The sequence below is a fragment of the Phodopus roborovskii genome, unplaced genomic scaffold, assembly GCF_943737965.1.
Source record: "Phodopus roborovskii unplaced genomic scaffold, PHOROB, whole genome shotgun sequence".
In the NCBI taxonomy this organism is placed as follows: domain Eukaryota; kingdom Metazoa; phylum Chordata; class Mammalia; order Rodentia; family Cricetidae; genus Phodopus; species Phodopus roborovskii.
In genome coordinates, this window is record NW_026126410.1 from 15925673 (window position 1) to 15986620 (window position 60948).

Consider the following 60948-nt stretch of genomic DNA (forward strand, 5'->3'; position numbering starts at 1 on the left):
CATCCCATTCGCCACCGCTCCACAGCTAGGATGAGGTCTTTCAGGAGGGATCATCAAAATCTGTCAACTCATGCTGGATAGGGCCTAGGGCCTCCCTCCTGTCTCTAGGCTAAGGGAGTATCCCTCCATAGGGAATGTGTTCCCAAAGTCCTTTCATGCACCAGGGATGCATCCTGGTTCCACTGTCAGAGGTCCCTTAGACTGCCCAGGCCTTCTAACTGAGACCACGTCCAGGGGGTCTGAGTCGGTATAATGCTGGTTTCCCAGCTGTCAGTCTGGGGTACATTAGCTCCCCCTTCTTCAGGTCAGCTGTCTCTGTGGCTTTCTGTAGCTTAGGCTTAACCCCTTTAATCATCACTTCTTCCTCTCTGCAACTGGATTCCAGGAGTTCTGCTCAGTGTCTTGCTGTGGATGTCTGCTTGTGTTTCCATCAGCTACTAGATGAGGGCTCTGGGATGGCATATGAGGCAGTTATCGATCTCATTATGAGGGAAGGGCATTTAAGGTAGCTTCTCCACTATTGCTCAGATTGTTAGTTGGGGGTCATTCTTGTAGGTCTATGGACATTTCTCTAATGTCAGCTTTCTCTTAAAACCTATAATGTCTCCCTCTATCATGGTATCTCTTTTTTGCTCTTGTCTATTCGTCGTCCCCAGACTCAATGATTCTGGTCCCTGATGTTCTCCTCTCCCCTCCTCTTCTCCCCTCCTGACTCCCTCTCCACTCACTGCTCACCCTCTCCCAATACGCTCAGGAGATTTTGTTCCTTTCCCCTTCTGTGGGGGACCTTGTATGACACTCTTAGGGTCCTCCTTGTATCCTAGCTACTCTGGCAGTATGAATTGTAGGCTGGTGATCCTTTGCTCTAAGTCTAAAACCCATATATGAGTGAGTACATACATTGTTCATCATCTTTTTTGTGACAGGGTTACCTCACTCAGGATGGTTTCTCCTAGTTCCATCCATTTGCCTGCAAATTTCAAGATTCCATTGCTTCTCCCTCCCCCCCCACACTAAGTAGTACCCCATTACGTAAATGTATGAATCTTCTTTATCCATTCTTCAGTTTTGGGGCATCTAGGTTGTTTCCAGGTTCTAGTTATTACAAAACGTGCTGCTCTAAACCTAGTTGAACAGATGTCTTTGTTGCATGGATGTGCATCTTTTGGGTATATGCCTAAGAGTGAAATTGCCAGATCCTGTGATAGACTGATTCCCATTTTCCTGAGGAACTGCTGCCATACTGATCTCCAAAATGGCTGAACAAGTTTGTACTCCCACCAGCAAGGGAGGAGTGTTCCCCTTTCCCCACATCGAGATTCTTCTAAAATGAGTAACAAGACAGACAAGGCTGCTGCCCACTCTCTCCATATCTCTTCAATATTGTACTTGAAGACAACAAAAGGAGATCAAGGGGATACACATTGAAGAGGAAGAAGTTAAACTTTTATTATTTGCAGATGATAATGACAGTTTACATATCAGGGAACTCCTACAGCTGATAAACACTTTCAGGAAAGGGCAGGATACAAGATTAATTAAAAAACAAAAAAACTCAGTGGCCCTATCATATACATATGATAAATGGTCTTGGTCTGAGAAAGAAATCAGAGAAACAAACCCTTTATGATAGCCACAAACAACATAAAGTATCTTGTGGTAACACTAACCAAACAAGTGAAAGAACTATATAGCAAAAACTTTGTTTCTTTAAAGAAAGAAATTAAAGAAGATACCAGAAAACGGAAAGATCTCCCATGCTCTTGGATAGGTAGGATAAACATAGTAAAAAAAAAAAAAAAAAAATAGCCATCTTACCATAAGCAATCAACAGATTCAATGCAATCCCCATCAAAATCCCAGCACAATTTGGCAATGAACTTGAAAGGATAATAATCAACTTTATATGGAAAAACAAAAGACTCAGGATAGCCAAGACATCCCTGTAAAACAAAGGATCTTTAGGAGCTATCATCAACTTTGGCTTCAAGCTCTATTATAGAGCTATAGTCCTGAAAACAGCTTGGTACTAGTGTGAAAAATAGACAGGAAGACCAGTGGAATCGAATTGGAAAACCCTGATATTCACCCACACACCTAAGAACACCTGGCATTTGACACACGAAAGCTAAAATTATACAATTGCAGAGAGAGAGAGAGAGAGAGAGAGAGAGAGAGAGAGAGAGAGAGAGAGAGAAAGCATCTTCAGGAAATAACTAGATGCTGACCCGTAGAAGACTGTAGATAGATCCATATCTATCGCCATGCACAAAACTTAAGTCCAAATGGATCAAAGACCTCAACATAAATCCAGACACACTAAACCTCTTAGAAGAGAAAGTGGTAGCTACCCTTGAACGAATTGGTACAGGAGACCACTTCCTGAACATAACACCAGTAGTACCAACATGGAGATCGACAATTAATAAATGGGACCTCCTCCAACGGAGAAGCTTCTGTAAGGCAAAGGACACAATCAACACTACAAAACGGCAGCCCACAGAGTGTGAAAAGATCTTCACCATCCCCACATCTGACAGAGGGCTGATCTCCAAAATATACACAGAACTCAAGAAGCTAGTCACTAAAACACCCAATAATACAATTAAAAAGTTGGGGTACAGAACTGAATAGAGAATTCTCAATAGAGGAATCCAAAATTGCTGAAAGAAAGACACTTTTAAAAAGTGCTCAACATCCTTAGCCAGCAGGGAAAGGCAAATCAAGGCAACTCTGAGATACCAACCATCTTGCTCCTGTCAGAATGGCTAAAATCAGAAACTCACACGACAGTTTTTGCTGGAGAGGATGTGGAGAGAGGAAAATGTAAACTTTAAACAACCTTTCAGAGCAAGTCAGGGGATACTAAAAATGACAAACCAAGAAGTAGTAAATTATTGCAGAAAACCTTATGATGGAAGTAGTTATGAAGAAAATACCAGTAACTGTAGAGGACACACCAAATAAAGTATCTAGGCAAACCCCAGGAAGTTTAAAATAATGAAAATGACAGTAAGGATTTAACAAAAATGGGAAATACTTTTAAAAAAAATAATAGAATTTCCAAGATAATGATAAATTTATCTCTGAAGGGAAAGGGGCAAGATAATCACAGTAATAAATATTACAGATGGTCATCAGGTTAAAAAGGACTTGTCCAGAAAACAGAAATTAAATTTGCAATCATACAGGATGGAATGGCATGCTAATGTCAAAACTGACTCCATAAAATGACTAGAATGGAAAGAAAAATTCAGTAAGCCTCTGTAGGCCCCTGCATGGACCACCCCCCACCCCGAGGCACCATGAGCAAGCCTGAAGCTGTTGGCTGGAACTCCTTGCCCCAAGGCTGTTGTCGGTACCCTTCCCGTTTTGATAACACACACCTTGTGACAACACACACCTCGTAGGGAGGAGCTAAGCCTAAAATTCCTGTAATTTTTCGACTTTGCTGTCAGTCAGTAGTTAAGTCCCCTCAATAAACGGCATTCCGCACGGAATGAAAAGTTTATGTCTAGATATGTAAATTAATAGTAATAATGATTTAGAGGTTCTAGATCCTATTGCATACATAATTGACACTTGGGTTCCCAGAATGGAGTTGTATCAGTTATGCTCTTTTTCAGTAAATATTTCTGTTCATATCTTTGTTAATATCTTATACCAGTTCAACCCTGTTTTGTTTTGTTTAGTTTTTTTTTCTTAAGTGTGGATATTTTCAATTGATAATAATACACAGAAAGCTCCTTGTCATTTCCTAGGAATTAAAACATTTAATGTTAGCTCCCAACTGCCTCTCAAAGTACTTACAGAGTCTCAAAAGACAAAAGGCAAATACGGTGTTTCTCAACCGGAGGGCCTTGACCCCCTTTAAAGGTTAAAAGATGCTTTTCCAGGGTTTTCCCAAGACCATTGGAAGACACAGATATTTATATTACAAGTCATATCCGTTAGCAAAATTACAGTTATGAAGTAGCAAGTCAAATAATTTTAGGGTTGGCAATCACCACAACACAAGAACTGTATTAATGGGTCACAGCATTAGGAAAGTTGTAAAACACTGTTCAGGAGGCTGAAAGTCCCAAGGCGAAATATATGAGGACAATATTCCTGAATCCTACAGAAGGACTCTGTCGTGGGATATCCACTTTGTTGCTGGCCGGCCTATGTTCCCTCCTACCGTTGTCCCTCTAGTCTGCTCACTGCCACAGAAGGAGACAAAGTGAATATCCCACTACAGGGCTCCATACTTGTTTCTTGCTAACTCCTGGTTGGCCGCCTACGATCTGTTGTCATGTCCCTTGGATTTTGTTCGTGTCTCTGCGTCTGATATTGTATGTATTTGTTTGTGGGGGTTCCCCTTTGCCGTCAAACCCAGTTGGCCAAACTCAGTAGGACAATGGGGTAGAAGTGACAACAGAGATCCCCGTGTTGCCATGAACATGAGAGGGAGGCAGCCCTCCAGAAGGCAAGACTTGAGTGAATCAGCTCAACTTTATTCCAGAGTGTAGGAAATACAGGATTGGGGAGTGTGGGGCCAAACCCTAATTTGTATTGAGTGGCATGTTCCTACCAAAAAAGCTCCTAGTACAACTCCTAGTTATCATATGTGCGTCTAGGGAGGCTTCTAACAGTGACCTGTGCCTAGGTTCAGACTAAAGACAAATCAGGCATCTGGTTTAGAGACAACTTTCAGATAGGGTAATTTCTCTGGGCCCAGGGGCATTCTCCAGATAAGGGCAGGTAGATAGCAGGAAGCTTCATTGGGGAGGGAGGGAGTCTCACTTAATAGAGCCTTGGGGGAAACAAAACAAAACAAAAACTGCCAGCCCTTGATAGGCTACAACCTCTGACCAGCCAGCAAGACCTTACCACATTTGTTCTCTGTTTGGTTCCTTGTAGATTTGCTATACTTAGAAGGACAATGTTAAGAGTCTAGGACAACCAGTATGACTTCACTTCAGCTATTAATTCCTGCAACTTCCCTGTCTCAGATACTTGCCTTCAGAGCTACACAAGACAATGGCAATTTTCCTGTGTGACCACGGCCCCAAATTGATGTGCGCATAGATATTATGGTCCCTAGAGCAAATGTCTGTAGATCATTCAGACTTTATGGGCAACGATTAAGGATGCCAGAAACCCTCATTTGTATCCCAGGCTTCTCAAACCTGCTATGTGCCATGTTACGCTTTAAAACTTATTTCCCTAGAAGTTATCAAAAAACAGATAAATGCTGCACTTGCAATTGAAAATAAAGCATAGAGCTCTTATAATAGCCAGATACGTAAAATACAATAGGCAATTTTTATTATGATTCAAATGTGAATTTCACATGTAAAGTTTTTAATTTAAACTTTAAAATTTATCACTAAATTTATTATTTTAGAGATAAGACTGCACACTTTCTCTTCAAACACTTTTAGGTTGTTACTTTTCTTTGAAAAGGTGCTGGCCATTGTTTTGCACAAATAAAGAGATTCAGCTTGAGTCCCCATCAATTTCTAATTTAATTCCCACAAACCTCGTTTAATCAGAGAATGCTTATTTCAAAATAGGAACTTAGAACCTATGATTCTATTTTTGTTTTGTGGTTAGCTTCATTTTAAGATGGGAGTGCAAATGTTTCTGTTGATTTTATGAAGAAAACATCCACTCAGTACTAAGAAGGCCTGATGGAATGTCCCTCTTCCTTCTTCCCGGGGTCTGTTCTTTAGAAAACCATCATCCAGTTCATAAAGTTACACATCAATGTAAAGTGAATTCAGACATTTACCACTTTATTGCTCCTGCATCCTGAGAAAACAGTTCACACAGAATTGATAACATTCTGTTTTTTAATCTCAGTAGCTTCTCCCCTTCATTGAAATGTTTTCATACTTGTATTAGGAGTAGTGTATGTGTGTGTGTGTGTGTGTGTGTACATATGCATACAGGAGTGGCTATAGCTGTGCGCATATCAGTGTGGAACCCAGATGCTTATGCTGACAATTTCCTATATTACCATTCACCTTATTTTTTGAAACTGGACTTCTACCTGAAACTGTAGATCACCAATGTGAATATGCTGGCAATGAGCCTCAGAGACCCTCACATTCCCAGCTCTGGATTACAGGTGTGTACCTTCATATCCAGCTTTCTGTGTGGATGTGCATCGGGACTCAGGTCATCATGTTCACTGAGCCAGCATTTCACTGGCTGAGGAATTCTGTCAGAGTCAAGTTGTCACTGTGTGTGTGTGTGTGTGTGTGTGTGTGTGTGTGTGTGTGTGTGTGTGCGCGCGTATGTGCGTGCGTGCACACATCTGGGCACGCACACTGGTGCATGTATATGTGCATATGAGTTTATGTGTTTGAATTTCTTCTTGTCTTGGTAACATTCCTAAAATATTTCTCCTAATATATACTCATCAGGGTGGCTGGGCAGCTTTCAGCGGCCTAAGTCTTCTCTACCCTGTAGATGATTTTCCCAGGTATTCATACACTGCCTCTTGTGTTTTACTATATTCAATAAAAGAGTATATTAAGTTCTCCAGGGAACCATGTATGTCTTCTCTCTTAGGGTCCTCCTTGTTTCCTAGTTTCTCTTGGGGTGTGAACTGCGGGCTGGTGATCCTTTGCTCTATGTCTAATACCCATTTAGGAGAAATGCTGTCCTTCCAGGATGTGGCCACTGAGTTCTCGCCAGAGGAGAGGCAATGCCTGGAGCCTGCTCAGTGAAAGCTGTACAGGGATCTGATGTTGGAGAATTACAGCCACCTTGATTTCCTGGGTCTTGCTGTCCATAAGCCACACCTGGTTACATTTCTGGAGCAAAGACAAGAGCCTTCAGATGTGAAGAGACAAGCAGCAGCCACTGTGCACCCAGGACCAAGACCTCATGATTATAACGTTTATAACAAGGCCGTTGATTGCAACTCACTATGTATTCAACGCCAGAGAATTTATACATTGGAGAAGACTTATAATTGTGAAGAATATCATATGAGCCATAGTTCTTATAAGACACTTTCCATACACCAGAGACCTCACACGGGAGAGAAACCCTACACATGTAAAGGATGTCATAAGGCTTTCAGTACGTGCTCATCACTTTTTATACATCAGAAAGATCATCCTGATGAAAAAACACACAAGCATGAAGAATGTGACAAAGCCTTTCATTGTCTCTCATCTCTGAGGAGACAAGAGAGTTCATACTGGAAAGAAACCCCATGAGTATGAATAGTGTGAAATTGGTTTTTCTTTTTTTCTTTTTTTCTTTTTTTCTTTTTTTTCTTTTTCTTCTTCGAACCTTGAATGGCATAAACAGCAAAGAAAATTCATTCTAAAGACAATGTGCAGAAATGTGCTGAACCTGTCAAGGCTGTTTATCTTTATATCTTTATGGATAACATGATATAGTTCATATGGGAGGGAAATCCAACAGAGGTCTTAAAAGTTTTATCTCTACAACCCTCGAAGCACATCAGATGATTCATTCTCACTACAAACTCCATGAGTGGGTGAACTGTGGTAAAAATCTTTGTTAACAATTCAGATCTTATTCAACTCGATTGAATCCATCGTGGAGAATATGAAGTTAATTGTTTTGCAGTGTCAACACGAATATCTAACTTTCAACAGCACTTTTGCCACATTTGTTTCATACAAGTATTTCACTTGTCATTTGTCTGCTAGCTGCTTCAGTGGTAGCCATGGGTTTTTCCTGTTTCTTCAGGTAGTCCTGCTCCAGAAGGAAAACGTCATCCTGATGTTTTAGATTCTGACCACCAGGAGGCAGCATTGCTCCTTATTCCTCCCGCGAAGTCAGGGCTTTACAGAATGATGTCATAGCTTGCCACTCAGGACACCCTGCAGACATAAAATTCTGGTTACAGAATCTTCTACTGAACTAGTTCTTGGCATACATCCGTTAGCCCTCTTTGCTTGCCTGTTGGCTTAGTTACTACCCTTAACACATTTTCTCATGCCAACAACAATATTTCTGTGAAGAAATTGAAATACCAAATAGAAATGAGCAGTGTCCATCAAAACCTTGCTAGTGATGGTTTGTAGTTCAGCTCACACCAGTCACTTTGAAATATAAGGAAAGCCATCAATGTCTTTGAATAAATAGTATGAGAAATCAGGTGGCATTCTATGATTATCAAGATTCCAGAAATCATTCTGGGCTCATGACTACCAGTCTAGTACCTGTCCACCTGGTGGTCACTATTGCCTAAAGACTGAGACTATTTGGGCCCCATCAAAACCTTGCCCTGAAAACCAAATAAACAACCACAATAGCACCACCATCACCACCAACAGCAAAGCCATTCTGTAACACATATTTCAAAATTATTTGTATAGATTTGTCTTTATTATCTTGTTAGATTGACGTAACTTTAAGGCAGTTATGCATCAGAAGGAAATGCCGAAGCAGTGTTGCCTGTGACAGGAGGCCAGATGAACACCGGGATATCTGGGGGAAGGAAGAAAAAAAAAAAAAAAAAAATCGACTCAGTGTTTATGTATGGGTGTTTGCTCCTATTTTCAACAGGCATTAGTTGAGTGCTCCATGGAGAAGTTAGTTGTTGATCTCACTCTCCGGGAAGGGCATTTATGATAGCCTTTCCACGGAAGCTGAGATTGTTAGTTGGGAGCAGTCTTGTAGTTCTCTCGACCTTTCTTTGTGTTCAACTTTATCTTCAAACCAATATTGGCTCCCTCTTTTATGTTCTCTCTCTCTGATGGAGAGGACAAGACCATGTGGTAGAAGCACATAGAGACAGCTTACCTGAACAAGGAGGAGCTAAGGGCCACTAGACTGATAGCTGGGAAGCCAGCAGGGGACTGACTCAGGCCCCCCTGAATATGGGTCTCAGCCAGCAGGTCTGAGCAGGCTAAGAGACCTCAGACAGTGGAGCCAGGATGTATCCCTTGTGCACAAAAGGACTTTGCAAACATATCCCCCATGGAGGGATAACTGCCTTATTCTAGAGACAGGAGAGAAGCCCTAGTCCCTACTTCACAGGACCTGTCACATCTACATGACCCCAACTGGATGGCATTCCCCTACATATGGAATTGTGGTGGGGGGATGGGAGGGGAGGGTGTTTAGAGTGCATGTGAGAGGGCAGAGAGGGTAAAAGGGAGGGAAGGAGGGAGGGAGGGCTGGAGGGGAAGGAGGGCTGGAGGGGAGGGAGGGAGAGGGAACTGGGATCGACATGTAAAATAATAAATTAAAAAAAAATGATTTGACTCCAAAATTTAACTTGAAGAACAAGTTACTGGGGAAAAGGATTTCTATTTTTGTTTCCACAGAAAATGAAAAGATGTAGATTCCTTCCAGACTAATGTGGTTTGATCACGCCAGACCGCCTGAAACAGAGTACAAGCTGATCCTACATTCAAAACAGCTGGACAAAACAGCCCTACAGACTACAGCTAGGATATCGGAATCTTCTTCGAATCCCCCAAGACAGCGCCCCTTACCAGCAGGAAGTAGTTTGGAAAGAACGACGCCCAAATTCCCAAATATTTTGTATAAATGTTTGTTTTCATTTAATTGGACTTTGTTATATAAAATTCAATAAAAAAAATTATAAATAAAAAAAATCTACAGTACCATTAATGACAATCACACATTCACTGACAACTTGAATGTGACCTTTCATTGCCATTGGCCTCCTTGATGATACAGAGTTGTTTAAGGTTTTTACCGTCCAGTTAATGCAATTAAGTGATTGTCATTGGACACTCATTTATTATTAAATTACAATAGTTCTTTTTAACTCTACCCTATGTAGTTTTCTAGGTGTGTGAGCACCTGTATTGAACAAAACAATCAATGTCACTATTTTCTTTGTAGCTACAATTCTACAGACCATTTGGTGATAATCATTTCTTCACTATCTTTGTAGAATGACACCTGACAATGACCTCTGGGATCCATGTGCTCACACACACACACACACACACACACACACACACACACACACACACACACACACACACACACACACACACAAACACACACAAACACACACATAAAAACAATCACAAAATTAGTAGAAGAATCAGGAATCACAGCTATCATCTTTGTCCATCTGTTTTATCTCAAACCTTTACCCTGTTTATTGAAAACTATGTCCCTTACATAAAGGTGAAGTTGAAAAGCATTAGGGTACAATTGGTCATTTTTCTACCATTTCTCTCTTGCTCTGTGGGTCACCTTTATTTTCCCCAATTTCTTACATAACTCGTTCTAGTTTTAACTCTGCTGCTGTGTTAAAAAAAAAAAAAAAAAAATAAATCCCAACAAAAGGCAATTTGGGGGAGAAAGGATTTGTCTGGCTCAGAATTCCTAGCAGTCCATTATTGCAGGCATATCAACAGTGCAGGGACTTGAAGTAGCTAGTCACATCATAGGCAGAGAAAAGCAAGAGATGTGGACATGTTCCCTCGCTTCCTTGATATGCTCATCTGAATTTCTCCACTCTTACATAGTTAAGGTTCCCGTGCCCAGGGAACAGTGCCACCCTCAGTTGTGTGGGCCTTCTCAGAAGAATGAACTTAATTAAGACATTCCACTCACCCCAGACATGACCGCAGGCCCTATACATTGTAAAATTTCCCTGTATGTGATTGTTCTCCCAAGCGATATAATGCTGTCTTGGTTTGACAAATAAAGTTAGCCAGAATGACAAATCTAAAATATGGATTCAAAACTAGACACGATTAAATAGCTGACTATAAACTGTTTAGTTTTTCACATACAAATACACACTGAGTACTTCGGCATTTTCAAAGTAGATTCTATGACCTGCAGCTTCATGAGGTGGCTGGAATCCACCGGAAGTTATTATTTTCCTTTTTTAAGGATGGAACTGTGGAGCTATTTCTGTGTTGAAATCAACCTCACTTTTATGTCCCTCTAGTTTGAATCATAGTAGTTCACTGTGTAAACAATTGCCTTGTGTAGAGCACTGGAAACTATAAAGCGCCATTGCTATAGATAAAAACCGACATGGCCTTTCTGGTTTGTGAATTTGGTTTTTTGTTTGTTTGTTTGTTTGTTTTTGGCGTGTGGGTATTTTAACATCAATCTCCCTTTAGGTGTCATGATTCTTTTTTCTTTCACGGTTTATGTAAGACACAAAATGAAAGACAAGAAAATATGCAAGGGATAAAGCATCTCATGGAAAATAACCTAATGGAAAGGAAGTATCAGAATATATATATGTATAAATGTAATGTAAAGTATATCACTATAAATCATTTGATTCAATGTTGCTATTTATTTTATCATCTTTAGTATTATTTTATTGAGGTTATTGGATTAACTACTGGAAGGACATTGTAACCTTTTGAAGAATATTTTATAACAATATCTGCATAGTAGCTGTCTCAGGTTAAGAGTATAATCTCTGAACCTTGCTGGAGTAGAAGTCCCCGTCTTAAGTAAGCGCTTCCCCAACAGTGCAGTTCAGGAAACATTCTATGAAAGGTCTCAGTCCCTCTTTAGCTCAGCTAGACCTTTACTTTCACAAATCATCCAGAAATAGTTGAACAAATGGTAATTGCTACATTTTGTTAAGCTAACACTAGTTCACATCTCCTGTGTACTTGCCACACACTTCTTAGAAAGGATTGCTCCACTTTAAAATTTCTCTGCAAAAAAAAAAAAAAAAAAAAAAAAAGGTTTCAACGCTTTGGTGGCAAGTTGAGGAATGCTGTGCCCACAGGTAGGAAATCAATTCTATCATGATTAATGTATTGCTTTTATAGAAATAGTGTGGGAAATTGAAAACAGGAAACAAGCATCAAGTAAAGAATTTCACAAACCCTTTAAAATCCTCATCTCTGGAGGACTGGTGGCATAAAATATCCTGATGTTGGAGATGTCAGAGCTTTGGGATACCCACCAAGGATGGCTGCTGACTGGGAGTGGAACCAGTCCAAGAGGGGCAAAGTGTGTTGTAGTCAGCAAAACTGATGGAGTTTTAGATCTGGAGTGCTTTGACATCACACATGGGGATGCTGTGTTTGGAGTTTTCTCAGCTGCATTTGGACTTGCTTTGATCTTGTATTTCCTTGTGAAGCTCCCTTACCTGAGTTTTGGAATGGTAATGCATATCTTGTGCCATTATATGTTGGGAGTGTGTGTTCTTCTTTTTGATTTTAATTTTGAAAGGGGAATGACTGCTAAGAGATTGCCATGCAACTTTGAACATTATGGAGACTTTGCAGTTAGAATAAATGCGTTTTTTCATTGCGATAGTTTTACAAGCTTATGGAAGACATGGAATGTGGTAGTTTGAACATAGTTGTCCCCACTAACTCATAGAGTGACACTGTTAGGAGGTGTCGCTTTGTTAGGGTAGGCATGGCCTTGTTGGAGGAAATGTGTCACTGTGGGGGAACAAACACATCCTAAGGATATTTTTTTGTTGTTGTTGTTGTTTGATTTTAGATAGTATTCCATGTATTTGAATCCAGCATTAGACTTATTTTTTTTTTTTTTTTAGCCTAAGATGACTTCTGATTTTCCTGTCTCTCCTTTCTATATGTTGGGGCTGCAGGCAAGCACTATCACATCTGTATTTTGAGGTGCTGGGAATGAAACCCAGGGCTTTTTGAGTAACAATCAATGACTTCAGCCAATGAATCATACCTTCATGTACCAAATATATATGGTTTGTGGGACTAGCTTGCCTGCCAAGTGGAACTATAACTATGGCTTTTCTTGTTGTTGTTGTTTTTGTTTTTGTTTTGTTTTGTTTGTTTGTTTGTTTGTTTAAAGCTGCTTACAATTATCACTCCACTGAAGAGTTTGACTTAGCCTGCCATAGGAGACCCACCTCTTTGCATGTAAGTTAGGGCATTTCAAGAGCAGTAAATACCTACCTTCAGGATTGGTAGTACCATTACATGGGCTTATATCTTGAAATGAATAAAAAAAAAGGAGTGAGGAGAAGTCCAACCAAGCACCAGCGTCCATCTTTCTGCCTCCCCAAAGATGACAGAGAGACCATTTCTCTCATGTGCCTATCCCAGTTCCTCCGTACTGCACTGGATTATATGTTTTCTTAAGCCAATCCTCAACATATATTCCTTCTTCCTTAAATTTTTGCTTTGGCCCTTAGATCACGTCAACGAGAAACACAATAAATTAGTCAAATCTCTATTTTTCTTTGATCTCTTTATATTGACTTAAACTCTCTTCTGCTTTCCTCCACTAACCAGTAGTCAGAATCCTTTCTCTTTTTCCTGCCCAAGTCTTTCAGAGGAGGAGAGAACCTTGTAAAAGCAGGCTTTTTTTTTTTTCTTTTTGATCCAGAACATTCAAGGTCTTCTTCATAGAGCCCACTGGCCCACAAGAATTAAATGCATACTGTATTTAAAATCATGTGACTCCTTTGACATTAGATACAATCTAAATTTAGTAATTTTACATTAAAGTCTCTCTTCATTGAGTTTCACAATATTTTTGATATAATGACCACCATCCTTTTCCTCATGGCTGTGAAAGTCACCATACAGGTGAATTTTCTTTGTGGGCTTCCGTTTGATTCATGAGCATAAACCAAAATGTGAACTTATTCCAGATACATATTTACATATCCAAAAAAAACAGTGCATTAGACGGGTTAATTGTTTTGTTGTTGTTTTTAAGAAATGCATGGAGAGTGTTTTGTATGTTGACAGTCTCTCATTTTCAACTTGTAATTACTGATTTAATCAATCAATGAGACCACCTGCTTATACATCGATTATTAGGCTTACCTTCTAGGATGACAAATAATATTACAGTTTCTCAATAACTTTTATGGAGTAAGTAAAACTTCACAAATGGCCTTTTTCATTATATATATAATATTATCTATATTATATATATGTATATATATACATATACATATAAGCATATATGTTTTCAGGTTTGACTATTTGTGATCATTTGCTATTGAATAATACTCTGGGGGATTGTATTTTTTTATACAATTTGTCAGTTGCCTGCAGTTCTATGCAGGATTGATGTTGTGATTTTCTACAGAAGGGAGAGGGAATTGGGATCGATATGTAAAACAAGAAAAAATAATTAAAACGATAAACATTTAAGAAGGAATATCTTAAGTTTACATTTTCAATAAAAAGTTATGCCTCCTCATATATTTTGTTGTAGAAGATCTTACTCAACTCAATTGAATCCATCGTGGAGAATATGAAGTTAATTATTTTGCAGTGTCAACACGAATATCTAACTTTCAACAGCACTTTTGCCACATTTGTTTCATACAAGTATTTCACTTGTCATTTGTCTGCTAGCTGCTTCAGTGGTAGCCATGGGTTTTTCCTGTTTCTTCAGGTAGTCCTGCTCCAGAAGGAAAACGTCATCCTGATGTTTTAGATTCTGACCACCAGGAGGCAGCATTGCTCCTTATTCCTCCCGCGAAGTCAGGGCTTTACAGAATGATGTCATAGCTTGCCACTCAGGACACCCTGCAGACATAAAATTCTGGTTACAGAATCTTCTACTGAACTAGTTCTTGGCATACATCCGTTAGCCCTCTTTGCTTGCCTGTTGGCTTAGTTACTACCCTTAACACATTTTCTCATGCCAACAACAATATTTCTGTGAAGAAATTGAAATACCAAATAGAAATGAGCAGTGTCCATCAAAACCTTGCTAGTGATGGTTTGTAGTTCAGCTCACACCAGTCACTTTGAAATATAAGGAAAGCCATCAATGTCTTTGAATAAATAGTATGAGAAATCAGGTGGCATTCTATGATTATCAAGATTCCAGAAATCATTCTGGGCTCATGACTACCAGTCTAGTACCTGTCCATATTTCAAAATTATTTGTATAGATTTGTCTTTATTATCTTGTTAGATTGATGTAACTTTAAGGCAGTTATGCATCAGAAGGAAATGCCGAAGAGGTGTTGCCTGTGGCAGGAGGCCAGATGAACACCGGGATATCTGGGAAAAAAAAAATCTAGAGTACCATTAATGACAATCACACATTCACTGACAACTTGAATGTGACCTTTCATTGCCATTGGCCTCCTTCATGATACAGAATTGTTTAAGGTTTTTACCGTCCAGTTAATGCAATTAAGTGATTGTCATTGGACACTCATTTATTATTATATTACAATAGTACTTTTTAACTCTACCCTATGTAGATTTCTAGGTGTGTGAGCACCAGTATTGAACAAAACAATCAATGTCACTATTTTCTTTGTAGCTACAATTCTACAGACCATTTGGTGATAATCATATCTTCACTATCTTTGTAGAATGACACCTGACATTGACCTCTGGGATCCGTGAGAAGGTATGGACAGGCTTATGTGGGAATTTGGAAGAAGGAAAGGGAGAAAAAATGACATAATTATATCATAATTTCACCAATTAAAAGAAGATCATAAAAAATCCTTTAAAATGACTCCCATGGTTGTTGAGATTTACTTTGGCATTGAAGTAAACCAGCTCGAAGGAAGCCATATTGACGTAAAGTCCATCATATTCAAGTAAGTCAGATATTCACAGATACAATTTCAGTTTCTTCCACTACAACATAAATTCACTTTTCTAAATTAAATTTGAAACAAGGTTGTTTTACATGCCAGTCCCAGTTCTCTCAACCTCCCACCCTCCCCTATCACACCCATCAAACCCCAGCCCATCGCATTTCATTTGAGGCCTTCCAAAGTCTGTCATATCATTTGGGTCAGGTCCTAGGCCATCCCCTGTGTGTCTAGGCTGAGGGAGTGTCCCTCTATGTGGAATGGGCTTCCAAAGTTCTTTCATGTACTAGGGATAAAAACTTATCCACTACCAGAGGCCCCATAGACTGACCAGTCCTCCTAACTAACATTCACATTCAGAGGGTTTGGGTCAGTTCTATGCTAGTTTCCCAGCTATCAGACTGGGGGGTGGGGGGGTGCATGAGCTCCCCCTTGTTCATGTCAGCCCATTCTGTGGATTTCTCCAGCTTGGTCTTGACCCCTTTGCTCATCACTCCTTCCTTTCTGTTACTGGATTCCAGGAGTTCGGCTAGTGTTTAGCTGTGGGTGTCTGCTTCTTCTTCCATCAGCTACTAGATGAAGGCTTTAGGATGGCATAAGAAGTAGTTAGTTGTCCATCTCATTATCGTGGGAGGGCATTGAAGGTAGCCTCTCCACTATTGCTTAGATTGTTAGTTGGGTTTTTCCTTGTAGATCTCTCGACGTTTCCCTAGGGCCAGATTTCTCCTTAATCTATAATGGCTTCCTCTATTATGGTATCTCTTTTCTTGTTCTCTTCTATTCTTCCCCTTTCTCAATCTTCCAGTTCTCTCATGCCCACATCTCCCCTCCTCTTCTCTAGTCTTAATGTTGTAATCAAAAGTACTTCATGCAAAAACTCAAAATCTATCAATGACAATCTTCATATGTCAAGTAAACAGAAAAATGCTAACTATTATGGGTAAGGTTATTCAAAACCGAACTACTGACATTGGAAATAAACTTACACATTTCTGAGATACGATTAAAAAATAATTGGTAATTTTACTAGGCAGGGTTCTGTAGAAGAACCCTACATAAATAATTTGTAGAGTGCATCTTTATAGGTAAGAAATGGGATGTATTCGATCGGCTTGTAGGTTATGGTCCAGCTAGTACAACAACGGCTGTCTATAAATGGAAGGTCCCACAATCCAGTGGGTATGCTCAGTACAAGGGTATGCGTATTTTATCTGCTCTATAATATATAACAGCCTGCCAAAGAAGTAACCTCTAATAGCAGTGAAAGAATAGACCTGCTAACATGACAAGCAGGCAAAAGGAATGAAGTTTCTTTTTCCACGTCCTTCGTGTAGACTGCCAAGAGAAGGTGTGACCAAGTTAAGAAGGTTCCTCCCTCAAAAGGTCTGGGTCAAAGGTGAATCTACCCATTTGAATGATCCAGATTAAAAGTTTGTCTTCCAACTTCAGCTGACTAAATTAAGCACAAATCTGTCACAGGTGTGCCGAGTCATTTTTGTTTTTTTAGTTAACTCCAGATATAGTCAAGTTGATGGCTATAAGAATAGCCATCACAGTGATGTTAACTGCAAGCATAGCCCAGAAAAGATTTCTTACATTATAACCAAAGTACTTGATGAACTAATTTGGAGGATGGATGAGATTCATGAAATCTTCAGGGTTCAACTGGGTGAGAACATAGATTTTTGTAAATATAACCCTGGGTTTGTTTTATATGGTTTATTCAGGAAGGAGTACGGGGGGGGGGGGGGGAACATTTATTACAGTTTTATATTGCCTGTCACATAAATGTAGAGGATAATGGAGGAATCTAAACTTTTATCTCTTCCCATCACATCTTCCAACGGTTCTCTGTCAAATCTCTAATTAGAACCATAACATCATTCCAGGCACTCCATAAGCTTATCACCATTTCTCACTATTAGACATTCAATCCAGTTGACGTATAGATGAGGATAGGTCTGTGCTTTTCAAACCTCTTCCACCTTTCACTGAATCGAAGCTGGCATTAGACGAGGAGGAAGGAAAAAGTCCTTGAGAGGTTGATTTTAGGAATTTTCCTTAATTGATGTTCACCCTGTTTTTTTTTTGTTTGTTTGTTTGTTTTGTTTTGTTTTGTTTTGTTTTGAGAGAGGGTCTCTCAGATAACCCAAGGATCACTGATTTAGCTGGATCTGAGGGCTTAGCTGTTCTAAGGGTATTCTTGTGCCTGTCTCCTTAGCTTTGAGATTACAACCATCTTCCCAGAGTAATATTTCAAAATCTTTATGTAGATGACCATACTCACCACACAAAGCTGTTTTAAGTAGATAAGTGTATGAAGTATTCAAGATGACTACAGCAGAATGCTCAACCAAGTATGAGATCCCTTTAAAGTGTGGTCCTGTGTGTCTAAAAGATGTTCCACCATGGAAACAATTATAGTAATCAACAGCTTCATATGAGATCTCAGAGAGCAGTAGTAATGGTTAATCACCAGAAATATTGTTAAAGGTATGTATCCAGGAGGTCTCCCTGAAGCTATGAACCAACTCTTTCCCATAAATATTCTTGGGTGACACCAGGCTCTTGGACTGGTTTTCATTTTTGAAGAGCAAATTAGACATGACAACTTTTAGTTATGCAAAAGAAGAACAGTCAATAGACCAAAGACGACCAAATGTAGTTAATTGAACTTCAGACTTCAGTGTAAACTATATTTGGGTATGTCCATGCTTTGCCACTTAACCATATATCTTTATTTTGTACAGAAATTGGACTTACATGCTGTGTGACCCAACATTTTGGGTTGAGAAAATTGATGTGCAAAAGCAATAATGTGCAGACACCTTGCAAAAAAGGGATAGAATGTGGGCTCTTAACCAGTCAAAGGTTAAGGCCTTGGGCCTCGAAGGCATTTTTATTCCTTTTTGAAAAGGGGGAAGTGGTAGAAAGATCAATCTCACTAATTTCTTCTAATATAAAACAGGCAATTAAGTGAAAGAAATGAGTTCCCCATACAAGACAAGGAAAATGCCAATGCTGGAGAAATATTCACATACAATAACTACAATTGTTAACAGTTTACCAGTGAATTATTTTCATTAGTAGTTATTTTCCAGAAGAATAAAAGCAAACCTGGACATGGAATCTGAAAATAATGTTGTTCAGGAAAAATGAAATATGCTTTTGCATATTGAAGAAAAATATAAACATTTATAAGGGCAATTTGTAAATGCCTTGCAAATTATAGTAAGTACATCTTTGACATTGAATTAAATGGAACCTATCTATAATCTGTACAAATGAGTTGAAATAGAATTCATTTAAAAACCTAATTAAGGTGTGGTAACATATTGTTTATGATTTATTAAAGGCACTGGAGATCAAAATAGCAAGATAGTCATACTCGTTAGCCATAGCAGCCAGTGACCTAGCTTTAATACCAGGATTCAGGAGACAAAGGCAGATGGATGCCTCTGAGTTCAATGACACCCAGGGGTAGACAAAATTAGATCAGTCTTTGATCCCGGCTCTGGAGAGGTATAAGAGACAGGAGCAGGGTCTTCAGTAGTCATGTTCTGGTTTCTGTAGCCACACCGAGGAGCGGTAGCAGTCTGAGGCTTGGTGAGAGCTTGCAGAGGAGACAGGATCAGCCCTTTCAGCCTGATGTAGAGGTCAGAGTTAGTGGCTTGGCTACTTTGCTTTTCTGATAGCTTGAAGCTTGAACCCTAACGCAATCTCTGGGTCTTTTACTTATCATGCTACATGAAGGTGTGAGAAGATGGAACAAAGGCTATGAACTTATTGCTGTCCCTGCAGAGGATAGTAGGTTCATTGTATTCACGTCTGTCGGCTCAAAATGACATAGAACTTCAGATCTAGGGCATGCAACTGTTTATTTGGCTCTCTCAGGAAACCTGCATTCACGTTAGCATTAACACACACACACACACACACACACACACACACACACACACAGGCAGTGAGATAGTCCTTCTGTGGCACTGACCACGCCCATTGAGGGGTGTTGCCATGGGCGGAAGTGACCTGGGGAAGGAGGTCCTAGAGGGCCGGGAAAAGCTCTCTCTTGCTGGAGTGACTTGGACAGGAGAGCATCAGATTGAATTTCCTGGTGTTCATCTGTCTAGGTTGTAAGTTATTTCTCCCTGAATAAATATCTTTTCAGCCTATTTGTTTATCCTGATCCTTATTTAACCGCGATACACACACACACACACACACACACACACACACACACACACACACACACGAAAGTAAAAGTAATACAATAGTCCTTAAAACTGAATCCAATTTAAATATCTCTAGACCTTCAGATTATAACTAAATCTAGAGAAATAAGTAGTTCATGAGAGGATGGCAAGCTCAGAAAATCATTGAGTGAGTTTTCAATGACACGTTTTAGTCTCTGCTGAGCCAAAGGGATGAACGTGCCCTTGCTGTACTGTTTCAACTACTTTTCCTTGAGTGACCTTCACAGCTCTGTCAGAATGGTCCTTCTCTTCCCTTTTCTCTCCTAATTGTCTTTGACTTTTACCTTCTGTGTGTGCTGACATGTGGTTTTATGACAACAAATAATTGTAGGATGGTGGGCTTTCTAAACTATTCAGTTCCTATGCATTTATTAGTGTAAGTTATTCAGTGAACTAGCTAGCACATGTGACAATTAGTTACACTGTGCTCATGGAATTCTCAGGATCACCTGGATAGTAAAGTGTTATGCACTCTATTCAGGGCTTTGGATGAATGCTATAACATTCATCTTTAATTTAACAATATTGATTCTTGTTAAGATACCACTTGAGTCTGCAAACATGTTAAAAAAAAAAAAACAAAACCAAAAAATAAAATAAAATAAAATAAAATACTAAGCCGCAACTGAATTCTATGGATGAGTCAACATACAATATGGGAAGTTATCATACATGCTATATATAAATATAGACTGATTATTTTCTTTTCTGTCATATGTATACAAAACAGAATGCATGGATTTGAGAATCTATGGAAACATATACGAAAAAAAAAATCTTTTGTTTAAGGAAACAAGAGACTATATTGACAGGTATTTAATTTAACTTTCTCTTCACAGTTTTCAGCATTGTTTTAGATTTATTTCTTTTCAGTGTGTCTTTTATGGTTGTTGGTGGAAAGGTACTGGTGGTGGGGGGGGGGGTTTGCTCCTTCACTGAAAGAGATGAGATAGGAAAGTGTATCCTTCGGTGAGAAATCAACAGTTCCCTCCTTGCCCACATGCAAGAATGAATCCCCAGAAGGTATTACTGTACTGCAGCAATTATTTTGAGCACTGAGTAGCCTTAGGGAATTAAATTCACTGCTCCTTCCTTACTACTGGCACTTAGCTGCAGGTCAGCTGTGCCAGGAGAAAGCCTTATTTCAAGCAGCTGGACCAACTGTGTTCTCATCTCATAGAGAGAGAGCACACTAAAGTTTCCTCTTTTTATCCCTGTCTGTTTGCCTGGTGTCACTTTGTGACTTATCCTGTGTCATTACTTGAACAGCATAATAATGACCATTTGTAAAATTCTAGTAAAGATAAACTAAGGAAACATTAATCTCCAAATGTTCTTGTTTGTGATTTCTCCTCGGGTAACAGGTTTGAGACAACCCAGTGTGCTCCAATCACCATGAAATAAGAAACCTTGGAGCAGAGGGAACCCATTTCTAAGGACAGTTGGAAACTGTTTATCTGAGATGCTTTCATTTGGAGTAAAAGATATCACGTGGAGACACATTTCTGAGAACAAGATCCTTCTTTCTGTGGAACGTCCCACTGTTTGACAAACTTTTCATTTCAAAAAAAGTACAAAATGGAAGATGGTTTGGTTATAGACTGAGAGCATGACTGCTCCACGGTATGGCAAAACTTTATTGTGGATATGAGAGAGAAATAGAGAGAAATAACCAGAGGCATTTGGATGACTGCATAGCAGAGAGAGAAAGATGTAGAATGAACATGACCAGGAGATTAGACAAGGCCAAGAGCATCTTTAACAAAAGGTTGTGGGGATAGCAAGGGCATAGTGAGATTAGCAAGGGCAGAAACAGGAGCCAGAAATTAAAAAAAAAAAAAAAAAAAAAGCTGGCTTATAAGAAGCGCGAGTAGCTGGAGGTAGAAAAGGACCAGGTTGTTGGTGTGTGGGTTTTGAAATGTATGACATGTACTTGTTAATAGTGACTAGAGGCTGGAATGAACTTAGATATGATAATAAGAACCAAAGGTATATACTAGTTGAAAAGCCATGTGTTCCTTTTTGCTGTAGGTAAGGAAGATGACTACTTTTGGTGGGAACCGGCTTCACAAGTTCCCAAGGGATGCTGGCTTTTTTATCTAACCACCAGAAATCCTTCCCTAGGCCTGGTAAAGCTCATTTCTGGATGTTTGGACTACCTTGGAGTTCAGAGGATTCGAGTACCTTTTGGCCTTGCCAGTTTGATCCCATAATGTACTCTAGTTCTTCAAAAGACCTGCACCTTTGTTGTTATACAACAACGAACTACAACGACTGAAAAACAGCCAGGCATACCTTCCATTTTTATGTATGATAGTAGCAACACTGGCCGTAAGATTTAGAAAATTTGCCCATATACTATAAGTAGGATAGAAAAAATAAATAGAATGTGGAAGATTAGACAAAAGAGGACCATTAAAAAAAAAAAAAAAAAATGAAGTGATCCTATAAGAAAGCAGACCCTGAGGAAGTCATAATAGATCTGTGAAGATTGAATTTGTGGACCTTGGAAACTATACACTGAAATATGAAATAAAATGAAAAATAATGCCAGTTGTTTTGCTTTACAATTTTAAAGTTTTGCCTGAATTTATTTTTTTTTTAATTTATGTATTTAGATGATACAGAAGAAGGAGAAATTGTAGGGAGACATGCTGGACAAAATGTTAATTAACCTTGTCCTCCTGTATAGTGTCTTCACACATGAATTTCTAGTGATACATAAGCAAGAACTTATGAAAAGTCACAATTTATTTATTTATTTATTTTTATATAACCAAGTCCATTTAAATGAAAACAAACATTTATAGACAAGATTTGGGAGTTTGGGCGTCCTTCTTTCCAAACTACTTCCTGCTGGTAAGGGGCGCTGTCATGGGGGATTCGAAGAAGATGCTGAAATCCCGGCTGTAGTTTGTAAGGTTGCTTTGTCCAGCTGTTTTGCATGTAGGATCACCTGGTACTCTGTTTCAGGCGGTCTGGCTTGATCGAACCACATTAGTGTGGAAGGAATCCACATCTTTTCATTTTCTGTGGAAACAAAAAATAGAAATCCTTTCCCCCAGTAACTTGTCCTCGAACTCTTAATCGCACTAGGAAACCACTGGCTTACCACTGAGTCAATAAAAGAAAAAAAGATAACACCTGAATTTTAGTTAAAGAGAAATAATTGAGGGTTTATAAAGTAACTTTTTGGGGGGGGGGCAGGCAAATTCCCAGAGTGCAAAGAAATGAATCCATAGCCTTTTATCAAATGTGTGATAAGGGAGACATAGAAATAGAGTTGACCACAAGTGAGTTTGTAAATCAGAAAATGATAATGTCTAATCACAGGGTTTGCTTCCCATTCTGAGTTGGAAATTAAGTCAACTGGCAAAAGGATTCTAATATAAGGTCCAATGAGGTGGATGGAGTTAGGGTAATTCCCCAAATGGGCATCAGTACACAGTAGTCCAGCAGGCAGGCAGGGTGCTGGAGAAATATTCAAGCGTCCTACATCCTGTAGGCAACAATAACTGTTAACTATCACTCACACCGAGGGAAGCTTGAAAAAAAAGAGCTCCAAACCTGCCCCCACAGTGACACACACTTCAATAGAGGAGGCCCAGACTCAAGGTGTGCCCCCCAGCCTCTCAGTCTGGACTACAGGCACGTGCCATCCAGCCTCCTGCGAAACTACACTTCTTCCAGCAAGGCCACGCTGCCTAATCGTGTCACTTCCTGTGAGTTTATTGAATGGGCCAAATAAATTCAAACTGCCATGCAGCTGTTGGACTCACTTGGTTGTCTCAGTTTGCTCAGGAAGCAAGTCGACACTCCCTAGAGTTGCAAGGAGTGGAAACAGAGGGAAGGCCTTTGTTCTCTTTCCTGTTGCTTTTCATAGCCAGACAGGAGGTGTCTTTTTTGTAATACCCACTGCTCTGCCTACTCGGAAGAGCTCCAAACTACACTGGACCTTGCACGGGAACTCAGTTCACATTAGCTGTACATGGGATGTGTCTTTCCCATGGGAACGGGCCAAGCAACATTTAGGAGAAAACTAACTTGTGTCTGTGGAACAAAAAAAAAATTGTACTAGGATAGGAGCCACACCCTTGCACTATGCATGCTAAGCAGCACTCCACCTCTTTAATCCTTTTTTATTTTGAGGCAGGGAGTGAATAAGTTGTTTTCAACTAATGACCCTCTCTTCCCAGCCTACCAAGGGGTGGGGATTTACAAGCTTTTGTTACTATATAGCTCTTGAGCCAGAGTTTTACTACATTGCCAAGGTTGACCCTGAATTTCTGGCCTCAAACAATCCTCCCGCCTTACTTAGTCTCCAACTGGACTACAGGCTCCAACCTAAGTCTCCCAACTTCAAATCCTAGATCTCAGAATGTCAGTGCCAGGAGAGGAGTCAGAAGCAATGGTTACTCAAACCCCTTCTATGACGAAGAACAACACTGAAATCACAGACTGTCCCATCCTTCCCTTTAGGTCTAGCACCTGGGACTGATAGCTCAAAATGGCTCCACTCTGGGGCTGTGGAGATAGATGGCTCAGGGGTTAAAAACACTGATCCTCTTAAAGAGGAACCACTTTTGGTTCCCAGCATCTAGAGAGAGGTTCACCACCACATCTGCTACGCTCTTCTGGCCTCTCTACATGTGGATGCATGTAAGTATAGAGAAGCAAACACGCACAAAATAAGGACAAATCTTTAAAAAAATGAATGAATGAATGAGTAGAGGAGCCTCTCATCCGAGCGGGAATGTCAAGTCTGTCTGTATCTGTGATCTGAATGTATGTGTTTAACGGTCCCTGTACGAGGGCAGAGCATGAGGACAACTCCCCTTTCCTCCCTTCAAGGGTGACCATGTGGCAAGAAAAACTAGCAACTGCTAATAACACACGCTGTGTCTTTCTTATTGAGCATAGCTATTGCTGCGCCTATCAATTTTGCTTATGGAGACGCAAAACCCAGTCAATGCCCAATATGGGATGGTTAATATGACAAGGGGCAAACTGCTCAAGAGTATTGTAAACATATCGCCCCCCTTTAAAGCTCAGGGGACAACACTGAAGGAGGGCAAGGAGAAATGCTGAGTCCAAAGGAGAGGGCTGACGTCATGACCAGCAATCATATCACAGAACGCAGCGATGACTTTAGCTCCATAGAGTTATGGCAACCTGAAGTCTAGGGTAACGGGAATCGTGCCATTGACACTTTGATACAAGAGGTGGAGTCAACTGACCCTTACCTAGGATATTACATACCTTTTCTTTTCCGCTTGCCCCACAGCTCTAAGAGATCTGTGCAAAGGGGGTGGTATTGTTTGAATATACACAAGGCAGAAGTGGAACTCGATAAAATAGCTTTCACTCATGATGGGGTGGGTCTGGGCAGTGATGTAGCTCTTTTGGGTCATCTACACAACTGTTAATTCCTTACTTGTTTGGAACCATGACTTTGGTCAATTGTCACTAAAGATTTGTTCACATCTCCCCATGAAAAAAAATATGCAAAAATTAATGACACATACGGCCTTTCGACTTATATGAAATACAAAAGAAAACAAAAAAAAAAAAAAAAAAAAAGAAAAAGCCAACACCATCTACTGAAAACCAATCAGAAGGCTGAGGGTTTTGATTGGTAGAGTGCTTGCCCAGCACACCCAAAGTCCTGAATCACCTAAAATAAACAATAGTGTTGTAAGTCAGCGTGTTAGCATCTGGGAGGTAGGGGTGGGAGGATCGGAAGCTCACGGACATTAAGGACTCCACGGTTTTTAAACCAGCAGAGGTACACATTATTACTGTGGTCTTCATAAATAGAAAAGGTTGGGGGAGGGAGGGGGCAGGATGTTTGAAGAGAGGAAGAGAATGATTAGCACACTAACAGTGAAAGACATGCTTTTTCTTATTAATCATTTATGTCCAATCCTGGCTCTGAATAATTTCTGCTTCAAGACCTATAAGGTGTTATTTAGATGTTATTTGATGACATTTCAATATAAAAATGTATCCCATCCAAGCTAGGTATGGTGGCAATGTTTAAATCCCAGCACTCAGGAGGCAGAAGCAGGTGGGTCAATATGAGCCCGAGGCCAGCTTGGTCTATACAATGAGTCCCTGGTTAGAAATGGCTGGGTAGGGTCCTATCTCGAACAAGCAGAGGAACACTGTACCCATGACATCTACTGCACGCATGCTTGTTTTGTCCTCACCGCTTGCATCTCCGTTCTCCTCCATTTTCAATGCTAACGCGTATTTACAAGAAAAAGTACTAGCAGACAATATGGGAGAGCTGTGCGTGTCAGAAAGCACCACTTTTCTAGATGAGACATCTCCAATTATGTTTCTTTCTTTTTTTGTGAGGGAGGCCAGGAGGAACGCTGGGTATTGAACCTGGGGTATGGGCACTCCTGGGCATGTTGGTTGGGCTAACGCTCTACCACTGAGTTACAGCTATGGCCATCTTGTATGCTTTTCTGGCTTTCTTGCAAAGAAACGCTTTCTATCAAGGTATGTAGTTAATTAGAAGTAAATACACAGTTTACACAAGTGCAAGCAAGTACATATTACAAGAATATACAGCCATGAAGCAAATGAAGTCAACTACATAAGCAGCATGATTCTTCTTAGGACATGTTCAAAATACAATGTATTTTGTGAGATACTGATTTCATCGTACCGAGTAATGAAATATGCCAAAACCCCCTTTGCCATTTCGCTTAAACTGGTTTCCCGTAATTTCAACAAACATCTCCTCTGACGTTATGTTGCCCTCAGCTTCTATGATCCCAGGTTTGCTCAATCTTTTCTTCACCTGGCCTTTTTTCGTGGAAGTAGGAAGCAGTTCGGTTATAGTTTCACAGTTTCCCTTAGCTTGTTCAGAAATGTCATCTGTGGCAGAAAGCTCCATTTTGTTAGCAACACCCTGAAGCCTTTCTTCCAAATCTAATCCTTCTTCAGTGGCATCCACCTCTCTATTTTCCTGGATTGTATTATTGTCTGTGGAAACAAATTATAATAAAGTTAAATATACAGTCTAAACCAACAGAAGGGCATTTCTGACACAATCTATTTAGACTCAAGTATTTTCTACCAAGAGTTTATAACAGGATTTTACCAATTCTTTACTATAAGACTCTCTCAGTGAATCTTCTTGCAAAGTTTCCTGACACTAACAGGGTCACCAACTTTAAACTCCATTGACCTTCTTCAACCTAGAACCTCAGTCACTGGACAGACATTCCTGGACATTTACTATCTGCTACGCTCTGCACTGGTATGCTAGTATGCAAAGTATAACGTTTTTTTTTTTTTTTTTTTTTTTTTTTAATTTTCTTTCCTAGCTGGGTTGACGAAAAAGGAACTCAGAAATAGGAATTAGTTTCTTCCACCAGAGCTTCCCGGTCAGATTCTCTTCAACAGACATCTCAATTTTACCTTGCTGCATCCTGAGTGGAATGGACCCTGAATGATGATAAGGAGGCCTAGTCTTTAAACTAGCCTCACGATTTCCATCACCACACCAATGCTTTTACACTTCTTTATGTCTCATATTTTATTTAAAAAAAAAAAATCACAAATTTCCATTGTGTGCCAGAAAAGGTGGTGGTTACTTTTACCCATGCATGAAATTTTCTCATCCATAAAATTTTCCATCTTTCATCCTTCACAAATACCTACAGAAGCCACTCTGTTTTTTGTTTTGTTTTTGTTTTTCTTTAACACACTTACAAGAAGACAAGTCAAATCTGAAAGCTTCTTCTTTCAAGTTTAGACTCTACAATGGCATCACCGAACTTCTGTATCTTAATGACCAAGCATATTCAATATGTTTTTGTTGTTGTCTTGTTTTGAAAAGTAATCTCTGACTCTCCGTAGCTAGGTATGACCTTGTGGTCTGATCTTCCTTCCCAAGTGTTGGGACTAGGCCTGCACTTTTGTGCACGTTAGGCAAGCACTCTCAAGTCGAGCTAAAGTGCCAGACTTCCAGCAACAATTTTTAAGGAAGCAGAAAAACTAAAGTTGTCACCAGAATTTATTGCTGAAATACTGTAAATTAAATGTAATTTTGTATTCAATAAATAAGTACATTTAAATATTTTAATTAAATTATTAAATATAGCATACCACTAAGTTCATCTTGGGCATTTTCCTTTAGGTCGCGGGCATCTGTAGGCGTCACCACAGCAACTCCATAACCTTCATTGTTATGTAGGATGTTATTTATCAGAGAAATTTTGGGACTACAACAATGCGTAAGTAAGCCCTGTGACATTGAAAACAGTTGTGTTAAGGAATTGTCATATTACGCAAGTTTCATCAATTCTCTACCGTTTTCCCACACTGCTCAAAAAAATGGAAGTCAAAAGCTATGTTAGCAAGTCGTAGCAGTGAGCTCAAAGTGTTGCTGTCATTCATGCAGATTTAAAGATGACAAAAGATTACTGGAAGATCCTGGAACTCACTCTGTAGAGCAGGCTGGCTCCCTAGTGCTCGGATTAAAGGTGTCATCCAACAACTACCCAGCTACCAGAAGATTTTTAATCACTATTAGTGGTCATAAAATATATGTAATATTTATACACGGCATGAGAAATAAACATAACTTTTTTAGGCAAAAATCATTGTAAATTTTAGAGAGAGAGGGAAAAAAAATGTTACCCACCTTAACGAGAATCCCTTCCTTGCAGTGATGGATCTCGTTGTCAGTCAGTGTACACTCAGTCTCAGGATATATTTCTATACCGGCCCCCTATAAAATATGAGGTACCAGCTTTAGAAAATCTAGAGTAGGGGCTATTGAGATGGCTGCTCTTCCAGAGTATACAGAGGGTTAGTTAGTTCCTTGCACCGGTATGGTGGCTCACGTAACACAAGCAATAAAAACCCAGAAACAGATATTGGGGTTCAAGCTGAAAAGATCAGAGAAGCAAAGCGATTTCTCACCTCTACCAATACTCAGATTGAAGTTGAAGGGGTGATGATGACATGCTCTGATTGCATCTCTAAACTGTACTGCTCTCTACCAGAATCCTAGACTGCTGCCTCTTCCATGTTGCTGGAGATACATTTGTCTAAAACTGACTGCTTCTCTTCCTTATCTACCTCTCTCCACCCAGCCATAATACTCATGTTTCCATTGCCCTGGTGCTATTATTAAAGGCATGGGATTCCCAAGTGCCACGATCACCTTTTTGATTCCATGTAGCCTATCTGAATATTTTAATATAAGATTGCCAGAAATACAACTCCAGTAAGTGTATAAACTCGTAGAAGTTAAATAACTCATTACCTAATGGCAAATGTCAATCAAATAAAATATTCATGAAACTAAATAAAAAGAGAAGAGAAACACAACAAATATTAGGAGACAGTAGAAAGTGTGGATTTGGTGCTCTATTTAGTTAACCCATACACATTTAAAGATAATCTGCATATCCACTTTCCAAACAAGAAACCAGGGACTATCATTGACCGATGTATGAGATCAAGCTGTGAAGATCATGCTCAGATTTTAAAAGAAGTCTCTCATCCTTTCTGCAACCATGTTAATTTGCACATTTTTTATTATGCTGATACTTCAAAGTTTGGAAGTAATATGACAGCTGTCATATTGGTCCCTACATTTTGGTATAGCATATTTTGAATTATAACAGAAAAACACATATAATGTGAAGGGCAGGCCAGGAGTAGCCTGGGTCCTCTGAAAAATCTCTTGGTGCCAAAGCTCAGTGAAACTTTCATTTTTAAGGCAAAACCACTAAGAAATACCAAAGTTAGATGAGGATTATCGTGACCTTGGACCTTTCATTCTTGACAAAGAATAGTACTTATTTTAGACATAACGTGCCAATTATTTCAGTTAATACATCTGGACAATTGTCAAGGCCAGTGAAATTGTATATGTATTTCCAAGGCTGACTGGGCTGAGAACTCTCAGAACAAAACAAGATGGCGTTATCATACTCATCTCATTTTAATTGTCTTTTATAGTATTTTCAACATCCAGGCTCCATTTCTGCTTGTTTGTTTGTTGTTTGTTTGTTTGGTTCGAGAAATCATTCAAATTTATATCAACATTGAACTTGATTTTGTTGGTTGGTTAAACCAGAGATCAGTCCAGGAACTTGGTCCAGCTCAGTCCGCCCATCCGCTAGGTGGTGGTGTAGCACTGTCAGGGTAGTTGCAGGAAGCCTAAGAGGCTCCTCTGTGGAATGATTGGGTCATAGCGTCTGGTGCGCAGCCGCCGCTCGAGCCCGCGTACTTTTGAAATGTCTGGAGAACTGCTGCAAGGTGCAGTACTTCTGGAGCCTGGAGTTATGGTTCCTGCGAGCCCCACCTCGGCGGCCCAGGAGGATCCCGAGTCCCGGCAGGAAGGTGAGCACGTCAGCTGTCCTGGGAGGGCTGTGGGAACCTGCACCCACTCACGACTCTGACTCAGGAGGTACTGTTGCCACCTTAGGCTCTCCGTCCTGTCCTCTTGAGTCAGCTTCGGGAGAGTAGAGGGAGTGGGATCTGGCCAGGAATCCCGCGAATCGAAAGAACACAGGGAGCTTTGTACTCATTTGTGTGTTGAGCCAAGAATTTTTTTTTTTTCTTTTTCTTTAACCTGCAACTAAGTGATCATGAGCTACGTTCTCACTTTTAGAAAACAAGCTTAACTCTGCTGTAAATATCTGTCCCATGCACTGAGGACAGATGATGCCCACAGTCTGCACAGTTGGTTTGGAGTAGAATCCAGTAATAGAAGTGAGCCAGTCCTTCTAACCCTCAAGTTCTTTGTATTTGGCCATGGAAATCCTATTCCCAATTTAATTTTTATTTGCCAGCTTAGGTTGTTTCATATGCTAGGGAAGTACTCTACCACTGAGCTACTTCCCAGTTACTGTTTTGTTTTGTTTTAAGGCAGGGGTTTCTACACAGCCTAGGCTGACCTGAAACTCACTGTGTAGACCAGGCCAGCCTGGAACTCGGACTTCCACCTGCCTCTTGCTTTCCAAGTACTGGCTGGGGTTAAAGGTCTGAAACACCATGCCGGACCCTGTTAATTTCTCCCCTTCTTCGTTAATTTCTTAAAGCTAGTTTATATTAACATGTTCAGGTACAACTTGTAATGGAATCCCTTCTGTTAAGGTGAGAAAACATAGGTGTGGCTTAATTCTGCTACTAACCTGCCTTATGAAAAGCCAAAGTTATTTTTGTACAGTTTACCCCCTTAGAAAACAATCAGTAGTTCTGATGTTAAAAAAAAAAAAAAAAATGCAATGCTATGGAAAGGGTTAACTTTAAAGTGCTGTGAGGGAACTAAATTTTTATGCTAGCATATATGGACAAGTTGTGCTTACAAGCCGTGGGGGATGGAACCTACCAAAGATCCCAGTACTTGAGTGTTAGGAGCAAGAGTGACAGGGAAAAGGGTCATCCTTGTGAGACCTTTGCCAAAGGAGTTGTAGTGACCAGCACAAAAAGAACTTAAGGAAGCTACGTAGGGTAATGGAAATCAGCCTTCGTGTGGTAATTATTTCTTAATAGATAAATATAAACAAGAATGTCTCCATTTGACAAGTTTATTGTATTTTTTTTTTGGAAAAAAATGAAATTCTTACATCAAGGACAAATACTTGGCTCGTGTTTACATGTAAACTGTTCTTTCATGTCTATCTCCTAGGATAAAAACATGACAATGGTTTCTGTGGCAGTGTCTTCAGTAGTTACTCAGGCATTTCTGTAGTAGCCATTGGATCAGTTCAAATCACTGCATTGCTGTGAAAGCATGCAATTTGGATGTGTGTACAGTGATGATGGCCATGTGAATGAGGACTACTGGAAAGAAGCTATGTGTGCAAAGGCATATTTAACTTATATGTGTAAAAGTGTATTTAAAGCATGGGTACAAAAGCTGGATGACTTCAGTGATGTGGAGAAGTTGTGGGCCCTAATTGTAGTTTATCTTGGGCTACTTTAAATAATCACTCGTTGCCCACCTCTGTCAGATCTAATATCCCATGGTTAACAGATAAAGTCAGACCTAACATCCTATGACTAGCAGGCGCAGCTAAACAGTATTTTGAACGCATTAATGTAACACACCCTAATTTCTACCAATTAAAGGGCTAAGAATGTTATCAGAATGTGATGTTTATAGCTGAGAGTTCTCTGCTTGCCTTTAACTTGCCTCTGGTTTCTACCAGTATTTGAAAAAAAAAAAAAATGTCTTGGTTTATGACTTCTTTTGTTGTTGTTGTTGTTGTTGTTGTTAGCAAAACTGCTTCAACGTTGAAATATAGAATTTGGGGTAACCTAAATCTTCCTGGATCATGGTCACTATGCTGGCCAATGTTATGTCAAATTTACACAAGCTAGAATTATGTGAAAAGACTGATCCTCATTTGAGAAAATCCCTCCATAAGCTCCATCGGTATGACATTTTCTTGATTAGTGTTTGATGGGGGAGAGCCCAGCCCATTGTGGATAGTGCTATTCCTGGGCTGGCTGTCCTGGGTTTCCTAAGAAAACAGGCCAAAGAAGTTATTATGATGATCATGCCAGTAAGCATGTTGATGGCCTCTGCATCAACTCCTGCCTCCAGGTTTCTGTTCTGCTTGAGTTCTTTCCCAGGCTGCTTCTGATGATGAACTGTTCTAAGGAACTGTGAGTGAAATAAACCCTTCCCGCTCCGAGTAGCTTTTGGTCATACTGTTTCATCACAGCAATAATCACCCCCAAAGACAGTACTCATATTTGGCTCCAGAATAAACTCTTACCCCTTCTCAAGTGATAACTATGTTTCTGTGTTGATAGGACCATTTCTGTTTTTGTTTCTCCCTCCCCCTTTGGCTGTCAGATCACCCTAACTGTTGGATAGTGTGCACAGAAAAGTGTCATTTTCACAGGTAGAAAAATTATACTCTGATCTCATGTCTTTTGGGGAACAATGTTTAGCTTCTTCTATGTGAGCTTTTAAATCTGCATTTGGAGTTGAACTCAACATGGCAGCTATAGTGCCTGCATTGGAGGACTTGTCTTTAAATGAAATTGTCCATTTCACTTGCTAATAGAAATTTAAGTTCTGACTTTATTTTGAGGTCTAGTTCATGGTTTACATCATGTGCCCATGAACTTTCCCAGTAATTCATGTTTTCTATATGGTTTTAATAAAGTGCATAACAAAGATAAGGTATTCTTCCAATTAAGATCAGTCATTGTAGAGATGGTCTAGCAGGCCCTAGAGTCTTTGAAATTTAACTTATTCCCATAACTCTCCAAATTCCAAATGGTTAAGGGCACTGAATTAGTCATTCTCTCTCTCTCTCTCTCTCTTTCTCTCTTTCTTTCTTTCTTTTTTTGATTGATTTAGTGATGCTGTGTTTTTATCTCAGGTGGTTTTGTTGGTTTTTTTTTCTTCTTATTTTCTTTTCTTATTTTTGTTTTATTTTGGTTTTTGTTTGTTTTTTCCAAGACAGGGTTTCTCTGTAGCTTTGGAGTCTGTTCTGGAACTCAGACCAGGCTGGTCTTGAACTCAGAGATCCGCCTGACTCTGCTTCCCAAGTACTGGGATAAACAGCCTGTGCCACCACCACCCGGCTCTCATGTGTTTTTTATCGTCTTACAGCAGAAACACTGTAGATTACCAAGTTTGTTTGTTTTTGTTTTTTGTTTGTTTGTTTGTTTCTGTAATGTATGTAGAAATTCACTGTTTATAGTTTGTGGAAAACATGTTGAAAGCATGTTCATGTTGTTCCCCTTGCTCCATATCTAAATCCTCATGAGATATGGAGCAAGGGGAGCTGTGTTTCCCTTGCTACCATCTATTCCAAGAATCTGGCGAAGGACTAGAGATTGAAATAAAGACAAGACAGCGGGTCCTTCGTTCAATGGTAATGTAGAAATGCCGAATACCGTTTATTGAGGGGAAAGAACGGACTTAAATACTGACTTACAGCAAAGTGGAAAAATTACAGGAATTTTAGGCTTAGCTCCTCCCTACAAGGTGTGTGTTTTCACCAGGTGTGTTATCAAAACAGGAAGAGTACCAACAACAGCCTTGGGGCAAGGAGTTCCAGCCACCAGCTTCAGGCTTGCTCAAGGTGCCTCAGGGGTCCATGCAGGGGCCCTCAGGGAACAATCCTCCATTATTGGTGGGAGTGCACATTCATACAACCACTATGGAAGTCAATATGGCTTTTTCTCAGATATATGACTATGGGAACCATTGTCATTCAAACCCTCCTGTGACCCTTGGGTATACATTAGTCAATAATCCTAGTGGCCTCACAGACAAGAAACTGGAAAGGAGAAAACAGAGGAAATAAAGGAAGGAAAGGGGAGAAAAACTAGTAAAAATTTCACCCACCTTCCCTGAGACCTCAGGAAAGCACTCTGCCAAGTCTTAAGAGCTACCACTAGCATTATTTATTTAGTAATCACTTTGTCCACTTTGCCTACAAAAAAAAAAATAATAAAAATCTTATTACATAGAATTAGTGTCTTATCATAGCTTATGAAAACTAATGACACATAGCTTATGTCTAAGGTGGTTTACATTTTCTACTTCTTGCCTTACACAGAGTTACTGGAATTAGAAATCTACCTCGTTGTCTTAATCAAGGAAACCTTAAGAATCTCATTCTATATGTTGAGGGGCCACTAATAGTCTCATAGTGTAGAAAAATAGAAGTCTCCACACTCGTATGGAGAAGGAATGTAGGAATGCTGTTCCTTTCCATTACTATTTTGTAGAAATTAATGTAAAATTTTCTCAGGGATATATGTGTGCTTGTGTGGCTTCATGCATACCATGGACGTGCAACAGCCTTCACAGGCCAGAAGAGGGCATTTGATTTCCTGTGAGCTGCCACACAGGTGCTAGGGATTGAACTCTGGTTCTCTGCAAGAATAGTCCATGTTTTTAACCGCTGGGCCTAGAGAGAGTACTGTTTTTTCAGTGGGTGACTTAGAATTGCCTGTAACTCCAGGTGCAGGGAGTTCTAATGCCTCTGGCCATATGTACTCATGTATACATATCCCCACACAGGCTTAGACTCTTACAAATACTTAAAAATTTTTGGATATCATAACTATTACCTTTGAAAGAGAACTTGTGTGGCTTCCAGAATCATCACAGGTAGTAACAAAAATATCTGAATGTTTCTAACTGGTTGTTGTTTGAAGTAAAATTTAGATTTTAAGATGTTTAAGCTTTAATAACTAGTGACATTACTGATAATGGGAGGTTAAGTAGGGCATTCGTCTTCAGAATCCTTATTTTTATTTTGTTTGGATTATCGGAAGACTATATAATAACTAGATAGTTGAGTTTGTCGTATTATTTATTATATTGTTTTAGATTTATTCCAGGATGCAGATCCGTGCAATGATCCAAGTTGTCATACCTCGCCAGGTGCTACTGTAAACACTCTTGTGCCAGAAGGAAAAATTTTTCCAAAGATTATCCAAACAAATGAACTTTTGTTTTATGAGAGATTCAGAGCCTATCAAGATTACATTTTAGGTGAGAAAGTTCTTTTATTTTTTAATATTTTTTTAACTATAATTTATTTTTTTACTTTTATTTTATATATCGATCCCAATTCCCTCTCCTTCCCTCCCTCTCTCGCTTTCTCCTACCCTCTCATGTCCTGCCTACCACCATCCCCTCTCACCCTACCCCATCCCCACTCCACATGTAAGGTGATACCCTCCAGTAGGGGTCATCTAAAATCAGAAAAGTCATTTGGAGTAGGGACTAGGCCATCTCTCCTTCCTGTCTCTAGGTTAAGGGAGTATCCCTCCATGGGGGATGTGCCCGCAAAGTCCTTTTGTGCACCAGGAATACATCCTGGCTCCACTGTTTGAGGTGCCTTAGACTGCCCAGGCCTTCTCTCTGAGACCCATGTTCAGGGGGGGTCTTTTCACAGTTTTATTTTGTAAGTAGATTGTCCTCGGTTTGTCATTTTTGTGAGAAAATGGACTCAGGTCAATCTATTAACTTCTTTTCATTTATACATTTCCAATTCTTAATTTGTAGCTGACTGTAAGGCATCTGAGGTAAAGGAATTCATAGCCAGCTTTTTGGAAAAGGTCCTTGAGCCATCTGGATGGTGGGCAGTCTGGCACACTGATGTGTTTGAGGTGCTTGTTGAGGTAAGTTGAATTATCTTATGGAAACATTTACCAAGCTTTTCTCTGTGTTTCTGACTTTGTCCTCCAGCTCCTGAATTGAATTAATCGGATTGTTGTTTTTAATCCTCCTTGGAATTGCTGGACATTTTTAAGGTTATATGATGGTTTTCATAATACACAGCATCCTCATACATGTGTGACATACTTTGTTCTCATTTCTTGTCCTCCCCACAAAGCCCTTTTACATGATTCCCTCCCTCCCAAGTTAGTTTTCAGCTCCCGTTTTCTGTTCATTTTATTCCTTTATCCTCTCCATTTTATACCCCATTAACATCTTTTCCTCCCTTTTCATGATCTCTTTTCTTGTTTCTTTGTTACAAAGTCATATATTATCTATTCATTGTGTGTGTGCGCACACGTATGCATGTATACATGTGGAAGTCAGAGCAGTTTGTGGAAATCAGTTTTATCCTTCCACCTTGCAGATTCGGGGCATTGAACTCAGGCAGTCAGCGTGGAAGCAAGCACCTTTATCTGCTGAGCCTTGCCAATCTCTCTGTGTTCTTTCACAAATGTATAAATGCATACGTATACCAGTGAACTTTTGACATCGTCATCTGACATTTTACATATTTTAGTGTCTGAATTTAGTAATTGAAAAGTTTGTGTTATTTTGGAGGCATCCCGATACAATTTTTCCCCACTTGCTTGTGTATTTTGTGATGAAATTTGTACACCTGTTGGTTTAGATAAATGTTCTGGTTTTACTTGGAGATCTTACATGGACAGCTTCCTCTTGAGGTTTTAGTTTCCACTGCCAATCAGTGAGAACAGTTATGCTAGTTCAACACTGACCTTAGAAGATATAGAAATATACTTAAAGTTCACTAATGCATCATGGAGAATGTGCTTTGAAGTTAAAAATTATTTAGAATAAATCTGTATATTGCTAAGTTAATGAGATAAGGAGAGAGGCTGCAAAAAGAAGAAACTAATACAAGGGAAGCAAGGTTAAATAAACGAAAAAAAAAAGAAAGCTTGAAGTGTTAAGAGGGGAGAAGAAAAAAGAGCAAAAGATTAAAAACCAACAAAGGGGGGTGGGTTCCCTCCCAGGAATAAGAAAATTCAAGATTATGTGAATACATGAAGAGATTACCCACTAATGAAGAGTTCACAAACAGAATTAGCTGAAAGTCCAAAGGGGAGAAATAAAACCATCTTTAAAACCACAGGTGGGAAGGCATAGGCCATACTCTAAATGATTTTGATGATCCCTCCTGAAAGGCCTCTCCCTCCCTGTGTAGTGTGTAGGGAATGGGATGGGAGGAGGAGGGGGCAGTGGGGGATGGGAGGGAGAGGGAACTGGGATTGATATGTAAAATAAGAAAAAAAAATTAAAAATACAATGAAATTTTGTACTAAAGACAGAAAGCAGAGGTACAGCAAAATAAATATAAGGGGCAATAATAATAATAATAATAATAATAGTAGTAGTAGTAATGGTAGTAGTAGTAGTAGTAATAGTAGGAGTAGTAATGTTAAAATGTTTGAACAACTCCTTTCTGGGTCCTTGAAAATTAGAAACTGTCATATGCACAGGATGGGAGAGGTAGAAAGTGACTGGACTAGGTTATAAATCGTATTTTTTATATGTTATAGTTTTGATTCTGGGTATTAAAATGAGTAACATTATTTTGAATTTCAGGTTACAAACGTGAACTTTTCAGCCTTGAAGGCAGTAGTGAGACTTGCAGAGCCATGTGTTCATGAATCTAAGTTTAACCTTTTTACCTTGGAGAATGTGAAGGAGTTTTTGGACCTGGAGGAGTCTCAGCTGCCTCTACAGGAGTTATGGGTGGTGTCTGATGACTCACAGGAATCTCACCAGACGGCACTTGCAATTGAGCATGTCAGGTAGAAAGGGATGTTGATAAATGTATCCTTGTGGTCAAAACTGTAAATTAAGTGAAATAATTCCAGTCCTTTTCTGTTGTGTAAGTCCTTGTAAACCCTAGGAAAGGTCTTTACCTTTGCACATCTATACCCTAGGAAAATCTTAAAATTTCATCTTGTCATCACTTCCAACCCATTGAAAAGAATATGGAATTCTTCTTTATCATTCAAATTCTTCAAGTGTTAACTAAATATGAAGGAGCCTTACTTTGGTTTTCATGGATTTAGAAACTCTTTTGTAGGGAGTATTTCTCTGTCCCCCCAGCTAGCTTCCAAATAAACAATACAGAGACTTTTAATTAGGAAAGCTCTGCTGATAGCTTAAGCTTGATTGAAACTAGCTCTTATAACTTAAAAGTACTTATTTCTATTCATTTGTGCTGCCACATGGCTCATGACTTAGCTCATTTCCTACATGTCCTGCTTTCTCTACATCTGGCTTGTGATTCTGCCTTCTTCCCAGTGTTCTCTTTGCCCAGAAAATCCTGACTCGTTATTGACCATTTAGTTTTTTATTAAACCAGTTAGTTACATATCTTCACACAGTGTAAAGGACTATTCCACAACAGTGTTTCAAGTCATGAATGGTAAGACTTGTGGTTGGTACATTTTGAATGTAACAGGACAGAAAAAAAGATGATAATGTTGCTTTTAGCTGCTTGAAGTGGATTTATATTATGAATATCTGTAATTGGACACTAAAATCTGAGTCTAAATTGCTGAGTAAAAAAGAAAAGTATTAGTAATACAAACATTTATTTTCAAATTCTATACAGTCTCTGTGCAGTCAGCCTTGCTAGTAAACTTGTTCTTTGCTTTGTATTTGCCTGTTTAAGGTGGAGAGTAAAAATAACTAACACTTTCCTATGTCAATATAATGGGATCTGGTGTATACACTCAATCTTTACTAGTAAGCCTAGTATTTATTTTTCACAAATAAAATTCCAAAGAAGCATACATTTGAAAAGATACTAAGAGTAATAAAATCAGGGCTGGAGAAATGGCTCAGCTGTTAAAGGCTAGGCTCACAACCGGAAATAATAATAATAATAACATTAGATGCATATCCATCTAGGAACTGGAAGATTAGGTAATGTGATATCAGTCATACTGTTTGGTGTTACATAGTCTAAAAAGTACTGATTTTGCTGAGTCCTCCCTAATACCCAGTATCACTATGCACAGATTGCCCTGACCAAAAAAAAAAAAAAAAAAAAAAAAAAAAAGATAAGCACCATGGTGTACACACACACACACACACACACACACACACACACACACGCACGCACGCTCGCACGCTCGCACACAAACACACACCACGACTCCATGGTTGTTTCTTGGAAAAGTGACATGGAGGTTAACTAGGCAAGGAAGACAGGTGCAGGATGTCAGTGAGATTGAGATGTTGAAAGGCCAGTACAATCAGAGCACAGTCCTAGGAGATGCCAGAGTGGATATTCTTGTAGGCCAGAAAGTGCAGAGCTCTTTGTCAATGAGTTAATTCATTCTATAAAAGAAACAGAACACTTTAAGAGTATTGATTATTTGGAAATTTGATCAGCTTTGTGTTTTAAAAAGTTCATTTGGGCTTCTTTTTTATAAAACAAAAGCAGGGGGATGGAATAGGGAGGTCAGTAAACCAAGCATGAGTGCTTGTACTAGAAAGCAAACATTTAGTTAGACGGGATAGTAACTGAGGAGTAGAGCAGCTGGAACTCAAGCATCTAGGAAGGTGATGTATGAGTCCTTTGGGAAGCTGAGACTCCTTCTAGGAGCTTTCTGCTTTGAAAGAGTAAACTCTGTAAATTTGGAGCATAGGCTGCAGGTAGTAGGGGAAAATGTATAGCTCAATAAAAGATGGCAAAAAGAAAAAAAACATGCATAGTGAGTCTTACATAAGTACCTGATACTGTGTTGGTATAGATAATTGAGCTAGATATGAAATTTATTTACCAGGTGGAAAAGCGGAAGGCATTTGACCAACATACTACAAGTGAATTTGAAAGAGCATATAAAATTGGGAGTTTACATGGAAGGGATTTAAAGTTTGCAGAAGCGCTTTAAAAATACGTGCTAAAAATGAGTACATAGTTTATCTGAGATTGGTGTAAAAACTAATCAAGTATGAACATGATATAGAAGAGAAGGGGTGTAAGTGAGTTGGTAGAAATGGGAAAAAATTACCTGTGAATTGATAAATTTTGAAGCTGCTATTCATATTGTCTGTGATTTCTTTTATTATATGTTTGGAAATTTTTCCATAGTATGTTAATGTCTTGGAAGCTTTAAAGAAAATACAGATGTTTCTCTTCCCTCTGAGAATCTGATTTATTGGTTTTGATTAAGTTTTTTTTTGTTGTTGTTGTTGTTGTTGTTGTTGTTTTTGTTGAGATGGACTCACTATATAACCCTTGCTGACCTGGAACTTAATATGTAGACCATACTGACCTCAGATTCACAGAGACCTACTTGTTTCTGCCTGCCAAGGACTGAGACTAAAAGTATATACCACCACCCAAGTAGGAAATAAAAGTCTTGGCAGTATACCAGGGGACTGTAATGTGTAGCCATGGTTGGGATCTAATGCTCTCTCTATATATGAAGTCCCTGCATCATCTCATTCACTGCTTTAATTAAAAACAGTAAGTCTTAGATTAATATCTGTCTGTTATATCTTTATCCCTTGTCCCCGGAAGAGGGAAAGGCTACATTGATCTGCCCACTAGACATCAATCCTTTGGCAAAGTCAGCATCTCACCTGGAATAATACATTTAAAACAACATTTAAACCCCAGTTTCTTTACTGCCTAAACAAATGACACTGCCATCAGTAAATAGTTGTTATACAATGGAAATCTTGCCAGGGCTGCTGGTGACACACACCTGTAGAGGCAGAATTAGGGGTTCAAAGCCAGCTGGGTCTACAGATTATAATTTTATCTCAAAAAAACTAGACAGACCAAAAACAAACAAACAAACAAACAAACAAAAAACAACAATAACAAAAAAACCCACCCCACCCCCTTGAAAAAACAAGAACGAATCACTTTAACAACAGCATTACAATATTGTAGATAAACTTACTGACTTAAGGGTCTTTATTTTATGACTTACCAGCTGTAGCAAATACCCCATATTGACTTATCTTAGAAAATATTGTGTACTTGATTTGTTACTTGGTAGGACTTCTTTGATTTCCTTTTTATCTTTTACCTCTCCAGAATTCCAGCTCTTAAAACATAAAATCCTTTCTGATCTATAAAACTAAAGTTTTATATCCTATTGTTAAGACACAATACCCCAACAAAAACAACCAAAGAAAGGGTTTCTTTTATCTTACTGCTCCAGAGAGGAACCTAGACCATCATAATAAGCAAGGTAGCAGCAGTATGATGCCATCCCCAAAACTTGAATAGGTAGAATGGAAGCAGAGAAATGACTGCTAGTACAGCCATGATAAAACCTTATAAAGCCTTGTGCCCAGTATCACTTTCATCAAGACTCCATCCCCTAAACATTTCTGAACCTTCCGAAACATTGCTACGTGCTGGAGACCAAGTGTTCACCCACATGAGCCTATGGGGAACATATCATATTCAAATCACATTACCCACCTTTTGAGCCAGTAGTTGAATTTGATTGATATTAAGCTTAAGTTTCTTTGCAGGTTTTTCTACAAAAACATTTGGAGAAGTTGGGATGAAGAAGAGGAGGATGAGTATGATTATTTTGTCCGATGTGTTGAACCTCGACTGAGATTGTAAGTATTTATTACTGATGTGGTAGGTATACAGGAGCTTCTCATGTACAAGTAGTGCGATCATGACAATTTATTAAATAAACCTTGTAGGGGAAAACACACAACCTGCAGAGAGAGAGAGAGAGAGAGAGAGAGAGAGAGAGAGAGAGAGAGAGAACACTTCTGTTTTGTTTTGAGATAGACTCTATAGACCATCTTGGCTTTGAACTTGTGATTGTCCTACCTCATTCTCACTAGTATTGTGGTAATAGGCCTGTGTGCCACTATGCCTGGCTCTACTTAAGAACTAAATTTAACTTAAAAGTAGAATTTTGAGAATATCTAGGTTAAAAACTTGTAAATCTGAATTGTTGGAATCCCAACCAACCCAGGGCATCCTCAGAGATCCCAATGAAAAAGAAAGGGGAATAGAGACTCTAGTTGTGTGTCCTTACTTGAGGCAAACTTGACAAGATCCCAGTGTGGTGCTGATTCCAGAGGTTTGAAAGAGTTACTTTTTGCTGCTGGAATCCTGGCTTTCCCTTCTTAAGCAATGTGGTTATCAGTCCTAAGGTATAAGGACTCCTCTGTTTTCTTTGCCAACATCTTATTTAACATTCTGCTGTCCTTGGCCAATTGGCCCCTTGCAAGCAGTATAGAAGATGCTCTACTTGTTAATAAACGTGCTTGTAATAAGTCATCAATTTATGAAAGTCCTCCTAACCCCAACGATTTGTTCTTTTTTTTTTTTTTTTTTTTTTTTTTTTTTTTTTTTTGTATTTCTCATTCCTCCCCATCCCCCCTTGACACCTATATTTTTTGGACCCTTATTCTTGTATATTCCGTTCCCTGAATAATATTCAACTGAGATAGTACCTTAAGAATCAATCCTCAGTATTGTTGAGAGACTGAATATTAACCAGTTTCTTGAGTTCTTTGTATATTTTGGAGATCAGCCCTTTGTTGGATATAGGATTGGCCAAAATCTTTTCCCAGTCTGTGGGCTGCTGTTTCTTCTTGTCCACTGTTTCCTTTGCCGTACAGAAGCTTCTAAGTTTGAAGAGGTCCCATTTATTAATTGTTTCTCTCAGTGTCTGTGCCCCTGGAGTTATGTTCAGGAAGCGGTCTCCTATACCAATTTATTCAAGGGTACCTCCTACTTTCTCTTCTAAGAGGTTCAATGTGGCTGGATTGATGTTGAGGTCTTTGATCCATTTGGACTTGAGTTTTGTACATGGCAACAGACATGGGTCTATCTGCAGTCTTCTACACACCCTCATCCAAGTGTGCCAGCATCATTTGTTGAAGATGCTGTCTTTGCCCCATTGTACAATTTTAGCTGTTTCGTCGAAAATCAGGTGTTCATGGGTGTGTGGGTTAATATCAGGATTTTCAATTTGATTCCATTGGTCTACCTGTCTATTTTTATGCCAATACGAGGGTGTTTTCAGAACTATAGCTCTGTAGTATAGCTTAAAGTCAGGGAAGGTGATGCCTCCTGAAGTTCTTTTATTGTATAGGGTTGTTTTGGCTATCCTGGGTTTTTTGTTTTTCCTTATAACTTAATAGTGTATTGCTCTTGACTCTTCTAGCTTTCAGAGATTCCATTGAGAAATCAGTTGTTATTCTGGTGGGCTTTCCTTTGTATATAACTTGTGTCTTCTTCCTTCTACCTTTTAAATATTTTTCATCTTTGTCTTGTATAGTGTTTTGGCTATGACATGATGTTTAGTGTTTAATTTTCCTGTTTTGAGTAATTTGTGTCTTTTTTGTTCTTCTTATCACTGAATATCTTTCCTTAGCTTGGGGAACTTTCCTTCTGTGATGTGAAAGATCTGGTCTATGATATTGCCTTGGAATTCTTCCCTCTCTTCAGTGCCTGTAATTTCAAGATTTAATGGTATCCCACATTCGTGTTTTTTTTTTTTTTTTTTTTTTTTTTTTTTTTTTTTTGCAGGGGTGGGGGATATGACTGGTATGTAAATCTGTCCCTCTTTAGATTGAGGCAATGCCAGACATGCATTCCTAGAACAAGGCCAGATGTAACAGGTAACAGGCAGGTCGTCTGTTTAATTGAACTAGGAAAAGGTAGTTCCTAAACTACATGTCTATAGCTAGTATAAGAAAGGTTTACAAATGTTGAGGGTTCACGAACACAGATCTATGATTAGGATTTTGGATTTGCAGATGACAGGGGCATGAAGGAAAATTAAAGAAGGGTATGGGATGGAAATAAGAGACTTACTCAGCAAAGATGGCTCACTCCCAGGCCATCAGATGCAGATCAAAGTTTGTAAGTTTGCAGATGGCTGATGGGTAGTGGGAAGAATAGAAAGGTCAAAAGTGACACTGAAATGGTGGCTTTCAGACTAAGAGAGTGCTAACAATAATGGTAAAATAAGCTAAAGTCTCGGGGGACTAAATCATATCTTAATAATTGGAAAATGTTCTAGAAAAGAGAATTCATTTTCAATTTGATTTTACACTTTCAGGTATTACGATATACTTGAAGATCGAGTTCCCTCAGGACTTGTTGATGACTACCACGATCTTTTGTCTCAATGTGAACAGAGTTACACCAAATTTTTAAATCTGAGAAGTATTTTGACGAATTCTAATTCTAATACTGCACAGGCAAAGTTCATGGTGGAAGGGATAAATTTGTTTTCAGATATTGAATACTTGAAACGGAAGTTAAAACTCATTGAGAACCCTTTGTTGAGGTATGTGTTCTCATTATTCTTAATTATTTAGCATATCTTACTAGCTATCTTAGTGAGAACTGATGAGTTTTCGTTTTTTTTTTTTTTAAAGATATCTTTTCGGTTATCCTAAGAACACTGTCATCAAAGCCAAGGGCACTCGTCAAAATGGCCAGAAGGTTACCCATGTGGTTTCCTCCACCATGAAGACAGGTCTACTACGGTCTCTGTTTAGGGACAGATTTTGTGAGGAGTCTTGCAAAGAAGAAGAAACAGAAATTCAGGTAAAAGTAATTATTATTCTAAGTGACTGCTTTTGATTAACTCCAAATTTTCATCAATTCTACAAGGTGTTTGTAGGAAGTTTCTGGAGTTAGTTTTCTGTGAGATCCAATTAGTAAGAGCACTGTTGTTCTCTTTAAGTGAACGCAATGCACAAGCACACACTGGGCTAAGTGCACTATTAAAAAGATGATTGATTTTTACATGGCACATGAAGGCGATTAAAGTAATACCTAAGTGGCTGTGGGGGGGGATGTATATTTATATAATATGTTGTTTTCTAGTTCCATAGTGATGTGTTGTCTGCTATAAATGCCTGCCATGAGGGTGACACTGTTATTATCTGTCCTGGCCATTATGTGGTTCACGGTACCTGCTCCATAGTTGACTCTATTGAATTGGAAGGTGAGTATGGAGTATCGTAACCAAACTTTCATTCATAATAAGTAAACAGTAAGTTAGCGATCTTGATTAACTCCATGATTCAACCCATCTGATTGCAAGTGAGGTGCATTGACACCTTAAGGATATTTACATTGTATCAGAAATTAACCCAGTGTCTGAACAGTTTGAATCATAGGTGTTTGTAGCAGTATGTTGGTAAGATTTTTATAGATACACTATTAGGAACAAGTATAGGTTCCAGCAGATAAATCTATTTCTAGAACAAAATGTGTGTGTGTGTGTGTGAGAATTTATTTGTTATTTATCTTACAATGTAGCAGGCTTCCTTCATACATGTTCAGTTTCAGTGTACCCATGCTACAACCCCTGCCTCTCTTATCTCCTTGCTTCCCTACCCCCGTTTTAACCTTTTGATCCCCAGTGTTCCCCTTTTACTTACATATCACCTGTGTTTGATTATTTCTCACATCCCTCCCTTTGTGACATGTACATACATACATGCATCCCTTCTCATCTAAATACAAATACATAAAAAATTAGAAACTAGGGTACACATATAAGAGAGAAAATGAGGTGTTTATCTTTCTGAATCTGGATTCCCTCGCTTAATATTTCTACTTCCATTCACCTGTTTGTTTTATAATTTCATATTTTCTTTTTTAAAACTGCTTTGTATATATGTACCACAATATGTATATTGTGTCTACGTACCACAATTTCATTATCCACTATCATTTGATGGATATGTTATCTGTTTTTTTTTAACATGAATGGAATAGCAATAAATATGGATAAACAAACATCTCTTTAGTTTGAAAATTTCTTTGAGTGTGTGTCCAGGAGTGGTATAGCAGGGTCATATGTTAGTTGTATTTTAAGCATCTTGAGGAACTTAACTGATTTCCATAGTCCATATTACATTTCCACTAATAATGAATAAGAATTTTTCTTGCAGCCAGGTGGTGGTGGCACACTTAATGCCAGCACTCAGGAGGCAGAAGCAGACAGATCTCTGTGAGTTCAAGGACAGCCTGGTACTACAAAGGTACAAAGCTACACAGAGGACAAAAAAATTTTTTTTTCTTTTTTCCTTTCTGTACATCTTCACCAGCATTTGTCAATCATTTTCTTAATGATGATCATTCTGACTATGGTGAGATTTAATTTGCATTTCCCTAATAGCTACGAATGTGAAATAGGTTAAAGCTAAATATTTATTGGCCATTTGCACTTCTTCTTTGAGCATTCTCTATTCAGTTCCATGGCCTCCTTTTTCACTGACTTGCTTGTTTTGTTTTAATACTTGAGGGATTTTTTTTTTTTTTTTTGGGTGGGGAAGTGTGGGCAGGGGTTCGAATCAGGGTTTCTCTGTTTTGCTTTGGAGCCTGTCCTAGAACTAGCTCTATAGAACAGGCTGGCCTTGAACTCACAGAAATCAGCCCTCCTCTTTTGAATGTATAGCTGGAAAATATTTTGTACCTTTTTAAAGGGTACATTTTACCTCAATTAATCAGACCCTTTTTCTGAAACTTTTTAATTTCATGATGGCAAAGTTATTGTTTGTTGGTCTTATTTCCTTGAATACATGGAATCCTTACCTATGAACACTTCTTGAAGTATTTTTCTGTTATTCCTCTAACACTTTCAGAGTTTTAGGCCTTATGTTTAGACATTTAATTTATTTAGGATTTCTCCCCCCCCCATCCAGGATAAGGGGCAGGCATGTAGTTTCATTTTTCTACACGCATATATATCTTTTTCTAAAAAAGCACACTGTTAAAGGAACTGCCTTTTCTACAATGGATATTTTGGGCACCTTTATTAAAAATCAACTGGTTGTAGCTGCATGGATTTATATCTGGATTTCATTCGTCAGTAACACGCTATTTTTTGATAGATCAATATGACCTCCAGCTTGCTGAGATCCTCCTGCCTCTGCCTCCCAAGTGCTGGAATCAAAGGTGTGTACCACCACTGCCTGGCTAATTTAAATTCTTTTTAAGTTTTTTTTTCCTTTATAAAGTACTGTTTCTGTATAGTTTTTTTCATGCTTCCTTAGTTTTTTTTTCTCCTTTCCCCATCTTCACCATACTCCCCATAGCCCTGCCCAAGCCTAGTCCTTCAGTTTCATGTTCCTTGTTTACTACCTCCTCCCTTAGTGCTTCTTGTGTCCATGTCCATGGCCTCCTTCTTGCCTCTCTAGAGAATTACATTGTAAGTAAAAAAAACAAAACAAAAAAATCTGAATTTTGAAACTACGTAGACAAGAAAGAAAATATGGGTTTCTCTTTCTGGGCCTAGGTTGCTTGGTTTAATACTTACCAATTCCATTAATTTTCCTGCAGGTTTTGTACATTCATCCCCTTATGGCTGTATGAAATTCCATTGTGCATATCTGCTTGATTTTCATTGTCCATTCATTGGTTGTTAGACATTTAGATCATCTTAATCTTTCCGTATGTAGACAATCCTCTTCACTTAAGTGTTTTAATCTCTTTCTTAGGATATGGTTTACCAGATGATATTGTCATAGAAAAGAAGGGCAAAGGAGATACTTTTTTGGATTGCACGGGTATGGAAGTTAAAATTTCAAGCATAAAATTTATTCAGCATGATTCTGTGGAAGGAATCTTAAGTAAGTATCTGGTGTATTATTTGTTTGAGAGAAAAGTTGACTTTTCTTGGGAGATGCAGTTTAATACCACTTGAATATATGGATGGCTGGTAAACACTGGTGCAACACATTTATGAGCCCTCATAGTGAAAAATTACTCAGCTAATTCTTGAAAGCTTGTTTCTTTTCAATTAGTCTTTTGTTGTGGTGGTTTGGTTTGGTTTTTGAGACGGGCTATCTATCACTCTGAACCTAGCCATCATGACAAATGGCAATCTTGCCTCAGCCTCCTGATCCCTGACTTGATAGGCATATTTCACTACACCTAATACTACTAGTATAACAGTGTTAAAGTGATGGAACCCTTTGGGCATTTTTCCTAGTAGTAAGTAATTAGATTCCTGGGACTCTATCCTCAGGAATGGAGCAGCGGATCAGTTCCCCTGAGAGTATGTGCTTATAATAAGAATGAACATGATACCTCTGTACTCTTCTTCCTTGCTAGAACATGTGCCCCTTGTACATGTGATTCTTCGATTCTTTTTCCTTTATGCCTCTCTGCATTGTAACATTTCTGAGGAGATTTTATCAGATACCATGCTGTTCTGATACATGCTGTACAGATACCAGAGGCCTGTGTGAGAAACTTTGTTATAGACACACCCAAAAGTCCAACACATTGCTATAGTATTTGTTTTATAGGCTATGTATCCACCTGCTTTCAAGGTTCTTCTTGTATTTCCAGGGTACCCAGCAAAGGTGTTCATTGATGCAATAATAAAAATATTTTATATATATATATACATATATACACACACACACACACACACACACAGTTTTTATTGTTTGTTTCTTGAAGTTATTCGTGCGCATGCGCGTGCACCTGCCTGCCTACCTACCATTTTGGGGGCTGGGGCGACAGTCAGAAAACAACCTTGTGTGTCAGTCATCATTTTCCACCTTGTTAGAGGCAGGGTCTCTTTGTTGTTAACTGCTGTTTATGCCAGGTTAGCTTGCCTGGGATCTTCTGGGGGATTCTCTTGTGTCTACTACCTCTCCCTCTCGTCACATTATAGGGTCACTAGGATTACCTGTGTGCATTATTGTGTCTGAGTTCTGGGCATTTAAACTTAGGTCGTCATAGTTAGCAAGTGCTTTACCCATTGAGCCAGTTGTTTATTGCTTTTAGTCTTTAGAAAATAACTCAAAAGTAGCTACTGCTTGGTAATTTGAATTTGTTACAAAATTTAAATATTACTCTGAAAATGTCCCATTGTCTGAGTATGATCTAAACCCCCACAGTATGTAGGGACGTTCTACTTTTCCGTTCCGTTTTGGAAATATCAGCCATCTTAACCTTCATCATAACCCTGATAAAAGTTGTAGCTTTCCCCCTCTGAGAACATCCTTCCTATAGAAATACTTATTGAATAAAAATCGTGTCATTCTTACACCTGAATGACCTCTACTTACTGGTTTTCTTTCTTGATCTCATGAGACATGTGCTTGATTATTTTATTAAGAGTGGTCCCTGGACAAGCAAATCGTTAATTCTCCATATGTAAAGGAGTAGGGAAAAGTAATCTAAATCGCCAACAGCATGGGTGATTGTGAGTTTACTCTTCTCAGCAGGAAGCCTTTTGGCTCTAGGAAAAAGGTGTGGGCTAATTGTTTGAATTTGGACCTCCTAAGAGACCATGGTGTTGTAAGAAACATTCTTATGTGCTATCACTGCCTATAGTCTGAACTACTTTTATTCACATGTTGCATGAAAAACTTTTGGTAGATTTTGTTTTAAGATTGCTGTCAAGTTGTTGGCTGCCTTCAGCCAATTGTTGCCTAAAACATGTATATAAACAAATATATTGTATGGTCAGAGACATGAACTAGTACATAACTTAAAGCTCTACATTATCTTGGGAGAAGGTGTGTTATTGGCAGTGGACGTTAAGGTCCTCCACGTCAGACTGAGTCTCACTCTTTGCCTGCTTTCTGCCTGATGATCAGGATGTGAAACTCTCAGCTCCTTGTCTACCACTATGGCCCCCAACCACCACCATGCTTCCCACATGATCATCTAAAACTTAAGCAAGCCCCTGGTTAAATGAGTTTCTCTAAGGAGTTGCCTTGGTCATGATACAGCAATAGAACAGTGATTAAGACAGCAGATTAAATTCAAAGAGGCTGAATACCCGACAGTATAGGTTAAGTACATACATAGTCTTAAATGATCTCCGCACATTAACTTGGCTGCAAAGTGCAGTAAAAAAAGTTGTCTTTTGTGTCTCAAGAGAGATATTTTTATAAATAGTTATCACAACATCTAATGTTAGTTGTAATTTGTTTGTGATACTAATATATCGCTTAAAGTAGTTGAATGAATATTTTTGTGAACAGGGATTTGCCACGGCAAGACCACACTGGAGAACTGTGTACTGCAATGTGAAACTACGGGAGTCACAGTACGCACATCAGCAGAATTTTTCATGAAGAACTCAGATGTATATGGTGCCAAGGTACTGCTTTGTCTTTCTTTGGGAAAAAGTAATTATGGTGTTTAGTTCAAAATAATAAGCAAGTAAGATACCAAGATGTAAATCTGTTCTTTCAAGAAAAATTCAGACATTAATAATCTCCGAGTCATCTAAAATTTATGTAGTCGTTAAACATAAGACCTCTGTAGCATTTTATAAACAAGGCACTGTGAGGGAAAATGATAGTCTTTCCCTATGATAGATTAACCTTAAGAAGTATAGACCCTTAAGATTATTCCCTGGTGGGACTGGAGAGGTGGCTCAGTGCTTAAGAGCATAGCATTATACATACTGCTCTTGGAGAGGACCTTGCCAGCAGACTATGGACCGTTTGTAACTCCTACTCCAGAGGATCTGACGCCCTTTTTGTGGACTCTGGCCTCTGTAATCACCTGTGCACATTTCTACACAGACGTACACATAGTACACATAAATAATTTTTAGAATATTTTTAAGTGATCATAACTTCCTAAATATTTCTTTCTAACAATTGGAGCTGTTGCTTTAAGTGCTTGAGAATTTCATGCATGCATGCATGCATACACATATGCACCTCCTTTTCTCTCTCCAGTTCCTCCCCTACCTCTCTAGCACTTTTCCTCCCAACCTCATTGGCTCTCTGTTTTAAAACCCCTCTGTTCATCATTTATTGCTGCCTATATGAGCATGCTTTAGGGCCATGTGATGGCTTCCCTGAGGATGAGACCCCTTCCCTGGGCTTGTCTATTTAAATGCTTATCTCCATCTAATTATTGAAATAGTGATCGTTTTAAATAACTACATCTTTCAACAAAATTGTTAAATAAATATACTGATATCATCAGCATAGATATGTTTACAATGAAAATGGGTAATAAGCATTAAGTGTTTCACTTTGTACTTTTTGCAATGTGTATCTTTATAAGTGTATATATTTTATGTGCATGCTGGTGTGTATGTGTGTGTGTGTGTACTTGTGCATATATATAAGACAGAAGTTGACATTGAGTATCTTCCTCAATGACTTTTTAAGTAATTTTTTTTTTTTTTTTTTTTTTTTTTTTTTAAAGTAGAGTCTCTCACGTTATCTGGAGCTCAGTTAGTTTGTCGAGACAATGAAATCCAGTGGCCCTCCTTTCTGTCCTCCCAGCACTGGAGTTTCAGGTTCACACTGTTCTGCCTGGCTTTTTATGCGTGTGTTTGGGATCCACACATTTCATGCTTGCGTTGTAGGCACTTTAGTAAAGGAACCATATGGATTAGGATTGCCTATTCGAGGCCAGTAAAATGACTCCGTGGTTTAGATGCTTGCTGTTAAAACACGAAAGCCTGAGTTTTGGTCTGAGAACCAAAATGATATAAGGGGAGAACCAACACCTACAAGTTGTCTTCTGATTTCCACAAATAACACGATGGCTTGTGTGTACACACAGACAGAGGGTGAGTGAAGTTATGTAGGCCCACACAATAAAGACATGTAAAAGGAAGACCTAATAAAAGTTATCTTTGAAACAGTGTATTTTTTTTGTAGGGTGGTGGTGGCGCACGCCTTTGATCCCAGCCCTTGGTAGGCAGAGGGAGGTGGATCTCTGTGAGTTCCAGGCCATCCTGGTCTATAAAGCAAGTTCTAGGACAGCCAGAACTGTTAGAGAAGCCTGTCTCAGGGGGAAAAAAAAAAAAGTATAATTTGTGTTTTACTTGTCTGAAAAGCTAAGAAGTTATAGTAGTAAACCTTTATATAATCGTGTCTTTTTAAATATTTATTTTATTTGCATGTATTTGACTGTTTTGCCTGCTTGTATGTCTGTGCATCACATGTAATCCTGGTGCTCAGACATACCTTCTGGAGGCCAGAAGAGGGTGTCTGATCCGTCAAACTGGACTTAAAGATTATTATTTATGATTTAATAAAGTTTTCCTGGGGGTTTAGAATGCAAAGCTAGCCACAAAGCCATTGAGGTCAGGCAGTGGTGGTAGATACCTTTAATCCCAGGACTCCGGAGACAGAGGCAGATGGATCTGCTCACACAAAGGTGATCTTGGCACTTGGGAATCCATGCTTTTAATTCTAGCACTAGGGCAATAGAAACATGAGTGATATGGCTGGGTGGAGAGAGGTAGATAAGGAAGAGAAGCAGTCAGTTTTAGACAAATTTATCTCCAGCAACATAGAAGAGGCAGCAGTCTAGGATTCTGGTGGAGAGATGCAATCAGAGCATGTCATCATCACCCCTTCAACTTCAATCTGAGTATTGGTAGAGGTGAGAAATCGGTAGTGGCGGGCAGCTTTGCTTCTCTGATCTTTTCAGCTTGAACCCCAATATCTGTTTCTGGGTTTTTATTGCTTGTGTTACGTGAGCCACCATACCGGTGCAAGGAACTAACTAACCCTCTGTATACTCTGGAAGAGCAGCCATCTCAATAGCCCCTACTCTTGATTTTCTATAGGGGGCCGGTATAGAAATATATCCTGGGAGTAAGTGTACACTGACTGACAACGAGATCCATCACTGCAAGGAAGGGATTCTCGTTAAGGTGGGTATTAATGGCGGAAACATTTTTTTTTTTATCTAAAATTTACAATGATTTTTGCCTTAAAAACTTGTTTATTTCTCATGCTGTGTTCTGTTATTTTGTTTGGTAAAGTATAAATATTACATATATTTTATGAACACTAATAGTGATTAAAGATCATCTGGTAGCTGGGTAGTTGGTGGATGACACCTTTAATCCGAGCACTAGGGAAGCAGGGCGGAATGGATCTCTGAGTTCAAGCCAGCCTGCTCTACAGAGTGAGTTCCAGGATTTTCCAGTAATATTTTGTTGTCTTTAAATCTGCATAAATGACAGCAACACTTTGAACTCACTGCTATGAGTTGCTAACATAGCTTTTGTACTTCCATTTTTTGAGTAGTGTGGAAAAGGTAGAGAATTTATGAAACTTGCGTAAAATGATAATTCCTTAACACAACTGTTTTCAATGTCACAGGACTTCCTTGATGAGTATTGCGTTATTCCCAAAATTTCTATGATAAATAACATCATACATAACAATGAAGGTTATGGAGTTGTTTTGGTGAAGCCTACAGATGTCTGCAACCTACAGGAAAATGCCAAAGATGAACTTAGTGGTATGCTATATTTAATAATTTAATTAAAATATTTAAATGTACTTATTTATTGAATACAAAATTACATCTAATTTACAGTATTTCAGCAATAAATTCTGGTGACAACTTTAGTTTTTCTGCTTCCTTAAAAATTGTTGCTGGAAGTCTGGCACTTTAGTTCGACTTGAGAGTGCTTGCCTAACGTGCACAAAAGTGCAGGCCTAGTCCCAACACTTGGGAAGGAAGATCAGACCACAAGGTCATACCTAGCTACGGAGAGTCAGAGATTACTTTTCAAAACAAGACAACAACAAAAACATATTGAATATGCTTGGTCATTAAGATACAGAAGTTCGGTGATGCCATTGTAGAGTCTAAACTTGAAAGAAGAAGCTTTCAGATTTCACTTGTCTTCTTGTAAGTGTGTTTAAAAAAAAAAAGAAAAGAAAAGAAAAAACATAGTGGTTTCTGTAGGTATTTGTGAAAGATTGAAAAGAATTTTATGGGTGAAAGTAACTGCCTCCTCGTCACCACCTTTAATGACAGTAAAGTTGAGAGCACACAATAGAAATTTGTGATTTTTAAGCCATTCATAGAAGTCATTTTTAAATATGTGACATAAAGAACTTTAAAAGCATTGGTGTGGTGATGGAAATCATGGGCAGTTTAAAGACTAGGCCTCCTTATCATTAGGAGTCCATTCCACTCAGGATGCAGCAAGGTAAAATTGAGATGTCTGTTGAAGAGAATCTTACTGGAAAGCTCGGTGGAAGAAACTAATTCCCATTTCTGAGTTCCTTTTCATCAACTGAGCTAGGAAAGAAAAAAAAATAAATAAATAGTCGTAATTGCATTGCTTTCTGATAATGCAAATTTTTTATTGTCATTTAACAATGATGAAGGTACCCTCTTGAGGATGGGAACCATGAGGACAGTCAATTAGTTAGTAGTTTGGTAGTTGTTTATAAGAAAAGTAGCTCTGTTATATTATTCTGTGCATACTAGCTCCCAGTGCAGAGCGTAGCAGATAGTAAATGTCCAGGAATGTCTGTCCAGTGACTGAGGTTCTAGGTTGAAGAAGGTCAATGGAGTTTAAAGTTGGTGACCCTGTTAGTGTCAGGAAACTTTGCAAGAAGATTCACTGAGAGAGTCTTATAGTAAAGAATTGGTAAAATCCTGTTATAAACTCTTGGTAGAAAATACTTGAGTCTAATAGATTGTGTCAGAAATGCCCTTCTGTTGGTTTAGACTGTATATTTAACTTTATTATAATTTGTTTCCACAGACAATAATACAATCCAGGAAAATAGAGAGGTGGATGCCACTGAAGAAGGATTAGATTTGGAAGAAAGGCTTCAGGGTGTTGCTAACAAAATGGAGCTTTCTGCCACAGATGACATTTCTGAACAAGCTAAGGGAAACTGTGAAACTATAACCGAACTGCTTCCTACTTCCACGAAAAAAGGCCAGGTGAAGAAAAGATTGAGCAAACCTGGGATCATAGAAGCTGAGGGCAACATAACGTCAGAGGAGATGTTTGTTGAAATTACGGGAAACCAGTTTAAGCGAAATGGCAAAGGGGGTTTTGGCATATTTCATTACTCGGTACGATGAAATCAGTATCTCACAAAATACATTGTATTTTGAACATGTCCTAAGAAGAATCATGCTGCTTATGTAGTTGACTTCATTTGCTTCATGGCTGTATATTCTTGTAATATGTACTTGCTTGCACTTGTGTAAACTGTGTATTTACTTCTAATTAACTACATACCTTGGATAGAAAGCGTTTCTTTGCAAGAAAGCCAGAAAAGCATACAAGATGGCCATAGCTGTAACTCAGTGGTAGAGCGTTAGCCCAACCAACATGCCCAGGAGTGCCCATACCCCAGGTTCAATACCCAGCGTTCCTCCTGGCCTCCCTCACAAAAAAGAAAGAAACATAATTGGAGATGTCTCATCTAGAAAAGTGGTGCTTTCTGACACGCACAGCTCTCCCATATTGTCTGCTAGTACTTTTTCTTGTAAATACGCGTTAGCATTGAAAATGGAGGAGAACGGAGATGCAAGCGGTGAGGACAAAACAAGCATGCGTGCAGTAGATGTCATGGGTACAGTGTTCCTCTGCTTGTTCGAGATAGGACCCTACCCAGCCATTTCTAACCAGGGACTCATTGTATAGACCAAGCTGGCCTCGGGCTCATATTGACCCACCTGCTTCTGCCTCCTGAGTGCTGGGATTTAAACATTGCCACCATACCTAGCTTGGATGGGATACATTTTTATATTGAAATGTCATCAAATAACATCTAAATAACACCTTATAGGTCTTGAAGCAGAAATTATTCAGAGCCAGGATTGGACATAAATGATTAATAAGAAAAAGCATGTCTTTCACTGTTAGTGTGCTAATCATTCTCTTCCTCTCTTCAAACATCCTGCCCCCTCCCTCCCCCAACCTTTTCTATTTATGAAGACCACAGTAATAATGTGTACCTCTGCTGGTTTAAAAACCGTGGAGTCCTTAATGTCCGTGAGCTTCCGATCCTCCCACCCCTACCTCCCAGATGCTAACACGCTGACTTACAACACTATTGTTTATTTTAGGTGATTCAGGACTTTGGGTGTGCTGGGCAAGCACTCTACCAATCAAAACCCTCAGCCTTCTGATTGGTTTTCAGTAGATGGTGTTGGCTTTTTCTTTTTTTTTTTTTTTTTTTTTGTTTTCTTTTGTATTTCATATAAGTCGAAAGGCCGTATGTGTCATTAATTTTTGCATATTTTTTTTCATGGGGAGATGTGAACAAATCTTTAGTGACAATTGACCAAAGTCATGGTTCCAAACAAGTAAGGAATTAACAGTTGTGTAGATGACCCAAAAGAGCTACATCACTGCCCAGACCCACCCCATCATGAGTGAAAGCTATTTTATCGAGTTCCACTTCTGCCTTGTGTATATTCAAACAATACCACCCCCTTTGCACAGATCTCTTAGAGCTGTGGGGCAAGCGGAAAAGAAAAGGTATGTAATATCCTAGGTAAGGGTCAGTTGACTCCACCTCTTGTATCAAAGTGTCAATGGCACGATTCCCGTTACCCTAGACTTCAGGTTGCCATAACTCTATGGAGCTAAAGTCATCGCTGCGTTCTGTGATATGATTGCTGGTCATGACGTCAGCCCTCTCCTTTGGACTCAGCATTTCTCCTTGCCCTCCTTCAGTGTTGTCCCCTGAGCTTTAAAGGGGGGCGATATGTTTACAATACTCTTGAGCAGTTTGCCCCTTGTCATATTAACCATCCCATATTGGGCATTGACTGGGTTTTGCGTCTCCATAAGCAAAATTGATAGGCGCAGCAATAGCTATGCTCAATAAGAAAGACACAGCGTGTGTTATTAGCAGTTGCTAGTTTTTCTTGCCACATGGTCACCCTTGAAGGGAGGAAAGGGGAGTTGTCCTCATGCTCTGCCCGCGTACAGGGACCGTTAAACACATACATTCAGATCACAGATACAGACAGACTTGACATTCCCGCTCGGATGAGAGGCTCCTCTACTCATTCATTCATTCATTTTTTTAAAGATTTGTCCTTATTTTGTGCGTGTTTGCTTCTCTATACTTACATGCATCCACACATGTAGAGAGGCCAGAAGAGCGTAGCAGATGTGGTGGTGAACCTCTCTCTAGATGCTGGGAACCAAAAGTGGTTCCTCTTTAAGAGGATCAGTGTTTTTAACCCCTGAGCCATCTATCTCCACAGCCCCAGAGTGGAGCCATTTTGAGCTATCAGTCCCAGGTGCTAGACCTAAAGGGAAGGATGGGACAGTCTGTGATTTCAGTGTTGTTCTTCGTCATAGAAGGGGTTTGAGTAACCATTGCTTCTGACTCCTCTCCTGGCACTGACATTCTGAGATCTAGGATTTGAAGTTGGGAGACTTAGGTTGGAGCCTGTAGTCCAGTTGGAGACTAAGTAAGGCGGGAGGATTGTTTGAGGCCAGAAATTCAGGGTCAACCTTGGCAATGTAGTAAAACTCTGGCTCAAGAGCTATATAGTAACAAAAGCTTGTAAATCCCCACCCCTTGGTAGGCTGGGAAGAGAGGGTCATTAGTTGAAAACAACTTATTCACTCCCTGCCTCAAAATAAAAAAGGATTAAAGAGGTGGAGTGCTGCTTAGCATGCATAGTGCAAGGGTGTGGCTCCTATCCTAGTACAATTTTTTTTTGTTCCACAGACACAAGTTAGTTTTCTCCTAAATGTTGCTTGGCCCGTTCCCATGGGAAAGACACATCCCATGTACAGCTAATGTGAACTGAGTTCCCGTGCAAGGTCCAGTGTAGTTTGGAGCTCTTCCGAGTAGGCAGAGCAGTGGGTATTACAAAAAAGACACCTCCTGTCTGGCTATGAAAAGCAACAGGAAAGAGAACAAAGGCCTTCCCTCTGTTTCCACTCCTTGCAACTCTAGGGAGTGTCGACTTGCTTCCTGAGCAAACTGAGACAACCAAGTGAGTCCAACAGCTGCATGGCAGTTTGAATTTATTTGGCCCATTCAATAAACTCACAGGAAGTGACACGATTAGGCAGCGTGGCCTTGCTGGAAGAAGTGTAGTTTCGCAGGAGGCTGGATGGCACGTGCCTGTAGTCCAGACTGAGAGGCTGGGGGGCACACCTTGAGTCTGGGCCTCCTCTATTGAAGTGTGTGTCACTGTGGGGGCAGGTTTGGAGCTCTTTTTTTTCAAGCTTCCCTCGGTGTGAGTGATAGTTAACAGTTATTGTTGCCTACAGGATGTAGGACGCTTGAATATTTCTCCAGCACCCTGCCTGCCTGCTGGACTACTGTGTACTGATGCCCATTTGGGGAATTACCCTAACTCCATCCACCTCATTGGACCTTATATTAGAATCCTTTTGCCAGTTGACTTAATTTCCAACTCAGAATGGGAAGCAAACCCTGTGATTAGACATTATCATTTTCTGATTTACAAACTCACTTGTGGTCAACTCTATTTCTATGTCTCCCTTATCACACATTTGATAAAAGGCTATGGATTCATTTCTTTGCACTCTGGGAATTTGCCTGCCCCCCCCAAAAAAGTTACTTTATAAACCCTCAATTATTTCTCTTTAACTAAAATTCAGGTGTTATCTTTTTTTCTTTTATTGACTCAGTGGTAAGCGAGTGGTTTCCTAGTGCGATTAAGAGTTCGAGGACAAGTTACTGGGGGAAAGGATTTTGTTTCCACAGAAAATGAAAAGATGTGGATTCCTTCCACACTAATGTGGTTCGATCAAGCCAGACCGCCTGAAACAGAGTACCAGGTGATCCTACATGCAAAACAGCTGGACAAAGCAGCCTTACAAACTACAGCCGGGATTTCAGCATCTTCTTCGAATCCCCCATGACAGCGCCCCTTACCAGCAGGAAGTAGTTTGGAAAGAAGGACGCCCAAACTCCCAAATCTTGTCTATAAATGTTTGTTTTCATTTAAATGGACTTGGTTATATAAAAATAAATAAATAAATAAATTGTGACTTTTCATAAGTTCTTGCTTATGTATCACTAGAAATTCATGTGTGAAGACACTATACAGGAGGACAAGGTTAATTAACATTTTGTCCAGCATGTCTCCCTACAATTTCTCCTTCTTCTGTATCATCTAAATACATAAATTAAAAAAAAAATAAATTCAGGCAAAACTTTAAAATTGTAAAGCAAAACAACTGGCATTATTTTTCATTTTATTTCATATTTCAGTGTATAGTTTCCAAGGTCCACAAATTCAATCTTCACAGATCTATTATGACTTCCTCAGGGTCTGCTTTCTTATAGGATCACTTCATTTTTTTTTTTTTAATGGTCCTCTTTTGTCTAATCTTCCACATTCTATTTATTTTTTCTATCCTACTTATAGTATATGGGCAAATTTTCTAAATCTTACGGCCAGTGTTGCTACTATCATACATAAAAATGGAAGGTATGCCTGGCTGTTTTTCAGTCGTTGTAGTTCGTTGTTGTATAACAACAAAGGTGCAGGTCTTTTGAAGAACTAGAGTACATTATGGGATCAAACTGGCAAGGCCAAAAGGTACTCGAATCCTCTGAACTCCAAGGTAGTCCAAACATCCAGAAATGAGCTTTACCAGGCCTAGGGAAGGATTTCTGGTGGTTAGATAAAAAAGCCAGCATCCCTTGGGAACTTGTGAAGCCGGTTCCCACCAAAAGTAGTCATCTTCCTTACCTACAGCAAAAAGGAACACATGGCTTTTCAACTAGTATATACCTTTGGTTCTTATTATCATATCTAAGTTCATTCCAGCCTCTAGTCACTATTAACAAGTACATGTCATACATTTCAAAACCCACACACCAACAACCTGGTCCTTTTCTACCTCCAGCTACTCGCGCTTCTTATAAGCCAGCTTTTTTTTTTTTTTTTTTTTTTTTTTTTTAATTTCTGGCTCCTGTTTCTGCCCTTGCTAATCTCACTATGCCCTTGCTATCCCCACAACCTTTTGTTAAAGATGCTCTTGGCCTTGTCTAATCTCCTGGTCATGTTCATTCTACATCTTTCTCTCTCTGCTATGCAGTCATCCAAATGCCTCTGGTTATTTCTCTCTATTTCTCTCTCATATCCACAATAAAGTTTTGCCATACCGTGGAGCAGTCATGCTCTCAGTCTATAACCAAACCATCTTCCATTTTGTACTTTTTTTGAAATGAAAAGTTTGTCAAACAGTGGGACGTTCCACAGAAAGAAGGATCTTGTTCTCAGAAATGTGTCTCCACGTGATATCTTTTACTCCAAATGAAAGCATCTCAGATAAACAGTTTCCAACTGTCCTTAGAAATGGGTTCCCTCTGCTCCAAGGTTTCTTATTTCATGGTGATTGGAGCACACTGGGTTGTCTCAAACCTGTTACCCGAGGAGAAATCACAAACAAGAACATTTGGAGATTAATGTTTCCTTAGTTTATCTTTACTAGAATTTTACAAATGGTCATTATTATGCTGTTCAAGTAATGACACAGGATAAGTCACAAAGTGACACCAGGCAAACAGACAGGGATAAAAAGAGGAAACTTTAGTGTGCTCTCTCTCTATGAGATGAGAACACAGTTGGTCCAGCTGCTTGAAATAAGGCTTTCTCCTGGCACAGCTGACCTGCAGCTAAGTGCCAGTAGTAAGGAAGGAGCAGTGAATTTAATTCCCTAAGGCTACTCAGTGCTCAAAATAATTGCTGCAGTACAGTAATACCTTCTGGGGATTCATTCTTGCATGTGGGCAAGGAGGGAACTGTTGATTTCTCACCGAAGGATACACTTTCCTATCTCATCTCTTTCAGTGAAGGAGCAAACCCCCCCCCCCACCACCAGTACCTTTCCACCAACAACCATAAAAGACACACTGAAAAGAAATAAATCTAAAACAATGCTGAAAACTGTGAAGAGAAAGTTAAATTAAATACCTGTCAATATAGTCTCTTGTTTCCTTAAACAAAAGATTTTTTTTCGTATATGTTTCCATAGATTCTCAAATCCATGCATTCTGTTTTGTATACATATGACAGAAAAGAAAATAATCAGTCTATATTTATATATAGCATGTATGATAACTTCCCATATTGTATGTTGACTCATCCATAGAATTCAGTTGCGGCTTAGTATTTTATTTTATTTTATTTTATTTTTTGGTTTTGTTTTTTTTTTTTTTAACATGTTTGCAGACTCAAGTGGTATCTTAAC

General features: G+C 39.1%; 1 protein-coding gene and 1 pseudogene across 1 annotated transcript; both read left to right on the forward strand.

Moving 5' to 3' along the window:
• The first annotated feature begins 6644 nt into the window (after window positions 1-6644).
• LOC127220759 (zinc finger protein 58-like) lies at window positions 6645-7217 on the forward strand (annotated as a pseudogene).
• Window positions 7218-30038: 22821 nt separating this feature from the next.
• Window positions 30039-54821, forward strand: LOC127220760 (SHC SH2 domain-binding protein 1). The gene is made up of 13 exons (XM_051182679.1): window positions 30039-30144; window positions 35114-35278; window positions 35795-35910; window positions 37595-37803; window positions 41510-41602; window positions 44074-44304; window positions 44396-44567; window positions 44850-44970; window positions 47474-47605; window positions 49982-50100; window positions 52546-52632; window positions 53087-53225; window positions 54493-54821. The coding sequence occupies exons 1-13, from the start codon at window positions 30039-30041 to the stop codon at window positions 54819-54821; spliced, it is 2019 nt and encodes a 672-aa protein (XP_051038636.1).
• Window positions 54822-60948: the final 6127 nt, after the last annotated feature.

Excerpts from the sequence above, each read along its gene's own strand:
- LOC127220760 (XM_051182679.1), top strand. The coding sequence starts at position 30,039 with ATGTCTGGAGAACTGCTGCAAGGTGCAGTACTTCTGGAGCCTGGAGTT. Across the intron at positions 44,305-44,395 it reads ATTGAGAACCCTTTGTTGAG|ATATCTTTTCGGTTATCCTA; the intron begins GTATGTGTTCTC and ends TTTTTTTTAAAG. Across the intron at positions 53,226-54,492 it reads AAATGCCAAAGATGAACTTA|ACAATAATACAATCCAGGAA; the intron begins GTGGTATGCTAT and ends TTGTTTCCACAG.